The sequence below is a fragment of the Salvia hispanica genome, chromosome 2, assembly GCF_029641045.1.
Source record: "Salvia hispanica isolate PSC_SH4W2 chromosome 2, Shi_PSC_v1, whole genome shotgun sequence".
NCBI lineage: Eukaryota > Viridiplantae > Streptophyta > Magnoliopsida > Lamiales > Lamiaceae > Salvia > Salvia hispanica.
Window position 1 is genome coordinate 45,279,997 of NC_142693.1, and position 72,089 is coordinate 45,352,085.

Here is a 72,089-nt window from a genome sequence, read left to right on the forward strand (position 1 = left end):
TAAAGTCAAAATAATTAACATAAGGAAATTCAATATTTGATTGACCTAATTTTTGGCCTTTCCATATTTTGATGATATTTTAAAGGAATATTCTCTCTAATATACTTTCATATTTTATATTAAGGTTTAATTGAAATTGTCTTTATTTTAATTGGTGGTTTGTGGATTTATTTCCTAAAAATATACCTTGGCAAAACACATTAGTTTTTCAAATATTTAAGACCTTAAAATTTTCAAAATTTACATGTTAATAATTGGATGGGTTTTAATTGGAATTCAATTCCTAGTTTAAAATTTGATTTTTTTTTCTTTAATTTGATGAAGGTGAATTTTATTTCATCTAGAGAACGTCAATTTAGTTAAAGATGTGAGAAATTCATTTGGCATTGACATGCTACTAAAATCCTCAATTATTAAAGTTTGAAAAAATTAGTTGGATTTTAATTGGAATTCAATTCCTAGATTAAAATATGAATTTTATCTTTAATATTGATGAAGGTGAATTTGTTTCATCTAAAGAACGTCAAATTTAAATTAAAGGTATTAGAAATTCATATAGCATTAATTTGTTATTAAAATCTTTAATTATTTGTTTAAGTCGAATTTTGTCTTTAATCTTTGATGAAGATGAATTTTATTTCATCTAGAAAACATCATTATAATTTGAAGATGTAATAAAATTCTTCTTATTATGTTATTTTATGAAAGCTATGAGTATTTTAATTCTCGAATTTAATTGGTATTTTAATTCTTATTTATATTAGATGCTAAATTAAATAATCAAGTTTCGTCTTTATAGTTATGTGAACTTCTTGTAAGTGTGTTTACATGATTTATGATGATTGATGTATATTTAATTGTTTGAATTGTGATTTTATTTATTAAAATCTAGTTTAACTTTAGCATCGCCTATGTACTTGTTGTAAGCTATGGTTAATGTGCTTTCAATGCCTTAGAAACTTACATGCATAGCTAATACATGTTTAGTGATAATTGAACTGTAAAACCACAACTCCAAAATATAAAGCAATAATTACAACATGTTTGTATAATAACCTCCATAAAATTAATCTAAGTACGAAGTAGTGGCTGGCATGTCTTTACCGGAGGAACATTACCAGTTTGTATGTTTAGATTTCTATAAATAAAGGTTATTAAAATCATAAAATTAGTTTTTCAGTAATATCGCGGCTGGTCATTATCGGAACAATATTGTTGCGAAATTATGAGGACTTGTATTTTAATAATGTTTGGAGGAGGAGTTGATTTTCCGGTTCGACCTTTCTTAAGAGGAGTTCACGCATAAGTAAAGAATCCTTAGTGCTTAGTTTTATGGTTAAAACGCTTTAGCAATATTAGTAAGCCAGGCCATATATTTGGTCTCTGGACTCTCTGTCGGTATTGTGGCCAATAAACCTAATAAATTTCTTGCATGAATATGGCATTGCTTCCTAGTTGAAGATTGTTTGTGCTTGATTTTTATGGATGTAAAATGTATGAATTGTTTTGTGGTTATTTGCAATTCCATGATATTTTACATGTTTATATTATTGGTATTTGTTCTCAGTTTGAACGAAATGTGATTACAACTTGGGACATTTATAACGTCATTCTTAAATCAAAGGAATATGATTCTGATGCATATGTGGAATGGAAAAAGAGACTCCATACTGATAAGTTGGATGGTGATCTAAAATTGATCCTCACGGAGGATCGTCCTTCTGCCTTTCAGTCATCAGGCAAGGATAGGGAAGCTTATGATTGGTGGCATGCTGCGAGTAGTCATGTCAAGAATATTTTGTTGGCTTCGGTCGGCAATTCTTTGGGATGGATTGACAAGCTCGACACACCATTGATACAAGAGCCCAAATGGTTTGATAGGGTGTCCACCAAGTGTCTTATGAGATTGGTGGTGAAAACATTGAGGAAAACTGTCTTGAAGGAAGACCAAAACATTAGCGACTATGTCGTGGAAATGATGGATGGTTTGGATAGACATGAAACATTGGGTAGGACATCTCTTCGAGTACTCTCCCGCATTGGGTAGGATATCTTTTCTAGTACTCTATCCGAACCATCCATCATTTCCACGATATAGTCGCTAATGTTTTGGTCTTCCTTTAAGACAGTTTTCCTCAATGTGTTCACCACCAATCTCATAAGACACTTGGTGGACACCCTATCAAACCATTGAGTTCTTGTATCAATGGCCTGTCGGGCTTGTCAATCCATCCCGGAAATTGCCGACCGAAGCCAACAAAAACTTCTTGACAAGACTACTCGCAGCATGCCACCGATCATAAGCTTCCCTATCCTTGCCTGATGAATGAAAGGCAGATGGACGATCCTCCGTGATGATCAATTTCAGATCACCAGCCAACTGATTAGTATCGAGTTTCTTTTTCCATTCCACATATGCATCAGAATCATGTTCCTTTGATTTAAGAATGACACATAAATGTCCCAAGTTGTAATCACATTTCGTTCAAGCTAAGAACAAATACCAATAATATAAACATGGAAAATATCATGGAATTGCAAATATCCACAAAACAATTCATACATTTTACATCCATAAAAATCAAGCACAAACGGTCTTCAACTAGGAAGAAATGTCATATTCATGCAAATTTTATTAGGTTTACTGGCCACAATACCAACAGAGAGTCTAGAGACCAAAAATATGGCATGGATGACTATTATTGCTAAAGCGTTTTAATCATAAAATTAAGCACTACGGATTCTTTACTTCTGCGTACACTCCTCTATAGAAAGGTCGAACCGGACAAGCATCTCCTCCTATAGCTCTCTCCAAGCATTATTAAAATACAAGTCCTTATAATTTCGCAACAATATTGCTCTGGTAAAGACCAGCCTCGATATTACTGAAAAACTAATTTTACGATTTTAATAACCTTTATTTAGAGAATTCTAAACATTCTAACTGGTAATGTTCCTCCCGTAAAGACATGCTAGTCACTACTTCGTATTTAGATCAATTCTATCACACCCCAACTCTTATGACTTATGCACTTAGTATAAATAAATTCAAAATTTTAAAAGAAATAATCACACGTCAAGTACAAAAACACACATATTACATAATTTCAAAAACCAACATTTATCGAGTACATATTTCAAAACATTCTAAACAGTAATGGGACCCTCTCACCATTCTTTATACTATATATTTATCTATATGCAAAAAATGATGAGGATGAGAAGGTTGCCAAAAATGCGTCAGCCGCCGAACCTAATAACACGTGCATTTCCTACGACCTACGACCCACGTCAATGAATAATTTCACTGATGTCTTATTCCTGAAAAATATTAGTGGTTTATATGAGCCACAACTCAGTGTATATAAATCTTACCTTTAATTCCACGACCCAAAAATCAAACATATTATTTAACCAATATATGTAGCAATAACCAACAAATATTAAAAACAAATTCATATACACATGCACATGCCACTTTGTTCAGTTTATTATTTTGTGACAAATCAAGTCTGGTATCTGACCGGGATTCCATTGTATATATGACCCGTAGGTCCCATTGCCTTTGTACATATATATATGTGACCTGAAGGTCCATTGCCATTGTATATATGACCCGTAGGTTCCATTGCCATTGTATACATATATATGACCCGGAGGTCCATTGCCATTGTATATATGACCCGTAGGTCCATTGTCATTGTATATGACCCGTAGGTCCATTGCCATTGATATCAGATCCAGTGCATGACTGTCACAGATCCTCTTTAATCCAATGATTAAAATAATTCCAAAACCATACGTCAAACATATCCATTGCACCAATTACGTATCCATATATACCATCAATTAACTCCAATACTATAGATAAACATATCCATTGCACTCACATATCCACATCATATTAACATCAATATCAAATAACACATAATCATTCTAAGCTCACATCATATAATTCAAATATTCACTCTAATTTAACACATAGCAATCAATCACATAAAATATGTAAAATTAAAAGTGTGATTTATACACACTTGATTACGACAAATAATCTAACCGAGCACTTGGTTCCTTCTTCTTGATCTTCAACACTCGACTCTTCATATTTTCTTGAGAGTGAGTTCTTCTCCTTTCTTTTTTTTTCTTTTCAAACAAAAATATAGCTTACAATAGAGAGTATTGCTATTGGAAAAATAATTATTTTTACCTCATTATTTTATTGTACAGACCGACTTAATATATTTATCACCTTCTTTAAAAAGCATTAGTCATACTACAAGAAATATAAATGAGACACGTCCCTTTACAAATAATAAAAAAAAACATTTCCTCCCCTCACATATTTTACAAGTTTAAAACTCCATGGATGATTGCATGCACTATATTTATATATTAGTATATATTTACAGCGTAGGGACATCGGACATACTCACATCAGTAGACGTCACCAAACCGAACCGGCCCGTCGGAACCGGCCTGGAACCGTCACCAGCGGTTTGGAACCGTGAACCAGAACCGCAGTGGCGGCTCAGAACCGGATAGGAGTCGGCGGTTTAGGCGGGCCGGTTCAGGTTCGCAAAAAATCAAGAACCGTAACCGGCGGTTCGTAACCGGCGGTTCGCCGGAAACCGGCGGGCTTTTTCAGGCAGCAGGTGGTGGCAGCGTAGGGTTGCAGGCGTAGGGTGGCAGAATGGGCAGGAAACTGGCGACCAAACGGCGGTTTGGTCGGAAACCAGCCAGAAACCGCCGGTTCCGGCAGCTTTTCAGGCGGTCAGGCGTAGGGTGGCAGAACGGGCAGAAATCGGCGGTTTCGTGTCAGAAACCGGCGGTTCAGGCAGTAAACCGGCCGGTTTCAAATTTTCGAAATTCAAATTTTTTTTTTATTATTTTTTTATTAAATCTGATTTTTTCTCCTATAAATACCCCCTCTCACCTTCATTTCTACTCACCCCATTCTTGTGTTAACAAGGATTTCTCTTCTCAATCTCACAATTTCTCTCATCTCAATCTCCATTCTCTCTAATTGCTCAAGTTGTTTACTATATTTGTGCAAATTGTTCTTATAATTTACTTCAATTGTCTATCATAATCATCTGGTCATCCCTCACTACTCTTGTTATACTCTCTCTTTATTTTTCAATTTGCAAAAAATGTCTTCATCTCGTCGTGGTGATGATCGGGGCAAGGGAATTGCCCAAGACCAAGATCAAAGTGGTCGTCGGAAATCAAGGCGCCCTAGTCGTCGTGAGGTTATGGATGAGGTTTCCCGACAAACCGCTATGCGTTTGCAAGTAAGTTGTTCGAATATTAATTTTACAAATTCTTGTTTTTGGTACTATACATTATTTATACCGTTTATAACTTTAGATATAATATTTGTAGGCCGAAGAAGATCATAGGGCTGCCATGGTACTTAGCAACATGAGCGGCGGCGAAGGTTATGAGTCTTATCACTCTTATGGTAATGTGAATTTATCATCCGACGACGACGATGGTAACGGTGGAGGATCTGCACAATATCCTCCGACGAGCGCCGGACAAGTTGGTGAAAATGATGAAGCGGTTCCTCCTCCTAAAACTCAAACCGAGCGGGGTAAGGCTAATAAGAAGGCCTTGAAATCGGATATTTTTGTTAAACATTATAAAAAAGTCCTGGTACTAGATGCAACCACTCAAAAAGAGACCAATGAATTTGTCGCATATTGTAACTATTGCGATAAATCCTACCCCTTTTTTGCCGGTGGGGGCTATGGTACTCTCCATCGTCATTTAAAGGCAAAGCATCCGATCGAATATGGGACCGCCAAATCCCAAACCCAACTAAACCTCCCGTCCGGTGCGTCTGAAACAACAGGTACGCCTCTTTTTAAATATGATCATAAAGTCGCTCAAGATGCTATGGTTAGATGGGCTGCAATGAAGCATTTGCCTTTCAATTTTTTTGATGACAAAAAATATGAAGTTACTATGCAAACCGCTTTTAATGTCGGTGCTAAAAGAATACCCGCAACTTCACATCAAAGATCTAACAACAGATAATTTTTTGAGAAGCAAAAAGAAGTAACACGTTTTTTGTCCACCTTGGGTCACAAAGTAAACATTTGCTCTGATGTGTAGACTGATGCTTTTCAAAGAAATTCTTATATGGACATTACATGTCATTTTTTGGACAATAGTTGGACGTTGCACAAGCGTTTGATTGGTTTTAGACAATTTCCTACGCCACACACCGCACCCGCAATTGCTGCTTTAATTAATTCAAGTTTTGAATGAATATAGATTGTGCAATAAGGTCTTTTATGTTGGTTTTGATAATGCAACCGCTAACACTGCAAGTATTGCCGAATTAATTGCGGCTTGTGCCCCGGTTATAAATGGTAAGTACTTTCATCAAAGATGCATTTGTCATATTTTAAATTTATGTGTAAAAGATGCTCTTTCTTTGTGGCAAAAACATGTTGATCCTATTAGAACTGCCGTAAATTTGATCCATTGGAAGCCTCACATTGGTAAGGCTTGGAAGAAATATTGTCATCAAAAGAAGATCAGGTACACAAATTTTACAATTGATGTGTCTACTAGATGGAACTCCACATATGATTGTTTGAACTCTACTTTGGAGCATATAGATTATTTGATTGATTTTTTTAGGACTTATCTCGTTCCTGATTTATATCTATCGCATGCATGTTGGGAGCAAAGCATGAGTTTGTTTAAATTGTTCAAAGGTTTCAAAAATGCGACTGTTGAGTTATCGGGTGTTTATTATTGCACACCTGTTCGTGTTTTAGAGCATTGCATGTATATATCACTTGGTTTTAAGACGGCTATGAAAAATTCCGTTACAAATCCTGAGTTGATGTGTGTTTTATATTATATGATTGACAAATGGCTTAAGTATTTCAGTGAGATTCCAACGGTGTTTTTGATTGCAAAGGTTTTGGATCCGAAATGGAAATTAGTCGGTACCTTGAAGATTTTAGAATTTTATTACAACAATTTGAGTTCTATTGATCTTCAACCACTTCGGGATTTGCAATCCGAAGTCAATGAGGACAACAACATACGTTTGTCCGAAACATTCCAAATAAACCTCCCCAATCTCTCCGTCATCAAACATGCATTTGAGTTTGAGTTGCGAACTCTCTTTGCCGAATACGAAGCCAAGTACAACAGTACCCACCAAGTGAGACAACGACCCACCCCTCATCAACAACACAGTTTTGGGTTCTTTCAAGTTGATGACGCCGACGCACAATCCCAATTGGCCGACCTATACGGTTACACCACCACCAGCAGTTCGTCGGCAAGGAGTACGGTAAGTGAGTTAGATTTATATTTTGACTCACGCTTTTCTTTGAATGAAGATGAAGGTCCAGTTCCCAACCAAATCGACGTCCTCGATTGGTGGGGAACACATGAGAAAGATTTTCCCATCCTTGCATCAATGGCCAAGGAGATTTTTTCAATTCCGGCTTCCACTGTCGCCGTCGAGTCCGCTTTTAGTGTTGGAGGCAACGTCTTGGACGATAGAAGAAGTAGACTATCCGAACAAAATATGGAAGCCACCATGTTACTTGACGATTGGTGTTCGGCTGACATTAGAGACCTAGAGCTAGATTGGAACACCCAAGTACAAACCGACCAAGACTACTACCCCGACGAAGAAGAAGAACAACAACAATGAGGTGGAGTGGGAGGTCTACCGCCGATTGCCGAATAGGTAAGTAAGGTAAGAGAACTACGTGGACTTTGATTCCTTAATATAATTGAGCATTAAGGATACGTAGGCAACCCAACTTAAATAAGTTGGGCTCAAGTCCTTTTCCTTTATTTCTTTTTTTTTCAATTGTTTCAACTTTAAAATATACAAATACAATTATATAATTGTATTTGTATATACTCTAATCGATGAAGAAGACTTCTCTATAAGACTAAATCCGGGAGACTTTTGACAATTCTACCATGATTGTTGATGGTTAAATTAAACTCAACAATTAAGGTTGAATTGCTAAAGGTATCCTCAATTCAGTTATGTAGAAACATCTCCTTCGCCGACTAAGAGTATATATATAATATATTATACTATCTATTTGCATTTATAATTTATTATTTTTTATTTCAAGATTTTTTTATTTAAATTGTTATACAAGCTAACAAGCATGTATTATGTTATGTATTAAGTCTTTTGACTCTTTTATAATTTCAATTTTCAACATTTGTATTTGTAATATCAACATATCGTTCAAATTTGTATAATTGTATGATTGTAATTTGTAATCATTGTATCAATAAAATTCCAATTTCCAACTCCAATGTCGACTTCTACTCTATTTGTCAATTGTCATTTTCATTATATTTATTTATTCGATAGTAATTAGTAAGTAAAACACTACAACTATAAGGTGTAATTTGTAATTAGCACTATAAATGAATAAATTTAAAAAAATAAAAAATAAAAACCGAACTTGAACCGGCGAACCGGCCCGGAACCGGACCGTAACCGTCTGAAAACCGCCGGTCTTGAACCGGCTACGAACCTTGAATGAACCAGTTCATGAACCGGGACCGCTGGAAGCTAGGCGGGCCGGTTCAGGTTCGGGATTTTTTTGAACCTGAACCGCCGGTTCGGAACCGGGAATCGGCGGTTCTTGAACCGTGGTGACGTCTACTCACATGTTTATTGTGCATGCACACACGTATATACATCTATTACTTTAACTAATCCCTTGTAATAAATTTCTTTTTTCTGTTACCTCACTTATTATTTTTATTCCAATGACAACAAAATATGCCATTGCAAAGAAATGGAGTAGTAGATATGTAAAAGTATGCATATTTTGGTTCTGGGATATCACAAATTCTATGGAGGCCATATACAAAATGTTGTAATTATCGCTTTATATTTTGGAGTTTTTGGTTTTACAGTTCAATTACTCCCTCCGTCCCTAAAAATTTGTCACCTATTTCCATTTTTGTTCGTCCATAAAAATTTGTCACCTTTCACTTTTACCATTTTTGGTAATGGACCCCACATTCCACTTACTCATTCTCACTCACATTTTATTATACAACTAATATATAAAAGTAGGGTCCACATGCCTTTAACTATTTCAACCCATTTTCTATTACATTTCTTAAAACTCGTGCCGGATCAAATGGTGACAAATTATAGGGGACAGGGGGAGTATCACTTAAGAAGATCAGACAGGCATCCAAATACAAAAGATAACTAAACATTTACTAGCTATGCATGCAAGTTTCTAAGGCATTGAAAGCACATTAACCATATCATACAACGAGTACATAGGCGATGCTTAAGTTAAACTAGATTTTAACAAATGAAATCACAACTCAAACAATTAAATATTCATCAATCATCATAAATCATGTAAACACACTTACAAGAAGTTCACATAACCATGAAGACGAAACTTGATTATTTAATTTAGCATCTAATATAAATAAGAATTTAAATTCTTCCTTCATATAAACAAGATTATCTAGACATAAAGTCTAATATTAAATAATCATACATTATTAATTAAAACTATGTATCTTGATTATTGCTACCTTTTAATACACTTAGGATTTACTTGGATAGAAATAATCCATTATAATCCTAATATAATGTCTAGGTGTTTATCATAAAAGATTAGTCAAGTCTTCAATTTAATAAGATAATGTCCACATGGATATATAAATCCGCATTTATCCAATTAAGACTAAATCCATTTAAAAAACACCAATTAAATTCATGAATTAAAATACTCATAGCTTTCATAAAATCACATGATAAGAAGAAATTTATTACATCTTTAATTTATAATGATGTTCTCTAGATGAAACAAGATGCATCTTTATCAAAGATTAAAGACAAAATTCAACTTATAAATAATTAAGGTTTTTAATAGGAAATTAATGCTATATGAATTTCTCATACCTTTAATTGAAATTTGATTTTCTTTACATGAAATAAATTCACCTTCATCAAAATTAAAGATAAAATTCAAATTTTAAATCTAGGAATTGAATTCCAATTAAAATCCAATCAATTATTTGAAACTTTAATAATTTAGGATTTTAGTAGCATGTCAATGCCAAATGAATTTCTCACATCTTTAAATTAAATTGATGTTCTCTAGATGGATTAAAATTCACCTTCATCAAATTAAAGACAGAATTCAAATGTTAATCTTGGAATTGAATTCTAATTAAAATCCATCCAATTATTAATATTTAATTTTCAAAATTTAAAGGCCTTTAAATAATCGAAAAACTTATGTCTTTTGCCATTGTATATTTCTAGGAAATAAATCCATCAACCACCAAATAAAACAAAGACAATTTAAATTAAGCCTTAAAATAAAACATGAAAGCATATTAGTTAGAAACAATATTCCTTTCAAATTCCATCCAATTATAGAAATGCCAAAAATTAGATCAATCAAATATTGAATTTCCTTGTGTTAATTATTTTGACTTTACTAAGATGGAATATATACATCTAAATCAGCTAATTAACAAATTAAATCAATTATTGAGCTAATTATTCCAATTGGAAGCTTGATTAATCAAATTATTCATATTCCAATTTACAAGTCAATTAAAACTTTTAGGTTTAGGTTTTCAAACCTAAATATATATTACTTGTGCATTAAGAAATGAGTTGAAAATGAACACGAGACGACGAGCCCAAAACCCTAATTAGGGTTTGGGCCGCCACCCCACAGCCGAGGCGAGGCTGCTGCCCTTGTTTGCACGGCCGCCGGCTCGCTCCCACTGCGGTAGACGCCTGCCCTCCATCGCCTGGAACACATCTACTGCCCCAACCAAAGTCAGGGCTGCCGCTGCCACAAGCCGGCAATATGCACGTTGCAGATCGAAGACGACGTTGAGCTGATCGCTGCTGCTGTCACACGACTGTGCTGCTGCTGTCCGGCGCTGCTGTCCGAAGATGAAGCACTCGTTTCCAGAGCTGCTGTCCGTTGCCTACCGCCTGCGCTGCTGTCCGCTGATTTCTCCAACCAGCCGAGACCGCCGCTGCCTCTTCTCACTGGATCTGGATCTCGGATCCCCGATGAAGACAACCCGGAACATGAACACACCTAGGGCTTAATCCTTGTGTTCCTTTGTTCGTTTTCGATTTAATTAACTTGATTCATCGCGGTCGCTTCGCTTGACCGCGAGCTTAAATCTTAATTAATCGTTTCACAATTGTAACAATCTTTTATGTTCATGTCAAAATATGCAAATTTAAATTCCAAGCTTTTTAGCAATTTAAATTGTTCTAGCATATTAAAACATAAATCTATAGATCTATGAATACTTTATCTTAGATCTAGAATATTCATGTGAAAAACTTGAATAAAATTCAAGATTCATAATATTCTTTTATAGATCCAAGTATTCAATTATGGATCATCTTATTTCTTGATTCAAACACATATGTTCACTTAAACACATACATATATGCATTAATTCTAAATATTCAATCATCGATCTAGATATTTTGTAGATCTAATACATCATGGATCTAAAATATTTTGTAGATTTTAGGATTAAATCCAATAATCTAAATATTTAATTTACACTAAATTTTTGAAAAAATTAACATATAAATAACATATAACATGTAATTGCATGATTTTCGAAAAACCCAAGCTTTCTTTTTTTACACTAAATTTTTGAAAAATTCAATTAATCAAGTACATAATCAGAGCCTAAAAAATTGGCTCTGATACCAATTGTTGGGGTTACCGCAACGAAAGACACGGAAAAATAAACTAGATCTATAGAAAATACATCAAAAACACACATTAACATGTTGTTTGATGTAGATTTGATTGTTACCTCTTTATCCATTGAAGGATTGTCGTTGCTAGCTGCATCTCCGGGTAATCATTGGTTTCTTGACCACAAATCTTCAATTCTATTCTCACGTCTTTGATTATTCATCCGGGTGGGCGGATCTTGAAGAATCAATAATAGTGATATGAGATCTAGGGAGACCGATACAAAACACAAGATTGTCTTCTCCTAATCCTATGAATTAGGATAGAACAAGAACAAAATCCAAAACCCTACCCTAGGGCAAGGGCACGAAAACCGATGATAGAGGGAGAGAGAGAAGGCTGGCGACGCCGCGGCTAGGGTTTGGGGAGAAGTGAGTTGTGTATTGTGTTCTAGGTTTCCAGATCTATTCACTATTTATAAGGTGGACATGTTGGGCTAGAATGAGGATCCATGGAATGATTAGATGTTGGACTAGCTCATTAGACAATAAATATATTAAATCAATTAACCCATGATATTATATTATCTAATGGAATATTATTTTATTCCACTAAAGAAAAATATTGAACTTCCATCTATATCACCAAATTACGAAGAACTTGGGTTTAGGTTTATTTTATACACCCTCTGTCCCCTATAATTTGTCACCATTTGACCCGGCACGAGTTTTAAGAAATGTAATAGAAAGTGGGTTGAAAAAGTTAGTGGCATGTGGGTCCTACTTTTATATATTAGTTTTATAATAAAATGTGAGTGTGAATGAATTGGTGGAATATGAGGTCCACTACCAAAAATGGTAAAAGTGAAAGGTGACAAATTTTAAGGGACAGACGAAAAAGGAAATATGTGACAAATTTTCAGGACGGAGGGAGTAATATTTCTTGCATTTAAGATTATCTTAATCCATTGATTTAATTATTTGTTTGTTACGTGACTTGAATTAAATTTATTCTCCAAAGCGTTTTTCTAGTTTGAAACCTTATTTATTCATGGAATCAATTCCAACTGCGCATTTTTCTGGATAATAAATTCTTTTTTCAAACACCTCTTGAGGATAAAATCATACCACATTAATGGGCACGTGAATTCTACGAAATAATATTCTAATATTTTTATGTTATTCGACTACCACCCAAGATACCATGATTGAGTTGCAAAAAACTCTCACATATTGATAAGTCAAAGTGCGTCTGAATAAATAAACAATATCAATATTATTTGCATAGACTAAGAAATGCTAATTTTCTAAAATATAAATGAGTCTCATTCCATTAGAGAAAAAGAAGTTCTTAAAATAGAAGAGCGGTCGGCTACACTCCCTTAAATTTCAGCATCAGCTTCTTTAAATTTCTGGTTCCATCACTGGGGAAAGGGCACTGTTGCTGCATGCTCTAAAGCTAAATTCTTGGAGCAAATAGATACTTATGCAGCAGGTATCTCCGTTTCTTGGTGTAGTTTCTTTTCATTTTATTGTTTAAATCTACTTATTTTCAGTGTGAGTTTTGCTTTAGTTTTTGTGTACGCTGTTCAAAAGTGTTCTTTTGGAATGTCCCTTGTATAACTAAATTGTTCCCTTGTGCGAATAGTTTGACAATTAATCCTTCCGTCCCATAATCGGAGTCACTTTTGTTGTTGGCACGGATTTTAAGAAAAGTAAAGAATATTGGGTTGGAAAAGTTAGTGGAATATGTGGCTCACTTTTTTATATTGGTTTTATTATAAAATGTGCGTGAAGTGAGTTAGTGGAATGTGAGACCTACTTACTATTTATAGCAAAAAATGAATGGGACTGATCGAAATGACAAAATGTAACTCTTATTATGAGACAGAGAGACTAATTCTTATGTGGTGATGGTCTTTAGTTTATAGGTTTGAATTCCTCTTAAAAAGATGCAGTTGGAGCAAAGTGGACTTACAATGAAACCTTATCCACTTCCATGAATCAATAATCATGCGTTAACAAATATAAATAGAAAATAAAGTAAGAAAATTAAGCCAATTTCTCATTAAATTCTAGTTTTGCATCCTAACTTTAAAATCTGTTTACTCCCTATGTATAAAAAAAGGACATTTAGAATGACAAGGGAATTAATACACAATTGGTAAAGTAAGAGAAAATATGAGAATGATATTTAAAATAGTGTTACTGGATAGTGGAATCCACATTATTATTAGTGATTAATGGTGAGTCTTAGTTGTATAAGATGTAAATAAATTGATGTGTATGGGTATTGAGTTTGAGAGAACTCTCCATAAATGAAAATGACATATTTTATGGGATGGACGGAAAAGGAAAATGTCCTTATTTTTATGGAACGGATGTAGTACTCCCTCCGTCCGAGATTAGGAGTCTCACTTCGCTTTTACTATAAATTGTAATAAGCCTCATATTCCACTAACTTATTCCACTTGCATTTCATTTAAAACTAGTATATATAAATAGGACTCATATTCCACAAACTTTTTTTCACCCACTTTTGTTAACACTAGTGTCAACACCCGTGCTATGCACGGGACATAAGATTTTAAAAATATGTGTAAATAAAGATAAAATAATGTGACGTCCGATGAAAAAGAGATTAGAAGTAAAAATAAATAGATAAATAGATAAGAATATAAACAATATGCAAAAAAAAGGCAAAAAAAATAATAACAGGCTAAATAGAAAAAGACAAACAACTCAACAAAATATTATATACAAAACAGTAATAGTTCATAAATTTTGAAAAACCTCTTTGTAAACAACATTAACAGTCAAATCACCCCTACTATCATCATCCTCGTCTTTACAGACCAAAATCTTCAGACCTGCGCGACTCGTGACTCGAGATATAGCAACATACAACTGTCCATGACTGAATACTGGTTTTCGTAGGAATAACCCAACATGAGCCAAAGATTGACCTTGACTTTTGTTAATGGTCATTGCATACGACACAGCCACAGGAAATTGCCGTCGTTGTAATTTGAACGGCAACCTTGGATCAGAAGGAATTAAAGACATCCGAGGGATCAGAACTTTATGCCCAACATTATGGCCAGCCAATACTTGAGCCTCCAAAACATAATCACCTAATCGTGTAATTAGCAATCTTGTGCCATTACATAATCCATTTGAGTGATCTATATTCCTTAGGAGCATGACAGGAGTACCAACTTTCAACAACAATTCATGATTAGGTGTACCTGAACACTTCAAGTTGTTCAAAAACTCAACTGAATGTATTGCAGCTAAACCATCCGATGTCGAATCTGAGTTAGCAATACTATCAGAGCTCAAATAAAGACGACCTTCAGACTGATCCAACGACATCATGAACTGATTAACCTCGTCAACAATCTCCAACGTAGGAGCAAGTATAGCACGATCACGCAAACAACCGCTCAACTCTTCATGATTCATATAAGATGGATATATCTTGGAAACAATTGTTTTCAAAGGATCACCAGAATTAGACAAAACAATGTCAAAAGGAAGACCAATAGTCACTTCACCGTCATTTGGACCACCAAGAACACCATCTCCTATTGAAGCAACCCAAGAAGAAAATTCCTTCAAACGTTCTGCTTCATCACATGATGCAGCACTCAACAGTCTCATATTTTTCGTAAGCCTCAAAACCGTACAATACTTCCAAAGGTAAGAAGAGTTGATAACAGCATTCACAACATCTTGCCTACTACCCTTTGGAACAACAGGCAAGATTTGCCTAAAGTCACCACCAAAAACAATAGTTTTGCCACCAAATGGTTTCTGCATACTACCCTCATCACATACACGCATGATATCTCTAAAAGTCCTGTCGACAGCTTCAATGGCATGTTTATGAACCATCGGAGCTTCATCTCATATGATAAGCTTAGCTCTAACAATGAGTTCAGCAAGCGCACTCCCAGGTTTTATGTTGCACATCGAATCTTCATCAACATTGATGGGAATCTTAAAGCGAGAATGAGCTGTTCTACCTCTAGGCAACAACAAAGAAGCTATGCCACTGGATGCCACGTTTAAAACAATTTCACCCCTAGAACGAATCCCGGCTGACAAAGACCTCCATATGAAAGTTTTACCAGTACCTCCATAACCATAGACAAAAAACATCCCTCCAACATTTAAGTTAACGGATGACATAATAGTATCATGAACATAAAGTTGTTCATCAGTAAACTTAGAAAGAAAGTCCAAATGTTCTCTTCCCAAAGCTTCACGATCATAACACAACTCATCGCAAATCAATCTATTTTCAAACGTTTCAAAAAACTCAGATTTCGGATAAGGCATACCCTGGAAATCACGCAAACTTTTTCCAACTTTTTGCAACAATTTCTCAATCTCTGCCAAAGCAAAATTTTGGACATCATCGTCGCTCAACAACAACCCTACAATAAAAGTAATTTATTATTATACTAAACAAAATTATTTAAAATAGAATAAATTAGAAAAAGTGAAAATATTTATACAAAAATTACCTGGAAGACTTCTCAATTTTCTTTGATTATACAAAACATCTTCAGATAAATACTTCCAACAACTTCGCCAAACAAAATCCGGTCTAGAAATAGATTCTGAAGTCAACAAAGTAACAAATAGCAATCTTATGGAATGAGCAGAAGACCAAAATGATGCCTCAACAATGCCATCAACATATTCCTTATCATCATCCAACAATCCTAAAGCAAAACAGGCATCTCGGAATGTATCATATTGAACTCCATTTACACATCTAATGTCTTCATATGATGTAGCTCCTCTAACAATGTTCAACAAACATCTCAAATAATAGATATCACCAGAACCAGGAGGAACATAAAACAACCTTCCAATGGAGAAACGTTGCTTTCTAGGTTGCCAATGATCTGTTTTCCAGACAAATTTGGTAGGAAATTCACCATAGATCACGACCCTCGGAATAAATCTTATTTGCATCCATCCAGCCCAAAAACTTACTCTGATGAATTGTATTCCGGTTCAAAACATTATCTAATCGTTCTCTCTCATAAAAAATAACGCTCTGCTCATTAGGAAGGTGAAAACTTAGTCTTTCAACAGATGGATCCTTATACTGAACTTCAAAGCCCAAAATTCTCCAAGCAGCTTCACATGACGAAATATATCTGCAATCATAGTACAAACTAATTTCGTCCTGTACTTGATCAGAACCATTTGGGCTAGACTGGAAAAAAGATGTAGTCACGCGATCATGACCTTTATTTATGTACTTAAACAAATATTTGATGGATCGCGATTGATTGCACCACTCGACATTTACGTGACCACCATATTTCAGAAGTAGTGCACGATTGTGTGGAACAACGTATCTATTATCCAAGGGCACCCCATCTTTCATAATAACACGACCACTGTCTCTACGTCTGTAAACAGGATAACCTTCATCATCAAACGTTGTGGCACGCACAAATTTTTTCGGAAAGTATTTCGAACATCTTCCATTTCGCATGCAAGGAGAAGATTTTCGAACAACTCCACATGGACCATGCACCATATACTCTTGCACATTCTTAAAATATTCCGGATCAGATACTGGATCAGGAATCTCAGCCGAAATAATCTCATCAATACGTTGAGGCCGAGGTTGTTTATCCTCATTGCTTAAAAAAAGCAAAATGTGCGAATGAGGCAAACCACGCTTCTGAAACTCAATTGTATACACCACTGCAAAAATGTTAAACAAAACATTTATCAAAATCCTAAAATATAAACTTAAAATATTAACCTAAAAAATATTCAATAAATGTTATCAAACCTGCTTTTACAACTCCGAAAATTTTTCTGGTTTTAAGATCTCTTACAAAACTATCCAACTTTACTTTAAAAATCCTACACACAATATCAGGACGATCATCTGATTTTAAGCCCCGGGCAGAAAGAAATCTAACAATCTCTGGCCACTTTGGATTACACGTAAAGGTAATAAACAAAGATGGGTAACCAACCCATCTACATATGGCCATGGCATCTTGGTAATTCTGAATCATATATCTTACACCACCCACAAAACTGGATGGCAAAATGATTCATTTGCCATGTATAGAACCATCTGTATCACCTCGAAGTACAGCCTCTGCCAAACCACTATACATTTCAGCACGCAATTTTTTCTGTTGTGTTCTGTCAAACAATAAACGTCCAGTCTCAACCATGGTATAAGCATCAACAACAAATTGTTGGAATAACCGTCGACCGTACAAAATAATAGAACACTCATGCAGCCTATCATGCAATCGGTATGAAAAAAACTCTTTCGGGCTAACTCTCTTTCTATTGCCCGAAGAAGCGCCAGATCCTGATAAACCAATCTTTTCACTATATTGATCCTCGCCGTAAGCAAAAAGCAGAGGATACTGTAGTGCGAGATAAGAAGGATGCAATTCATCAATACGCTGCAATCGACCAGATCTTTTTTCAACAATAATATCCCTATCACCCAAGGCTTCATCAAAATCACCAACCACAAGAACAGCAATCTCAGAAACAGTGGGTAGGTTATAAGTCCTACCATCCCTACCTCTCTTGCCAAGCAACCTTAAACTCACATTCGGAAGATTTTCTTGATTAATTTTTTCCTTTACCATTCGGAACGTTTTGACTAAAACATTTTCTTCATCCAACATTTTTTTGCAAATCAAACACTATTTCCGTATGGAGACTGTTGGCATCATCATTCACCCTAAAAAATTATATTCATATCAAAACAAATGTAAAGAAATTTAAAAAATATAATCTATACAATTTTTTTAAGCAAAAGAATAACAATACCTCACAGCCTTTATTCTATTGTTTATCTCATTTTCCGTATCATAAATATACAGCTGAGCAAACTTCGGGTCGCAGCCAACTTCTGGCAATAAACTACCCATTAAATGGTAGTTTTGCCCATGCAGCCGAAATACAGGTAGAGAATTACCAGTATTCACGCTATTATTGACTTTACCACCTGATGAAGTAAATCCAAACATCGAATTGTATGACCGAATATTTTTCAAATAGTGAGCACTCTTCGAGTTATTAGAGAACATCAACAGAGACAATGCTTGAGGCGGAGGTAACATGTTAGGAATCTTGATATTCCCATTCATACAACAACCAGAATATCTTGGATTATGCACATTACTTGGTTTGCCAACACGTTCCTCAAACCAAAAAAAAAGCACCACAATGCGAACAATTACATACAGCATCGCCAATATCCCAATATTCTACAAAATAAAATTTCTTCCATAAATAAAATAGAAATATATTAAAAAGATGGAAATAAAGAGAATTTACAAATTATTTTCATTAATAAAACCATCGACGATCAATATAATTAAAATTTCAAACGTTACAAATTTTATACCTCCAACATGATTTACGATAGACGAACAAACGATACTTTCAGATCTCGGGATCAAAGAAGCCTGATCAACAACACCACTGGTAGCTATAGAACTTTGAATAGATTCACCAACATTGACTACAAACAAATAGTGAAAACAAAAAAACCATGATTAACAACCTTGTAACAACGTAATGTACATAATTAAATTTATGATGGACTAAATTAACATAAAATTAATAAAAATAACAAAACGAATAATTTCCAAAAAAAAAAAAAAAAAAACTAAAATTATACAACCATTTAGATGACAAAGTAAACCACTCTAAAAATCTAAAAAATTCGTGCACAAATACTATAATATCGAAAAAATATTAAACAATTTTAAATCTGCTTATAATACGAATAACACTAACATTTTATAATGTAACAAAACTGATATCCAAATAATTCCCAAAAAAAACATTAAACAAACGATTACAACACAACAAATTGTCGTATATACTTAATACCAACGAAACAAAAGAATATTTATTTCTCGTTATATATTTTGTCATTATAAAAAAAAACAGCACATAATAAAAATAAGAAGCCCATTAGATATAACTCTACAACTCAATCAAACTAAAAGAAATCACAGCCCAATCATTAACAGAGAAAGGCCCAAATACATATAAATAAACTCAAATTTTATAATACCATTTAATTTCAGGCCCAAATACAATTAAATTGTCCCAAATGTTATACTAAATTATTTTATTGCCAATACTTTATTAAATCAAATCTCAAGCTAAGTACGATTAATAAGACTAATCATCTTAATACATATTTAAATTTTAGTTAAACTTTAAGCTAAAACTTAAGAAAACAAATAAGATAAGAAATTTGAAAAAAAATCCTCTATCTCTTTCTCTCTCGACGGAAACCCTAAAAATGGGGAACCGCCGCCTCCTTCTTCCTCCGCCACCACGACCCTATTCTGCTCCGCCACTACAAATATCCGGCGACCAGAAACAAAAAACCCTAAAGCAAATACCCAACCATACAACTCCCAGATGGCACGAAAGTTTACCCATATCCCCGAGACGAATTCTAAAAAATTTGGAAACGATGAAGAACAAAAATCAGCGGAAACGAAGCGAAATAGACATCAATCAAATATAGAGAAGAAGGAAGAGGAGTAAAATCGAAGGAATGTGAAGTGAAAACCCTCAATGACCGACCGAAATCAAAGCTTCAAGGTAATCCGTAAATAAGCAAAAACCCTTTGATTTTCCCTTTCTCTAAACGATTCTCACAAGTTTGTCAGAATTTATGCAGGAATTTTGTGGATTTGATGAACACTTGGAACGAAATTGAAGTTTCTCAGAAAGAAAAAAAGTATTTCCATTCCAATACAACTCCAAAGAATCCACAGAGAGGTAACTCAAGTCCTTTGCAAATCTAAATCAAAATTGTTTCTACTTCAGTGTCTAAGTTTGAACAAATAAATATAATCCAGAAAGAAGATATTTACTCTCACAGTAACGTTGAAATTCTTTATGCAAAACATTAAATAATAATGGCTCAACAATGCATGCTTATCTTTTTACTAAACAGATCCAAAATTGGACAGAAACTATGGCTTTGTGTTCTACTTACAGTCATAATATAATGCATTTGGATTTTCTATATAAATTTTAAAATAAAGAAGTTATACATTTTTGCAACAGGGAGCTCAAAGTATAAAAGCACAGCATAAAGGAAAATGAGACATTCAACTTTTCAAAGAATTCCACCAATAAGAAGATGAGTACCTGAACTTGAATGCGATAAGTCCTTCAATGGCAAACTCTTGAGTAGTACAGATTTTCTAAGTTTCTTCATTGATTGTTATGTTTTATGTTGGTACCAGAGAGATATTCTAGAATAAAATGACATGAAAGATCAATAAAAAAGATAAGACTTAGGGTGTAAAGAACTACTTCTAAATCATGATGACCATAACTATGCAGTGAAATGAGGTATTTAAGACAAAGAAGAAGTGTAAAAAGAACAATAGAAATGTAAGAAATCAGAGAAAAATGATAAGGGGAATGCCATATATATTTAAGGATTAGAGCCACACATATACCAAGAACACCTTTCAGATAATCTATGTATCAAGTGTCTAAACATATCAAGTCTAGGTTTAAAAAAGGATTCTTGGAAATATTGATAAATTATGCTGTAAATTTTTCAAAAAGCTAATTCATTTTTATCTTAAGACAGTCGATACTGTCTGAATGTTCAAATGTATAACCCTAAAGAATCTTATGTTGCAATTAACTAATGTATACACACTAATTTGTGTTCAAATATAAGTTTCTTTAACATATTTCACTAAATGAAATTCTCAATGTTTGGTCTTAGAAATTTTCCAAAACATTCAATTAGTAAATGCTAAATGATGGTAAATAATGATATAGGTGTTGATCTGTGTTTCTATATGTTTGTTAATGTTGGATATGATTCATATTATCTGAATCAACAGCCTCTGTGTTAAACTTTGGTGAAGACATGACAGAAAGAAAAAAGAGGCCAATATCAGTTTCAGCAGCATGGTAAGACATTTATAGATTAAACATCCGGGTATCAACTTGTGTAGATAGCAACAAATTACATTACATTGTTTATATGTGCAGAAACAATGCAACAAAAGGAGAGACATCAATGAATGGTTCAAGAATGCCAAGAACATACTTCACCAAAATGGTAAAAAACTATGATTTTAAACATCTACTCCACTTTTTATTGACATCAAACAATAACAATATAATCTTCATTTCTGCAGCAATATTTAAACAAAAGGATACAAAGCAATGAAGGCTCGAAGATGCACATGTATCAGCAAAATGGTAAAAATCTAAAATCATAAAAACTTATTCCAGTTATCATTCAAAGCAACCTATAACAACAAATTCATTTACATGTGCAGAAAAAATGATAGAAATGCAGAGATATAAGTGAGAAGCAAGGGGTTGCCATATGAATATTTCAGAAAATGGTAAGACACTAAGATCTCTAAAACACTTGCTATTGACTAAAAAAGAAGTAAAGAAGGAAAGAACAACCAAAATTCGAGTTTATGAATTGCTGAAGAGGTTGATGTAAGTTTTTAAGAGATATTAGCTGAGTGATTTGTAAGCTGAGTACCTAACCATATTTATAGAGGTAGGAGACCAGTATGCACTGCACACATGTACACAACACCACATTCCCAAAAAAACCGAATGATTAGGAGAACCTTTCAGATATCTCTTTTAATATAACGGATAAATTAATAGAAAATATTAAATAAGAGTAAAAATAATTGCTCCTGATGTTTATGTAGAGTTAAAAATGCATTCCCAATTTTAATTAATGCATTAAATGAATTAATAATCAGGAATATAAATAAGTGGTCCATTTGCCCTGGAAAACGATTAAATCAGTAATAGCAATTAATTAGTGGCACATTTGCCTTGCCCAATAAATGACCTTCCTGATTGGTATTTCCTCTATTTAACTTAACCCTATTTTACAGGAGTGCAAAGGGGATTCAATACAACCCTAAAAAGCAGACGCCAGCCACTCTATTCAAAGGAAAAAGTAAGAGACAAAATAAATTGACATACCCTGCTACCTACAGAGAAGCTACAAAAGATCTGAAAATAGATCCTTCCACAATAACCTCTTCCAAGTCTATCAAGAGAGAGAGCAGGCCAAACAAAGCAAATTAGAAGGTATTACAATTCATTAATAATATTTGTTTAGATCAATTCCAATAAATATCTTAATAACGTTTCTATTATAGATTACCAATCACAAACTACACCTCTACCAACACTGCAATACAGCTAACTATCTCCATTTTTTTGAACAGGTTATGAACTAATTTTAGGAAGAGAAGCAATTCATACATAAAGCCCAAATCAGAAAATACAATCAGCACATTCAGGAAAAGCAATAGATTAAGGCAGATTATTTAATTTTCCACAGAGCTGGCACTACTGCAACGCACCTAACTATCTCCCTTTCTATGAACAGGTTATGAACTAATTTATGGAAGAGAAGCAACTCATGAAGAAACAAAAAATCAGCAACAAATATAAGAACAACTACTTCTAAGGTAATTAAATTAATTTCCAGAATTTTAGGTCATGCTCTTCCAAACATAATCATATGTACAGTGAGATTGCATTATCAAAAACTATACCATTAATTCATATAAGCCATATGATACATATCATATCCTATTGCTTATTTGTAATAAAATTAAAGAAGCTCCTTTAACTTTCTTAATTGTGTCATTCTTAGGATTAAATACTAACCTTTTATTAATGTTTTTCTTGGACAATTTGCATTGGAAACAGGTTTTAAAAACTATACCATTAATTCATATAAGCAATATGATACATATCTTATCTGTTGCTTTCAAGCTATACATTAAAGAAGGTCCTTTAATTTTCTTATTTGTAAATTTGATATGTTGCAAGATAAATGCATTAATTGAGAAAGTTAATTGTGTCATTCTTAGGATTAAATACTAACCTTTTATTAATGTTTTTCAGGGATGGTTTGCATTGGAAACAGGTTTAATACCCCAAAATATTGCTTAGCAAGAGAGATATATGTATTTATTAATCTGTGTCCTCTCTCTCTACCACTCTCTCTCTGCCTCTATCTTTCTCTCTCTCTCTCAGTTTCTCTCTCGTCCTTGCATCTTTTATATAACTGATTATATATCTATTTCTCTCTCCTGTCCTACATTCCATTTTCGAATTATGTAGATGAAAATATTGGATTTTCGGCTGCTTAAGGTTTTCAAAATATGGAGATATTAGGTTCAATCAGAATTTCAAATACTTGAAATAAGAAATATGAAAAAAGTGAGATCTTACTTGATTGTAGACTTGACCTATTAAAATATTTCACACAGATTCCAGCAAAGCATTGGGAAAACACATTTCTTCTTGAATGTCTCGTTTCACAGTTTCACATGTGTAAAAGTATTGTTTTCTAATATTTATATATAACATTCTAAACAACAAATATAAGAACAATAAAAAAAATAAACATCAGAAACACTTCCAAAATCCCGCCAAAAAGGGCAACAAAGTAATTTCAGCAAACTGCCACTTTTAAGTAGTATAGATTTCTTAAAACTCGTGCCACAAATAAATGGGACTCCTATTCGTTGACGGGGGGAGTATAAATTACCAACTATTGATTTGTTTTGATTTTGCGACCAATCAAAATTTTGGCATTAATATAACTTAATATAAATTCAACAAATGAAATTTTTTAATTTAGTAATACTCTCTCATCCCAATAAATGTGAAACATTTGGTGGTTTTTGGAAAGAGATATTATGTAGTGTTATTTTGAGAGTTAATAAGGGTAGAATAAAGTAAGTGTTAGAGTTTATATACTAGAATTCACGTTCCGAGTGATTGAATACTATAAAACTCTCTTATTTTATTTTCCAAGGAATAAAACAGATTATTTTTGTCATAATGTTGTTATGTTTTACATTTAATGGATGTTAATTGCATGTTTAAATGTATAAGTTAACTTAACAAAGTCTAAGTCTTTGTTTGAGTAGACTGTATATTTCTAAGCCTTACTGAAATAAGATGACATTGGTGTGGTATAGCACTGAACGGATCTAACAGCAAGACTTGTCCTTAGGATATCTACTGAAAGGCGAGGTCTTGATAAATATTTGTTTCTTAATCAATATAGGTTAGCATTGAGCATACGGTATTGATTATGCGTTACTTTGACTTATCAAATGGTGCGGGTTTTTCGTAACCCAATAAACATGATATATTGGATAGTGGTGATTAATATCTAGCGGTGCTAGGATAGTCTCGTTTGATAATGTCCTCAAGAGGAGCGCGAAACAAGGTTTTATTATTCGGAACCTAGCTAGTTGGAGTTTGATTACTCTATGAATAATAAATAAGCGTTTCATGCTAAGTCCACTCTTGGAATTAATAAGAAGTTAATTAATTAAGTCCATAGTAGACATCAATTAATTAATGGATATTTTTATCTTAAGCGCGGGAGATGAAAGTCAAAACGGAAACTCGGATTACTTATAATTTCGGATTTGGATGGGAAGAGTTCAATATTACTTCTGTAGTGGCTGCTCGTAATATTCCAATTAAGCTTATATTAAATTGTGGGTTCAATTTAATTAGTAAAAAGTAAATTGGATGAGCCCATATCCAAAACCTTTCATAGATACCTGTCTGGGCCCAAAAGGAACTTTATATAAATAGGAGAATAAAGGAGACATAAATCATAAGTTTTAATACTGCAGATTTTCGTCCCCCCCCCCCCCCCCCCGTCCAAGAGGAGTTCGAAAATTCTCCTATTCCAAAAGGGATTTGTTCTGTCTTCTTTATTTAAGTCCTAGTATTCTGGTGAGATCAACCCACACTGATATCGGAGTACAGTTCGAGAACCAGAGAGAAGATCCGTGGTCTAGTATTCAAAGCGTCACGTGGAGAAGCTGCTAGCCATCTTCAATTCTTTGAAGAATTAATTAGGTATTATTTCTGCTCCGTAGAAAAGCATGTTTTAGGTTTCAATATTCTTAAAGCATGATTAATTCAAGTTATGAGCATGATACATGTGAGAATTACGCGAATAGATTTTGTCCAAATAATCTGTTAAATAGATTTGATTATTATGTGATTTATTCGTGCTATTAATAATTGTTAAATTATGTTATTCCCTCGCACCGCTTCCGCTGCCAGTCCCTTCAGTAAGAGAAGAAGAAACAGAGATGACATTGTTTTCATTTTAGGAACCGTTTTATTTTGAATGGGATAACCTAAAAAGAAAACATTTTATTTTTAATTGGATAGGGGTAGTACGATTTTGTTTCACTGTCTAGAATATAATGTTATTTTGGTTGACGTTTAATAATACTACATAAGTAAATCATGAAACTATATATTAGTGTCGGAATCATGATTAGTTGCAGAATCATAAGAAATCATTCATTTTGTTGCAAAACTAGAATAAATAATAATTTGATAATTTATAGGCAGACTTTAAAGCTGGTATACAAAATCAAAATTTGGCAAAAATATAGGAATTTAAAAACAAATAAACTTTTTCATCTGATTGAAATAAATATCAGTAACAATTTTAAAATACTAACCAGTTTTACCAAAATATCCTTTTATAGTTTTGCATTAACGTCGAAATTCATAACACATGGAGAGAGGGGGATTGTTTTTTTATTACTTTAATTTTATTGTGTTTTCATGTAAGGTTGCGTGTCTCTACACCCAAAACGTGGGTAACATCTATATGCAGTAAAATTTTTTATAAGTTAATTGCTAAGTTAATGTTGAAATATCCCTCTTATTTCGGTGAATAATTTAGTAAAATTTGTCTTGTACACCATGTTCCAAGTACAAGATAATACAAAGGGAAACTGCACAGCTACAGTTGCAGATAATTGGATGTATTCCAGTAATAGAAGCAAAGCTAGCTCTTTATGCTGTTCCATTACAGGGGAGCTCAAGTTGTGTTGAGCAGGATTATTTCTCCAGTCCGGTCGATTCTTACATCTTTGGCAACACTGTGCAGTCCTCCTTCAGAATGTCCTTGCTCGCCTGTCACAAACGTCAAGCCTAGTTAGAAATGTTCTTTAAATCTAGACCAAATCAGCTAAAAACTTGCAACGATCTGTGGAACAGGTCGTCCCATAACAATCTTGCTTGTTCAGGTAAGGTGTGATAAAACTAGTGTATTTTGAAATCTTATATTCAATGCTCGTTCGATAACATTTTCATCCTATTTTGCTCATTGGCAGTAATTCTTAATGTTACTCGACATAAAGCTGGAGCATGTGCAACTTCAAGAATAAGCTAAAAACACATCCTGTCGACAATCATGAAGACCAGAAGAATGAAAACGGATTTTTGATTGACAAATGGTCGTGACATACCTCTAGGTATCGCGTCAAGAGTGTAGCAGTACTAAAATTGAAGCCCTCAATTTGTTCACCTTTCTTACGAGATGCATGAAGCTGCTTCCTCACTTGAGTAGCCAGAGACTGATTTGTGATTTTGATCAGATCAAAAAATTATAAGGAGTTATATGGATGAATCGCAATTGTAAAGATTAGGCAAAGTCTTAGCAAATAGTCACTGTACCTTTCCCAATTCTACACCCCATTGGTCAAAAGAATTGATACCCCACACAAATCCTTCCACAGCAACTCTATGCTCATAAATTGCCAACAACTGCATATAACAGGCATTTACAAGATTAAATTCGCAGGTAAGATCTCATGTTCAAACAAGAACACTGCTGTAGGACCAAGATATAGTAGAATAAGACCAAATATTATGAGGTATACGTTTAGAGCACATGAAGAAAATAATGGTGTGTATGGCTAACATCAACAACAAAATTGCTCACCTGTCCAATGTTGTAAGCATTCAATGAAGGAAGAAGAAGGCTAAGAGAGGGTCGATTGCCAGAGAAAGTCTGCAAAAGTGTATGACTTCAGATCCAACATCGAACATAGGCAGAAGCAGATAATCATGTAAACTGGAAGCAAAATGAAATTACCTTGTGTGTAATAAGATTACTAGGAACATTCTCTTTCAACAGCTGTTCAGGAGTCTGGAAGACAATTAACAAATATTTAAATGCTAATATCTAGAAGCTTTAGTGATAAATTATGCAAGATATTTACAGGCAGAACCAACAAAAAGAAAATAAAAGCAAAGGACGAGCTCAGAATGTCAATGACTCAATGCTATGAGGATCCATATAATCCCAGTGAACAAAAGAAAGTAGTAAACCTCAATCTAAGCTAAATACGTAAAAGAGGACTAATGTATCACCTTTCCATAAGCAAGCGCATCTGGCTGGGCAAAGAAGTTTGACATGAGCTCGTCGTGATTACTGACCAATTCACCTGTAAAAGCAAGCTGCCTATGTCATATGTTGCACAGATTGTTACCAGCTTTTATGAAAGCACGGTGTCATATTATCACTAAAAGCAGATTAATGGGAGAAAAATAACACCTTTCAGGTAAACAGGTTGCTGACTCTTCACCACCCCAATAAAATCACACGGAATAACACGACCCTGGATATTCACCATTCAATTGGTTAAATTAATGATTTCAGAATATGTGACATCACATTTACAAAACCAGGCAATGATTAATTTCAATAATGGAACACCGGAGCTATTGATGGGTAGGTTCCGTGTTAATAAAAAATCTAGCTAATTATAACAGAAACCAACGAAATCCGAACAAAATATAGCTAACTTGGGAGTCAATACACAAAAATGCTTGAGTGAAATATAGAAAATGTCAGGAGCATTTTCACAGAGGAGAGTGAGACTACAAAACATAACCAATAATATGCAGCCCACGGTATAATAAAGAACATATCTTCTTTTAAAATTATCAACATTGATATAACGTGGTTATCATGTTCCACAAATTTATCAGATATAATTTTAACCATGTGCTTTGTGAGACTCATAATCTAGCAAGGTCCTTAGGTCCATAAGGGAAAGCACCCTATGTTCAAGTACAAATTCACACATCCAGAGTATCATGTTCCCTATTTTTTTACCCTTTCGAGCATGTACACGAACTAGGTGGAAAAATATTAAGGTACAAGGTATCAAGCAAAATTAACAAAGCACGGCTGCCATGTTGACATGTTCACTTTACTGTGAGAAAACTGAGAGTGCTGATACAAGATGTTAAGGCTGTTACCTGGTGAATTAGTTGGTAAAAGCTATGTTGTCCATTTGTTCCTGGTTCACCAAAATCAATCTCACCTGTCTCATAGGGAAGGGGCACCCCATCAATTGACACACCTTTCCCATTGCTCTCCATGCTAACCTGGATAGATAATTTTTATAGCATATCAAGGCCGTACCTCAAATGCTAGAAACAAAAATATTAACTATCAAAACAGAGTCATCAGAACATGCCTGCTGAATATGTGGTGCAAGTTTTTCCAGTGCTTGAGAGTAAGGTAAGATGGCCTGAAAAAAGGAATAACTTGTTGCTCTTATGCTTAAGTTAAGCATCAGTATATGGAGAATATTCAAATAAACTTGGAAAGCTCATAAACATACTCTAGCAGGATAACCAAGGAATGACACATTCCAAACACTCAGCAAGCCCAATAGGACCTGAAGGAACAAATTTTGCATAAATACATAAGTGACATATACAAGAAACATGCAACATAGTGTGCCAGAGGGATTTTTTTATAAGTCAACAGATAAACAAGGAAAGGAAGGCTATCAAAATATCAAAAAGCAAAGGAAGAGAGAAAAAATGCAAATATATCATTATTACGATTCACGATACTTAAACACAGCCATATATAAATACATTGGTGCTTCTTAGTTGGAAATGTGGAACTCGTCTTCAAATTTAATCTAGTCAGTAGTTGGAGAGAAGTTATCATAATGCATATGAAAGCACACTACAACATCAAAACTAAGCATTTTGAGAAAGAAACATACAGGTAAGTTTTTCTCGAAAGGTGCTGAATGGAAATGTTGATCAATACTTGAAGCTCCTTGGAGGAACCTTCATCCGAAGAGAAAAACAATAGAAATATCAGTTAACATGAAGTAAAGTAATACATCAGAGATTCAGGATAAAAGTACTCCCTCCGTCTGATAAAAGTAGATACTTTCGAGATGGCACGGGTTTTAATGCACAATTGGTAAAGTAGAGGAGAGAGGTAGAGAGAAAATTATGATTGGAGTAAAAAGTTACAAAAAATAGAGGTGGACTATTTTTATGGGATGGACGAAAACGGAAAGATTATCTATTTTTATGGGACGGAGGGAGTATAAAGTATCTAAAACCAACAAACGGATATAGAAATTTTAATTTTCCTAGAAAGCAATAAGTAGAAGGTTCCCAAATTGAAGGTCAATTAATGATTTTGTAGTCAGTCCGCAGGGCCCAAAAGAGAAGTTCATGCCAAGCTCCATCAACATCACCTCATCATGTAAGAAAAGGGCATATATATATCATAAAGAAAAACGAGGTTGCACTGAATGAAAAAGTGGTGTTTTATAATATTAAGAGTAATTTTGATGTAGACAAAGTTGGAGGATAACTATTGGGCTGCAAGTATTAAGATAAAAGAAACTAAAGTCAGTAGCTTTGTGCTGATATAGAGTCCTAGCTTAAGACATTTTCATTCCTTATAATTTCAGATATGTTAAGGGCATTTCGTGTTCTTTTCTTTATATATTTGCTTAGGCCTTAATTTAAAGTTGTTAAATTAATTACATTTTGGCAACAAAGACTCTTCGAATTTGTGTTATTGTGATGATGTCTTCCAATTAATACTGTTCCATGTCAAATGTCTCATTTAATGAAAAGAATATCCTATATTTTAATAAATAAACCTTTCATATCATTGTCATCAATCAGAAAAAAATAAACTTATTAAGCAGTGTCTTAGAATAATTTCATATAAGTTAAAAGAAAGCAGTGTATTACTGTACTTTTCAACAACTGCAAAACCATATTGTAGAGAGAGAGGCAATACTCCGACAGCACTGCACACTGCAACCAGTGGTCCAGAAACCAATTAGCCATCCTCTAAATCAAGTATTTGACATAAAAGCAATCATACCACTGTAGCGTCCTCCCACCCAGTCCCAGAAAGCAAAAGCATTATTTGGATCAATGCCAAACTTTTCTACAAGCTGCATATAAAAGTAGTGGCATGTCTAATCAGCACAACCAAATAATGTTTAACCTGATCAGGAAAATTGCTTACAGTTTTTACAACAATAATTCCAGTAAGAAAGATCTGACTTGAAGATAATTACAAAGACTTGATTCCCTAGGCGTTCCATACAAGAAAAATTTTATGTTTTATTGGCATTGATGCAAATAATTAGTCATGATGGTGGCTGATCAAAAGAAAAAGTTAGGGTCTGATATCAAAATATATTTCCGAGTATAATATAATTTCTCAACTGAAAAATCAAAACAAAACAAAAGTTAAGAAATTCCATGACTCAAGAAAACTTGAAAAGTAAATTATTGAACACACGTCGGTTTTCATGCTTGAGGGAATTACAAATACAGGGGAAGAGAAAATGGAAAGGTTACTCACAGTTAGGTTAGTGCTGACCGCAACCACGTGTTTTGCGACTGCTTGAGGTCTGGAAATGGCACATGAAGAGAGATAATGATCATAAGCCAAAGTGATACAGAATTGTTTTACTGCAGGCTCAAATACTAATAGAGGCGGAGCCATTGAGGAGGAGAGGGGGGCTTAAGCTCCAATCAATAAAAACATTTAAACGTATTCTTATAAAATTTTGAAATTTTCAGGCATTTTGTGAGAACTGTTGCAGAAAAGCCCCCTATCACAAAGTGACAAAACTGAACCATAGACAAAATGGATTATCATAATCTCGAACCTAGATTTAGAAAATCCATCCCACACCAACGATTTTTTCTGCCTACGCCCCTAGATACTAAGCATAAATTAGATCTTACACAGTTCAACAAGTGTGCACAACTAATTGCCATAGAGTCCTCATTCTACGTTATCAAATTCCTTGTAGTTCCTTTTGCAACAACTTTAACTTGAGACACTTCCCTCCCAGATCTCTTAAACAACATTAGCAATCATAATAACCGGCAACTGTATTGTCAATGCTAGTTTCACATTGTGGGAATGTAGTTAGTCAAAGTACTGAGGTGTAGTCTGAGATAATTGGCTAGAAGTTCAATTTTGGAATGTTCTCACCCCAAGGCAGCTGAGATCCATTCCCTTACAGTCCGAGCATTGAGCATGGTCTCTGCTGTTGTGAAAGTTTTTGATACCACGACAACTGCAAAACATAAAAGCAGAAGGAAAATACAATAAAATAGCTTGATTTATTTTTATTGGGAACTAAATAAGTAAATAAAGTGGAAATATACCTAATGTAGTTTCAGGATTCAACCCTGTAAGGTTCCTTGCAACATCAATTGGGTCGACATTTGCAAGGCTTCAATAGGAAAAGAGAAAAAACAATGAGACAAGAGCAGTATTCAGCTCAAATGCAACTGCTAATTGATATATACTTCAGTGCATGACATAAGTGAGCATTCATGCATCCCGTACAAAATCTCATTGGCCATTGAAAGAAAAAATATAAATTCGAAAAAACTCAATATAATTTACGACAAACTACCCTCCACCAGTCCACCATACAAACAAACAAGAAGAAGAGAAAGAATGCAGGCAGCAAGAGTGACAACAACAGGCTTGCCATAGAAAGACAACCTCAAAAGTGAAACAGGAAAGATCAGAGAGTAAGAGAAAATACGTACTCCCTCCGTCCATAATAGATGACACACTTGGATAATGGCACGAGATTTTAGGAGATGTTATTTTGTGTGTTAAGTGGGGAGAGAAAATAGTATATTTATATTAATGTGAAAGAGAACTTTTTCCAAAAAGAGAAGTGTGACATCTTTTGCAGGACAAACTAAAAAGGATAATGTGACATCTATTATAGGACGGAGGGAGTATTAGATAACCTATTGCTTTTTCCTGATACCTAAAACATGGTGTGTTGAGTTTTCACATAAAGCTACTGACTAAAAAGTAAACCCAGTCTGAAAGGCTCTCTTGACAGTTGGTACCGGACTATCTTGAGGTTTCTATATAGGCTTAAAAACTGTTAGTTCAATTGCGATAAATTCTATACCTAGGATCAAGATCTTCTAAGTTACATAAGCTTGAAGTAATTAACATAAGATATGAGAATACAGACACACACAGAAATGATGCCATAAGCAATAAACAATAACCAAGAAATATACTAGTTTCTTACAAATGCAGCTTTCGACCACTTGCCAATTGAGCAGCTTCTGGGTCTGCATGATCATGTGAAGCATTAGTAATGTTTTATAGCATGCAAATGGATATCATTGGAGACAAATGATTTTTCATCCAGGGAGCAAAAGTCAATACACAAGTGAAAATGTCTCTAGTATCGTTTTAACCTGTTTGAAGTGCTGTATGAACAAAAAGAGGGCCTAAAAAGCTTCCTCCAATTCCAATTGCAATAACATTTGTTAGCGCCTTCCCAGTGGCTCCAACCTTTAGAATTTTCAAAATGGGAAAATAAATCTATGATCCAACCAATAAAAGCTACTGCATATTTGGTGGTAAGGATTACCCAGGCACCACAGCGGACCCTCTCAGAAAATTCCTTAATCTTGTCAAGAACTTGCCAAACATCTGGTACCACATTCTTCCCATCACTGTTTATAACTGAACCCCTTGGAGAACGAAGAGCTACATGAAGGACAGATCTATTTTCTGTGCTGTTTATCTGATACACGAAATTTCAAAACAAAGACTGATGATGAATGTCAGAGAAACATATCTATTGTCCATCACTTAATTGTAAAAAATAAATTATTTTTCGGTCACACTAGGTTCTGCCAATGTGAAAAGTTCAAATGACAGTGATGATTCTTGGAATATTTCCAATCTTAATCCTCAGTGCAGTGATGGAAAATGTATGAGAACTGCATGATCTTTATTTATCAATAATAAGGATAATAATGTTCAGAGACATGACACAAAAGATACAAAATGGTTTTTCCGCATGCATCTTATTGCAAATATTTAAGACAGGCATTTCTTTGGTTTCTAACATTTTCAAGAAATAGCACTCATGTGGATTTCATGCTTTGGATATTCTCAGTTGTTTTCCTGAGAAAGAAAAGTAAGAATTTCAAATTGTATTCTTTGTCCCTATATGCAAAATTTAACAAATACATAACTTTCGTAACATCTTTATTGACAAATATGCAAGTGCAAGTAACAAAAGGCAGCTTTCCAGAGACCATCTTACAAGGATTATATGTTAATAAGTCGGCAACGAAGAACTTACACGCTCTCCATTGAACATCAAGTTAATCTTTTCTTTCAGATGTGCTGCCTGCATTATCAGACCAGCTACCATAAATCAGAGTTCATAGTGCATATATGTACCAACGTACATGCGAGTCTCCCCCTTAATAATACCTAAAAGCATTTCATGAATAACAAACCTCTGCTAATTTGTTGAGCTTATTGAAAGTATCAACAGTAGCACACTGCCTCGAGTAATCCAACAATAACCCATCAAACTCACTGACATGACAAAGAAATAAAATCCAAATTCAACAGCATTTTACATAAAACTCCGCTCTCTATTTGTAAACTTTAAACATGAAGAGGGAACAAGCACCATACATCATCATGGACTGGCATCTCTTTGCATCGCTCATCAATTCACGCAGATGAGTCTTCTTAATGTCTTCAACATGGGCCTGAAATGCACGCATTAACTACCACAACACTTCCAAACCACGGTTCGAACAAAAACCATAACATTACCTTCAATTCCTTCCACGCATCAGTTTCGCAAATTAAAGCTGACGTCGCCATCTACACAAATTCCACATTCAAAATCACAAAGGTTCGGAAAACCAAAACATTGCATTGTATCTCACTCCATCAATTCCAAAATAATCTAATGCAAATAACTGGGATACAATATCACAGAAAATTGGACCACAGGTTATTAAAAAAAATTACGTTTCACAGTCATCGCTACTAAGGAGATAAAATCAGGAGATTCATTAAGTCCGCCATTAATGCCAAAAGCAACCTGATTTACTTTTCAAAATTATGATTCACCGAAACTGAAATGATGATCGTAGCTAAAATCAACATAAAAGTATAGAAATAACAATTGTGAGAAGGAGAATACCGGTATTCTGAAGTGAGATCAGCAATGAGAGGAGATGAAAACAGCGGATTCTGAAATTGGAAAGGAAAACCGAAATATACAGACGAACAAGTCACGTGCTGAGCCCGCTGAAATAAAAGAAAAAAGTTTGAGAGGTCACGTGAGTACGTGACGATCGAAATACTCCATATCCCAGTATATTTTGTGGGGCGCGGATCTGATACCTCTCGTGGCTTTTTGGCCGGCGATTCAATTTTATAATTAATTACATTATTATTAATAGTATAAAGTAAGACAGACAATAAAATAAATAAGAAAGAGAAATAGGGAATAAAATTTTAGAATCATTCATGTTTTACGCCCTGAAATACTAATGTAAAGATTCATTATAATTTGTCTATTAATATGTTGACAAATACTACTAAGTTAAGGAAAATATCTATATAGACAAAAGTGCCAAATCTTTGACATGTAAATACGAGTGACTGTGTATATGTTTTTACCTACATGGCTACACATATCTACGAATTATAAGCATCAAAGTCTAAAAAAACAAAGTCGCCACTTCATAAATGATTAAACCATGGAGTATATTATTATGAATTAGGCAATTCAAAGCCATCACTTTATAAGTGAGCCATTTTATATATTCTTAATTCTTAATTCTTAATTCTTAATTCTTAATTAGGAAATTCCATGGTGAGTTTAATATAGGTCATCATGCAACATGCAACTATGCAAGTGTAGATCTCATGTCAACAATAGATAATAGGTTAGGCATTAAATGGGCGTGCATATATACGTTGTTGTGATAGAATAAACTAATTATGTAATCGAGATAAAAAGAGATAAAATTTACGTGGTTCACCAACATTGTGTTGGCTACGTCCACGAGCAGGAAATCTATAACAGATTGTATTCGGATTGTTTTTGTATTACAGAGTTATGTGTCCTACTTCTATATAAATAGGCATACAGACGACGGACTAGGCCGAATAAGACAATTAGGGCATAAAACAGAAACACAGCATAGCGGCAAAATATACAAATTCAAGGCATATCAACATACGTATACACTATCAATATCAAATTTATACAATACATATCATGAAATATAGACTACGCCATTGTATTTGTATTTTCCTAATAAAAATTAAGATCACAATTTATCATGTAAAGTGCTTATATATATATATATGACTAAAGTCCATAATTGGTCCTTTACATTTATCTTAAAAAAAATTTGGTCCTTACATTAAGTCTGTTACTTTTTGGTCAAGTTAACACCTCAAGTTAAAGTTAACGGTCAAATCTAGTTTGATCATAACTAATGACTTAATTATAAATTTAATCAACTTAATTAATTTAATATGAAAAAATTAATAAATTATTTATGTTACATAAATGGAAATTCTCTTTATTTGCTGGACAAAAAGTTTTCAAAATTATCTTATTAATTAATCTCATTAATACGTACTAAACATTAGTTGTTTGAGTAAAATTTACTTCAACCATCACCAAAAAAATGATTGAAATAATTTAATACATTAATATATTGAACAGTAATTTGACGGTAAACATGCATTCCAATGTATAAAATTTTTACACAATATTGAATGCATACAAAAGTTAGAAAAGTTTCATAGCACCAACGAACCACTACAAAAATTTAGAAAAGAATACGATCATATTCTCTGGTTCTCAGCAGGTACACTAAATGAAGATGTCGGCACACTTGGGGAAGCCCTCAAAGCAGCCTGCCCCTTGATAATACAACAAAAGATAAGCACACTTTTTGCATATCATACTCAGAAACTATACCTTTCTCTTACTGGTCCAAAAAACTTATAGCAGTCCGGAAATCTTGTAGTCTTGCATTTTCACGGACATAGAGCACTCTATCTTGATTTGGATGCAGGAGAACCTATTAAGAAAAACAAAATAAATTTCACACATTCCTTAGTATTTTCGATGACTAACACTCACAGTCCAAACCTAGTTATGGGGTTTCAGGCCTTGTAACTACAGTGGCCACAATGTCGTCCATCCCTAGTCGACCAAAAGGCATGTGGAAATGTTCGGGGTTAGATAATGAGCGTAAATATGGGCTATAGACAGCAAACACAGAATCTTACTAGCAAGACTTCCCTTCTTCAAAACTTAAGGCATAATCAGGTACATGTTTACACATAACATGAGTTATCCATAGAATAAACCAAAGAGGATCAAATAGTTCTTCAATGATGAGTACCAGAGGTTTGCCTGACGTGCACCTAGCTCTCTCGATAGTTTCATCCAGTTTTACAACTCGATTGGATCCAACTCGTACTCCAAGTAGGTTTCTAAAGTTGGCTCCCTGTAGAAATGCAACAGTCAAAACTGTTAAGACAAAATGCTGCACATAAGCGTTAGGGATGCTCCAATGGAGAAATCACATCTAGGAACTAATATTTGGAAAAAAAAAACATCCAACCTTGAACTTGGGAACTTAGCAGACTCTTTCATAAGGTTGGATGTTTTTTGTTTGTTTCCAAATATTAGCTCCTAGATTGATTTCTCCATTGGATCGTCCCCAACGCTTTTGTGCAGCATTTTGTCTTAACAGTTTTGACTGTTGCATTTCTACAGGGAGCAAACTTTAGAAACCTACCTGGAGTACTGGTTGGACCCGATCAAGTTGTAAAACTGGATGAAACTATCGAGAGTGCTAGGTGCACGTCAGGCAAACCTCTGGTACTCATCATTGAAGAACTATTTGATCCTCTTTGGTTTATTCTATGGAGATGATCATTGTCAGTTCCATAAATCTACTCTACTAGGAGATGCTATTTCTAATATGCCAGCGGTACAACCCCTATTAGTTGAAAATCTGTGAACTGCATTTCTTTTTACATGTGTTCCAAATTATAATACTCATTTCTCCAATTCCTATGTTTCTTTAAGTGACGAATGACGCAGAGGCAGATGAAATGCCTTATGATAAAGCTCCTAGCACTGAATATCAGAAACACATTAGATTGAGCTGAAAAGGTTATTATAGTTTTTTTTGTTTAACTCTCAATGCAATAGTTAACCGCCTCTTACTTTTACTTGATGGAGCTGATTGAATGTAATTGTCTTTCATAAATGAAATGTTCTTCCATTGTCAATTAAGAATTAAGAACGTAAGGGTTCATATTTATGAGTATTAATCTGTTCTCTTTATTTGGTCATCTTCTATAGTTATATTTGGTTGTTCTGATGTTAAAATGCAAGACTCACATAAGTCCATACTGTATGATCATCGTCCCTATTAATTGAATCAGGATGATTATGAAAGAGTCTGTCAAGTTCCCAAGTTCAAGTTGAATGTTTTTTGTTTGATTCCAAATATTAGCTCCTAGATTGATTTCTCCATTGGATCGTCCCCAACGCTTATGTGCAGTATTTTGTCTTAACAGTTTTGACTGTTGCATTTCTACAGGGAGCCAACTTTAGAAACCTACCTAGAGTACTGGTTGGATCCGATCGAGTTGTAAAACTGGATGAAACTATCGAGAGAGCTAGGTGCACGTCATGCAAACCTCTGGTACTCATCATTGAAGAACTATTTGATCCTCTTTGGTTTATTCTATGGATAACTCATGTTATGTGTAAACATGCACCTGATTATGCCTTTAAGTTTTGAAGAAGGGAAGTCTTGCAAGTAAGATTCTGTGTTTTCTATCTATAGCCCATATTTACACTCATTATCTAACCCCGAACATTTCCACAGGTCTTTTGGTCGACTAGGGATGGACTACATTGTGGCCACTGTAGTTACAAGGCCTGAACACCATAACCAGGTTTGGACTGTGAGAGTTAGTCATCAATAATACTAAGGAATGTGTGAAATTTATTTTGTTTTTCTTAATAGGTTCTCCTACATCCAAATCAAGATAGAGTGCTCTATGTTCGTGAAAATGCAAGACTACAAGGATTTCCGGACCGCTATAAGCTTTTTGGACCAGTAAGAGAGAGGTATAGTTTCAGAGTATAATATGCAACAAGTGTGTTTATCTTTTGATGTATTCTATATGTTACTGTTGTTATTACAGGTACATGCAAATAGGAAATACTGTTTCGTTTTCTGTTTCAATGTCGTTAGGCTATTGCTTGGAGAAAGCGCTGCAAGGCGCACAATACACAATACCAGCCTTCTGATACGCTCGGATTTCGCACTATTTTAAGGCCATTATTTGGTCCGATTTTGATATCAAAATCACTCTACTCGACCATTATTTGCATATTTTGTCTATTTAGGTATTTTGACGTGTTTTGTGAGAAACGTGCATAATTGAGCCGAAAAAGGGAGCCAAAACACAAACTCTGGAAATTTGGAGTCAGACGGCGACCGCCGACCGCCGCAGAGGTGTGCGGCGCCCGACGGGCAGATCAATGCAGCGGTCCGCCTCAGAAAAATACGCTTGGAAGAGAAGTCTCGTCCGGCGACTGCCGGAAGTCGTGTGGCGGTCCGCCTCCGAGGAAACAGACTCTCTGGACTCCAACGCGGCGACCGCCGCCAAGGTGCGGCGGCCCACCGGAGAAAGACGGCGAATCTGAGAAGCCCTAGATTTGCTCCAAGATTTATCATATTTTGGAGATCTTTTCCTTCTATAACAAGGATTGGCTTTCCCCTATAAATAAGACCTCAAGCTTCATCAAAAGAAAGAGCTTCTACTTGCAAGATAATTCATATAGATCAAGAGCTAGAGTACTTCAATTGTGCAAGGAGTTGGAGAAGGATTTCAAGAACATCAAGAACGACAAGGATTCCACCTACGGGTTTTATTTGCTTTAGTTTTATGTTCAAATTGTCTTCCCTTCAATCTATGTGTTTAGCTTATTTCATTATGTGTAACTAAACTCATAGGATTCTAGGGATGTGTTAGTAACGACTTTGGTTATACAATTCCTTTTTCTATTTAATATTCGTTTTGTTTTTACTTTGTTTCTTCCTAAGTAGTTCTGATGCTGCATGATTGAGTGACACAATCGTGTGTGATTTAATATAGCTTGCTTCATAACTGTGACAGAGTTCTAGCGAGTTAGATTCACTTAGTAGACGCTACAGTTAGCTTCCCTTAAAACGGCACTGTTAATTGAGAGTGAGGACTTTTCAAGGGTCTTAGGAGCTTTTTGGAGTTACGTGTTAGGTTTGACAACCCTAATTTTATAATCAACGTTTGTATCGCATGAGCATAAGCTAGGTGACTCGTCCTTTCAAAGTATAAAATGTGCTAAGGTATTGTAGTTGGAATTTGTATAACTATAACTGTGAACGCACATCCCTGGGATTCCCTTATCTCTATCGATTATCTCTGTGTCTTATCTGCATTTAGTTGTTATATGCTTTTTATTGTTTTTAGTTTTCATAGTTTTTCAAAACCTACTTGCTTTTCCAGATAGTAATTGAGTCTTAGTAGAGGATAGACACTTTGTGTTTGCCTTCCCCGTGTTCGATATCCGGTACTGACCTTTGGCTATACTATATATACTCTGTATACTTGCAGGTTTATTTAGTGCTAATAAAAAGTGCATCAAGTTTTTGGCGCCGTTGCCGGGGAAGACAATTCACTTTGGAGTGATATCTTCAAACATATAATTTTACTACTTTGGAATTTAATTGTTTTCAGTTTTATTTTTGGTTTTTAATTTGTTTTTGTTTTTTATTCTTGCAGGTTTTGTATGTGAACGCGCTCTGGGAAGGACAGCCTAGAACCGCTCGATTTAGAACTTGAAAGAACTCGTAGGAAAATAAGAAGTGAAAAAGGATCAGGAACAATGGGTGACCGAACAGACATCGAGAAGCTACAAGAGATAGTGAAGCTGCTAATGGACAAGAGAGATGCGGAAAGGGCAGCCCGCGAGGCTTTGGAGAAGAAGAATAAGGAAATACAACCCGTGATGAACATGTTCAATCATGGGAATATGATTACTTTTCCCGAAGGACCTCGTATTGACGCTAACAATTTCGAGTTACGCATGCCCCTTATTCAAAGGGTCGAGCAAACTCCTTTTGCAAGTAGGGCTACAGAGGATGCCAATCGCCATCTCTCTAAATTTGTGGAGATCTCAAACACTCTCAAGTTAAACGGTGTCGATGACGATGCCATAAGGGTAAGACTCTTCCCCTTTTCATTAACTGATTCTGCTAAAGAGTGGTTTGAATGCATGCCCATAGAAAAGGTCTCCACATGGAAGGACATTGTAGCTGCCTTCCTCGACAAGTACTATCCGCCGGGCACAATCTTGAAGCTCAAAAGCGAGATCTTCCAGTTCATCCAAGGTCATGACGAGCCCCTCTACGAGGCGTTTGCTCGTTTCAAAGCTCTTCTCCGAAAGTGCCCTAGCCATAGTTTCACCATGGATCATGAGGTAGGAATCTTCTATAATGGGTTTAACGAGAATATTTGTGCTATGCTTGATTCAGGTGCAAATGGAGGATTCTTAAGGAAGTCGGGTGAAGAAGCCATGGCGGTAATAGAGGAATTCACCACCAACAGCCGGGGGTGGTCGAAAGAAAGAAATAGCATGAAGAGGATAGCTGCAATTGAAGAGGCCGATGAAAGTTCTTTTGCGAAGGAATTGGCCGAGCTAAGAGTTAGGGTGGACCAAATGGATACATCAAGGAAGGAGGATCCGATTCCACCTACCTCCATCATACCGGTCTCTAAACCCGAAACTCCTACCCCGATAGTGGAGGAAATCAACTACATGCAAGGAGGCGGTTCCAACAGAAATTACAACAACAATTGTCGTCCTAATCAGAGGGGCGGTAATTTCAATAATTATAATGGAAACCGACCTCATCCTAATCTCTCTTATTCTAACAATAATTACTTGCAACCCCCTGCAGGATTTAATGTTAGTAAGGGAGGAGTAGTTGAGACAACCAAGAAGGAGGAAAATATGACCAAGGGATCACAAGGATCTTGGAAGTAATCACGCAGGACAGGAAGGTTAATGACACCAAGATCGGAGTGGTTGAAGGTAGAATAAACAACCTCGACCAGGGAATGAACACGATCTCAACTGCCATATCCAACATCAACACTCAAATGGAGCAAATCCAAAAGAAGTTGGATGAGGACAGGGCAAAGGCAGCCGCACGAGTGGATGAGATCAACAAGAAGTGGGTGGCAAAGCAGAAAACTGGGTACTGCCCAGCCGCCGGCGGACCGCCGCACACCCCACGGCGGGCCGCCATAGACAAGGCAGAAGCACCCACTCAGCAAGGACTCGTGCGGCATAATGGGATTGTGCTACCTTTCCAACCAAAGAGGAAGTTTAAGCTCGAAGAGCAGTTCAAACATTTTTTGAACATGTTTTGTAAGGTTCATACTAACATTCCTCTAGTTGAATCGTTGCAGGAAATACCTAAATATGCGAAGCTTCTAAGGGAGGCGGTGATGAGGAAGAAAAATGTTAGGATTGGTATACTAAAAAGCATATTTTGAGCATGTTGCACGGATAGAATTGCTTGTATTCAATATATTCTACTATCCACTTTTAACCCAAAGCGAGAAGAAGTAATTTTATCGCATTGATGTTTGCTTTTGCATTTATAAGATGTTTCTCAAACATTTAAATGTATAAGAAGCAAATAAGTCTAATTCTTCTACATAGTAGACTGGTCGTGAACGACGTTCACAAAAGGTGACGCAGTCGGTTCTTTGTAGAAGAGAAACAGAATTTCACAACCTAGATAGGCTTTGGCTACCTATCGTGAAAGGTTGCAGTGTCAGTCCGCATGTTTCCTTACCTTAGGAAATAAACGACACTGGTGTGGTATAGCACTGAAGGATCTAACAGTTGAGATAAGTCTTTCTTGCTATTTACTGAAAGACGAGGTCTCGGTGATTGTTATTTCTTAATCATTGTTGATATAACATTGAGCATACGATATTGATTATGCACTACTTTGATTTATCAAATCGTGCGGATTTTTCACAATCCAAGAATCCTGATATCTTGGGTAGTGGTGATCAATGTCTAGAGGTGCTAGTATTGTTACTGCAATGAATCGTGTGTTGGGTGAGTCCAGAGTGATAATATCCTCAAAAGGTGTACGAAAAAGGTTTTATTATTCAGAAACCCGGCCGGTTGGAATTTATTCCAGAATAATAAATAAAGATTTTGAACTAGACAACTCTTGGAAAAAGATATTAATTAATTAAAGTAAAAAAGCAGACTTAAATTAATTAATGGATATCTATATCTTAAACACGGGAAATAATAAATTAAAGAGGTAAAGCCCGAATTACTCGTAATTTGGGATTGGACATGCAGTCAATATTATTATACTACAGTGGATGATAACAATATTCTATTTGGGCTTGTATTAAATTGGGGCTCAATTTAATTAGTAAAAGTCTAACAGGATTGGCCCAAGTCCAACCTCCATGGATCCCTAATCTGACCAATCATAACTCTATATAAAGGAGACTAAATAGAAGACTATTTTAATTAGTTTTATCACTAAATTTCGTGCTCCCTCTCTCCAGAGGAGACGGAAATTTTCATTCCCTTCTGGTGGGATTCTGTCTTCTATTTAGTCAAGCCCTTTTCGATTCTGACAAGCTTTGCCCACCCAAAGGTCATTATCTAAGTTCGGGATACAGATTAGAAGATTTTTGGTCGAGTACGAAGATATTCATGTGGAGAAGGAGCAAGCAATTGTCGATTCTTTGGAGAATCAGATCGGTAACCCTAATCCGTAGAATATCATGAATTAGGGTTTAATTCCTTAAAGCATGATTTATGTGCGTTCTTGTATGCAATTTTGATTGTTTAACATGTGGTTAATTGATCTCATAATCAGTCAAATAGATCTGGATGCATGATTTATTTGTTTATGCATGACTTCCGCTGTGCAAGGGACACCAATACCTAGCAATTGGTATCATAGCCAATTTTTGGCTTTGATTATGTGGATTAATTTCATGTTATTTAATTGCTTGAATGCAAGTTTTGTCTTAGTTTGGTTTGTTTTGTTGTTTCATTTTATTTGAATAATCGAGCAACAAATACAATTATGAAGAATGAAAAACGATGTCGGTAGATGTATTTGCGAACATAGTTTTTCAGTTATGCTGTCGCTATTTCCATGTATTGATTATATGGATGCATATGCATTTGTGTGTATATGATGTGTAAAGTTTTATTCAATATGTCATGATTCTTTTTGATTATTTGATGCTTACGTGAATTGGAGTTGGAGTTATTACCTGTTCACGTTGATTTGATTCAATTCTCTGTTAATTGAATTAACCGAATCAAATTTGGAGTCATTGTGGGATATTGTTAAGCGACACATCGCAAGCAAAGGCAGCTGTGGAGAAGTTACAGCTGCGGTGGCAGTTCGAGGAGCCCTTCGTGGGCAGTTCCCAGGCTCGGAGGAGGCTGTTGTCACAGCAGTTGCGAAGCAGTGGGAGTGACGCATTAGTGGGGAAACGATGCAGCAACGGCGATGCAGCAGCATTGACGTTGGGCAGCAGCGGCGTCCCTCCGTGAGCAGCTCCAGCAGCAGCGCAGCAAACTGGCCGAGCTGTGCGAATTGGCTGTTCGAATTGCTGTGACGGTGGAGTTCCGATCAGCAATTGCACAGGGTTCGAATTGAGTGGGAGCCATGGCTGCGGTGGTCTTCCGGACTCAACAAACCATTCCAAAATTAACTAGGGTTTCCTAAACCTAGGGATTAGTTTTGGAGATAATCCAAAATTAGTTAGGGTTCCTAAACCCTAGGAACTAATTTTGGAGAAATTAAAATTAGGTTTTCCTAAACCTTAGTAACTAAATTTAGAAATAATTTCAAGATATAATTTAGAATAAAATTTGAGTATATCTTATTTGGATTATCTAAAATTTAATTTTTTAATTAAATTATTGATTAATTGGATTTTTATCCTTATTTTATGGATTTAGATAGATTAAATTCTATGTAGATAAATTAGGATAATAAAAATTTATTTTATTTTGTTCTATGGATTTATATAGATTTAATTCTGAGTAAATAAATCCTAGATAGACTAGATAACTAATTAATTAAGTTTGAATTTTATCCTTATTTTATGGATTTAGATATATTTAAATATATCTAGATAAATCCTAGATAAATTTGGATAATAATTAATTTTATTGTCTTATGGATTTATATAGATTTAATTCTATGTGAACAAATCCTAGATAGACTTAGATAAATTTTAATTATGTTTATCCATATCTTATAGATATAGATGGATTTAATTCTATCTAGAATATATCTTAGTAGATTTGTATAATTAAAATCCGTATTTATCTTCATCTAGTGGATATTTATAGAATTAATTCTATTTATATAATATCCTAGTAGATTTAGATAATTAAATTTATCCATATGCTATAGATATTTGATAGATTAACATCTATATAGAATATATCTTAGTAGATTTAGATAATTATTAATCCAGTATTGTATTATCTTTTGGATTTAAGATAGATTTAGTTCTATCGAGTTAAATCCTGTTTGAATTAAATTGATATTAATTCTAGTTTATCCTTGCTTTATGGATATAAATAGATTTACTTCTATATAGAAAATATCCTAGATAAATTTGGATAAAGATAATACAAGATAATCCTTATCTTTTGATAAAATTTATTTTATCTAGAATAAATCCTAATAGATATGATATATTCTAGTTTCTTATTCTAAATAATCTAAGATTTGTTTAATCTTAGAAAGATTGGGTTTTATCTTCATCTTATGGATTTGGATAAATTTGTTTCTATCCTGAAATATCCTAGTATGATTTAGATAATGATAATCCATGGTCGGTTTTATCTTGAGTTTTAGGATTTGATTTTATCCATGTAAAATCTAGAATAATCCTAAGAGGATTTAGATAGATTAATTTCTGTCTAGGTAAATCCTAAATTAATTTGGATAACCATTATCCAAGATAAATTTATCTTCCGAAATTTTTATTTTGGAATAAGATAAGGAATTAATTATTTAATTAAATCTCCCTAGATTTATTAAATAATTTCAATAATTATCCAGTGTGATTAATTACCATGAAGTAAATGGATTTGTCTATTTATTTGGTGATTATCTATTATAAGTGGATTAATCTGCCTTATCTGCTTATGTGATAATTATGCAAAATCCATGTTCAAAATAACTAAGCGATAATTACAACAGTGTGTTGTATATGGTCTCCATAAATTGGTCTATATATGAAGCAGTTTCTAATATTATCGCGACCCACCTTAGTGGGAGTTATAATCCTACGAATAACAAGTTCATAAGATTAGACTTCTTAATAGTAAGTTGTTTAAACTAGAAACGTGTTTCTAATATTATCGTGACCCACCCTAGTGGGAGCCATAATCCTGTGAAATTGCAAGTTCGTATGTTTAAACATATTTATGAGATAGCTATGAAATTTTGTTAGTGGCGTACGACCTTCCCTAGAAGGAGTATCAAAACAGAAATGAAATTCCTAGGTGCAAATATTTATGGTAAAAGCTTAGGCAATATTTGGTGGCCATGCCACCTAGTGGTCTCTAGACTATTCGTCGGTATTGTGACCAGGAAATTGTTGGAATCCGAATTTGTATGACCTCCCTAGAGGCGTACTTATTTTGGTTTTGGCAGTTGCGAGATACATAAATTGTTTTGTGGTTGTTTGCGATTATGTATCAAGCATAGTGTGTGATAAATAGTTTTATTTCTTCTCAGCCAAATTCCTAATAATGTCTGCAAACCTTAAAGAAATCAAACTCGAAGGCCAAAATTATGTAGACTGGAAATGTAAATGGATAAGATTCTCATTGCTGAAAACTTAAAGGGTGTATTCACCAATTCATGTCCTCTATTTCCTTGACAAAATTCTATAAAGAAAGTTCAATAATGCATTTTATGCATGTACTTGACAAGTTCTTTGAGATAGAAGGTCAAAGTACTTTCTTTTAAGTAGTAAGACACGTCTTGGTTTATATTGATGAAAGGGGAATATCCAATAAGGACGATGTCCAGATTCTATTGGAATATCCACGAGAGATAGAATATTTTGATGAATCTAATGATTCAGTTACTCAAATAGTTTCTACACTCAGTTCTTCGTCAAATGTAATAGGAAGTGATAGTATGAAGGTTGTTACTTAAAAGTTGGAAGCCTTCTACATGATATTCACTTTATTACTAATAGAGGAAGATAACATGATAGATGACAACTTCGTTAAAGCTACATCTTTCCTATGTCTTAGTTCGATCGAATAGAAGACTAGCAATGGAAAGAGGGAAGAGCTGAATTGTCATCTATGCCTGCTGAAAGCAAGAAAGGCAAGATAAATTAGATGAAAAGGCAAATTGAAGATGCATTGTAAGTCGGATTGACCTCTTCTAAAGAAGGACAATGACTTAGATAACAATGCAACTTCTAAAGGAGAGATCTTAGTCCAGTTGGGCAGTTGTTGCAGTGGGAGCTATTTATTTATGCTCACTTAATTGTTTTGGTTTGATGTTAGAGTTTGTTTTATTGGTATAGTTTAGTTTAGAAAGAATTCACTTTCAGTTTCTAAACTTGTTTGTGATTAAGCGATGTTCGATGTCATTTTATAATGCGTGCATTATTAAGAAACGTGATTCGAATATCTATCACAGTACCATAGAAAAACAAATTATACATCATAGTATCTAAACAATATAAATGCAACAAGATTGAGTTTCGAACAACTGTTCAACTTCTTATACAATGAATGATAAAGTATTTATGACACTTAGACATAAGGTCAAGAAAGTACTTAATAATTGTTCAAACTGATTTTGTCTAACTCAGACTATCGAGATTTTAACAATTTGCTTGTTAAATAGCTCGAAAGTCAAGTAAGTCTGGTTGTTGCACTATAAGTAAGGATCCTTTGGTGGTTCAAGGGATTCAGAATACTTATAGAGATGAAACATAGAAAGACTAGCAAGTCTCAATGGTCTACACAATGGGAGACGAGGAATGAGTTAAGATCAGTAGTGGGAGTTAAATCCTAGTTGACTACTCCAAGCATTCTTCTAAACAATGGGATAGTCATAGAAGAAGATATCGAAGTCTCTCTAAGACAAGTTCGATATGAGAACAGTTTTACTCATTAACACCTTATCATTGATGGGATATACATTGGAAACAACGAGTTATATCTTAAAGAAACTACCATAACATCAGTACCTTCTACAACACACGAGTTGTGGACTAGAGGTAAGTCTAGTCCAGCACATCTCAAGGTGTGGAGTTATTCCAACACATGTTTTGGAAAAAGGTATCCAAGAAATTGGAGTTGTGTACTGAGGTATGTTTTAAGATTGTCCCAATTGATAGAAAAGGTACAGGTTCTATAATCTTCACGGTAAGATAGGTGTTTGTTTACACGAATACTAGATTCTTTTATGAAGATTATGAGAAGAACTACAAGCCTAACAAGCATGATATTTATCAAGATAATGAGAATATCTATTTTCAATCTTAACCAAGAAGTCATACCATTAGATACTTATGCACTTAGAAATCAACATTTGTACCTAAGATTATAAGAGTCATGTCGTAGTGGGAGCGTTCCTTGCGAATATAATTCCTGTAACTACAAGGATGCATTGACTCATTCAGATAATCATTCTTAATAAGATGATAGATTCTGAATAATAATCTAAGATAGACAAGAATGTTTGCAAGACTTGCGATATACTACCCATAGACTATTTTAGCCAGTGGGAGCAAATGGATCTGCAAGTGTAAACATGGATCTTAAAAGGCTAGAATAATGGCTAAAGGGTTACACCTAGAGAGAATCATATTCTCACCTGCCATTCTGCCTAAGTTGATCTGTATTATATGGTCTATTATAACCTACATTTTTAGGGTGTATGCATTACGATTGTCAAGACAGTTCTCTTTGATAGAAGTCTTGAGGAGATCACCTGCATGGAACATCTTAATGGTTATGTGCTACAAGTACAAGAAAGTTGAAAGTGCACTATATTTGATATTCTTGTTACTCTACGATGATGACATCTATAAAAGTTGATAAACAACTTAGAGGGTTATCTAGTGTAGCAAACTGGTCGTCTACCCAGTTTAAGGATGATGGATTTAAGATTAACTAGTTACACTCTAAGCATCTAAGTCATTAGATTGCTAGAAAATGAATGTTAAGTTTTCTTAAAGAATCCTACATCTATATCATACTTAGACACTTTAGCATGGAAAATTCCAAGAAAAGGTTTTACTTCTATAGACGGAATTATCTTGTCTGTAGCCATGTGTTTTTTTTAACACTAAATGAGATCAAGAAGAATGAGACAAGTTCCGTAATTGGAAGTCTCATGTATGCTATGATGTGTATTAAGTTAAATATTAGCTTTGCCATTGGCATAGAAGCTTGATATCATATTAACCATGGCCAAGGACATTGGATAGGGTAAAGAATATACTATAGTACTTGAAGAAGACTAAACGATATGCTCTAGTTTACCAGACATCCATGTCATGTCCTTTAGGTTACATTGATTCGATTTTATTATTGATCGGTGATCGAGTCATCCTCTGACTATGTGTTCACTTTAGGAGTTGAATACTGAGACATGAAGGAGTGTGATCAAATCATAGGCTCTATCATGAAAATTACAAGTGTGGTTTCATTGGAAACTACTAAGGCATCTCAGTATATTCCTAATAGCTTTGACCGTGATTCCGAGTATGCCTATGGGTATTATATTTTATTATGGTTACTCTAGTCATGTGTCTAACTCAAGAGAATCACAATCTGATAAGGCTAAGCAATCACATAGAGAGGAAGTATGAAATTAATTAAGGATTTAAGTGCGCAGCGAGACATTATGTTTACCAAGATATCATCAGAGAATAACCTGGCAGAATTATTAACAAAATGCCTATATGGGAACATGTTTTACAAATGAGGTGAAAAGTATGGTAGTTCGATGTATCATGGTCCGAGACCTGCTTAGAGTATAAGTGGGAGAGTTTTGGTAGTGACTATACTCGAAAGCATGATTTTTAGTATAAGTGGGAGATTGTTAGGATTGATATACTGAAAAGCATATTTCGAGCATGTTGCACGGATAGAATTGCTTGTATTCAATATATTCTACAATCCACTTTTAACCCAAAGCTAGAAGAAGTAATTTTATTGCATTGATGTTTGCTTTTGCATTTATAAGATGTTTCTCAAACATTTAAATGTATAAGAAGCAAATAAGTCTAATTATTCTACATAGTATACTGATCATGAACGACGTTCACAGAAGGTGACACAGTCGGTTCTTTGTAAAAGAGAAACAAAATTTCACAATCTAGATAGGCTTTGGATAACTATCGTTAAAGGTTGCAGTGTCATTCTGCATGTTTCTTTACCTTAGGAAATAAACGACACTAGTGTGGTATAGCAATGAAGGATCTAAAAGTTGAGATAAGACTTTCTTGCTATATACTGAAAGACGAGGTCTCGGTGATTGTTATTTCTTAATCATTGTTGATGTCACATTGAGCATACGATACTGATTATGCACCACTTTGATTTATCAAATGGTGCGGATTTTTCGCAATCAAAGAATCCTGATATATTGGGTGGTGGTGATCAATGTCTAGAGGTGCTAGTATTGTTATTGCAATGAATGGTGTGCTGGGTGAGTCCAGTTTGATAATATCCTCAAGAGGTGTTCGAAAAAAGGTTTTATTATTCAGAAACCCGGCCAGTTGGAATTTATTCCAGAATAATAAATAAAGATTTTGAACTAGAAAACTCTTGGAAAAAGATATTAATTAATTAAAGTCAAATAGCAGACTTAAATTAATTAATGGTTATTTATATCTTAAACACGAAAAATAATAAATTAAAGAGGTAAAGCCCGGATTACTCGTAATTTGGGATTGGACGGGCAGTCAATATTATTATACTATAGTGGATGATAATAATATTCTGTTTGGGCTTGTATTAAATTGGGGCTCAATTTAATTAGTAAAGGTCCAACAGGTTTGGCCCAAGTCCAACCTCCATGGATTCCTAATCTGGCCCATCATAACTCTATAAAGGAGACTAAATAGAAGACTATTTTAATTAATTTTATCACTAAATTTCGTGCTCCCTCTCTCCCAAGGAGATGGAAATTTTCTTTCCCTTCTGGTGGGAATTCTGTCTTCTATTTAGTCAAGCCCTTTTCGATTCTGACAAGCTTTGCCCACCCAAAGGTCATTATCTGAGTTCGGGATACAGATTAGAAGATTTGTGGTTGAGTACGAAGATCTTCATGTGGAGAAGGAGCAAGCAATTGTCGATTCTTTGGAGAATCAGATCAGTAACCCTAATCCGTAGAATATCATGAATTAGGGTTTAATTCCTTAAAGCATGATTTATGTGCGTTCTTGTATGCAATTTTGATTGTTTAACATGTGGTTAATTGATCTCATAATCAGTCAAATAGATCCGGATGCGTGCTTTATTTGTTTATGCATGACTTCCGCTGTGCAAGGGGCACCAATACCCAGCAAAAAAGCCAACAAAAGCCGACCTTAAGCTGCCGCATCATTGCAGCGAGATCGTCCAAAAGGAAAGGGCAGTAAAGCAGAGAGATCTGGGCCAATTCATTATCAGATGCCGGATTGGAGAGGGAAAGGTTGACAAGGCCCTATGCGATCTAGGATCTTCCATCAATCTCATGCCACTGTAGTACTACGAAAAGCTCAACATTGGGCCACTCAAAACTTCAGACGTAACACTCAGGTTGGCCGATAACTCGTCCATAAAAACTGTTGGTATGATTGAGGATGTCTGAGTAAAAGTAGATGATTTTATTTTCCCCGCCGATTTTATTGTGCTTGACATGAAAGTAGACAAGAACGTCCCTCTAATCTTAGGGAGAGATTTTCTTGCTACTTGCAAAGCTTTGATTTTTGTAGGTCATGGCGAGATCACAATTAGCAATAACTATAGCTAATCCACATATAAGATCGAGAGCGAGATGCTCAAGTTTGAGGAAGCAAAGCGGGCGAAGATGGAACGGCAGTGTAGGGCAATCATGGTCACGGATTTGACCAAATCCCAAGACCCCTTTGAAGTGGAGGATCCTACTACCTCCACTATCTACATTGTAAACGAGGTAAGACGTTCTCCTAAAAAGGACGATACTAATCCCTCTACCTCTATCCCGCAGAAAAAGAAGCAAAAGAGGAAGAAAGCACCCAAGGAGGACCCCAAGATTTATGTTATCTAGACCAATAAGGGGAAGTACAAGGGGTGGAAGAAGCTAGGGACCAAGTTGCTCCCTATGCCAATTTTCAACACTCGAGTCGCTGATCCGCCCAATTAGTGGACCACTTCAAGTTGAGCTAACGACTAAAAACAAAAGCGCTTGTTGGGAGGCAACCCAATTTCTATAATTTTGTTCTTCTCTTTATTTTCGTTTTTTTATTCAGTATATATATATATATATATATATATATATATATAACGCGTGGTGGTCGCCGCACTTAACACGGCGGTCGCCACACGTGTATTCACATGTGCAAGATAGGTCGAGCTTAGGGCAGGCTTAGGGCGGGCCGGAGGAACCGCTGAACGGGCCGCAGCAGCCCGCCAGGAAGTGCAGTTTTTAAACGTCCCGTGCGGCGGCCCACCGCGTAGCATGCGGCGACCACCGCGCGCTGTCCAGAGACGGGAAAGTTGTTATAAAAGGTATATTTTCCATTCCTTCTCAAATTCCTTCCTTGCACACTACTCCACCTTTATAAATCACCAATTTCACACACCCACAATATCATTATCTCAATTCTCTCCAAGTTTAGAGTTCTTCTTCTCCAATTCTCAATTAACACAAGGTATGAATCTTAACTAAATTTCTGAGTTTTGTTTCACTTCTTTCATGGATTTGGGCATGTTTTGGATGAATTGTTCGGCGAAAACTCTTATTTTACGATGGGGGATGATTGTGTATACTTATTTTTGGATTTCCATGGTGATATTGTGTTTTGGTGATAGTTTGAAACTTTGTGAATAGTGATTCCTTCTTGTTTATACTTGTTCATATGTGCAATCATGTTCATTGCATTGTGAGGCTATTATTACTTCCATGACTTGCAATACTTGAGTATTCTATAGAGATTGTTGATATGTATTGATTTATTGTTGGGGGATGAATTCACGTTTGAGGATGGATTTTTGTTTCCTAGTTTGGATGTTTAAGTTCTACACTTTTCCATGCTACCATCTAGGAAGTTATTAACACCTAGCTTGCACCTATATGTTGATTCTTTGGTATTACTAATAAGAGTGTAAGTTTGGGGGAACCTTTGATTTCCCACTGTTGGCATACTTTTTTAAGTATTTTTTTTTGTAGGAAAATGGGATCAAAGGGAAAGCCCGAAAATGCGAAGAACTATAGCATTAGCTTTGCCTCGGATGAGCAAAAGGCTATGTGGAAGAAGTTGTAGGCGCGAGATACGGCGCCCTCGAGGTATCCCCACGATTACCCTCTCCAAACTTTGGGGATCGCAGAGGACTTTTGGGCGTTGTGTGACGTGGGTGACGGGAACGGCCTTCGATATATGTTCGAGAGGAAGTGGCCGTCTTTTAGGAAGTATACTCTTGAGTTCCTAAGCTCGTTGAAGGTCACCAAGGACCGCCGGCAAAACATCCCGCTTAGCATCGATTTCCACCTATTTCCGCCTAGGCAACTGATTTCCGCCTAGGCAACCGACAATGAATATAACTTTGATGAGGTTTGGGGTGCGATGATGAATGAGCACGAGCACGCCGCGGGCTATGCCAAGTCTTCTTCGATCTGCAACCCGGTTTTGAGGTACCTCCACCGAGCTATGACCCAACTTATGTTTGCTAGGGTCGATGGGGGAAGTGTCTCCCAAACGGAGTTGAATGTGATTTGGTGCCTCCTCAACAAAAAGGGATTCGATTATGGAACCATTTTCACTATCTATGTGGACCCTTTAAGCCTATTCTTTGGAACCTAACATAATGGGGACAATTCCTTAGGTTAGATAGTTTTTACTATCTTATTTTGTAAAGGAATTGGAGAGATAAGGTGAAACTATAAAAAGTAGTGTGCTTAATGTAAAGAAAGTACAAGTTGTGAAATTGAGAAAAATTCCAAATATGTGCTTGATCTTAGAAAAGAAAGGAAAGGATGTGTAAAAAAAAGAAAAAGAGAAAAAGAAAAAAAAAAGTGTGAAAGGTTGTGAAAAGAATAGAAAATAAAAGGTTTGGAACGTGAGTTGAAGGAGAAATTTAATAAGTTAAAAGTGTCTTGGGTTTAGAAAAGTGGAGTTAATCTTACTCTACTTGGGATATTTTTATTTGAGTCACTTTTTAGCCAAATAATCCTCACCTACCAAAGAGCCTACATTACAACCAAAGATAAAGACCTTTCGGACTTTTGATGTTTAATCACATCTAGTAGAGGAGGGATTAGACTTTGAGCAAGCATATGGTAAACTTTGCATGATGTATGATTTGAGTGCTTATATACACATTACCTTCATACACTTCAAGAGTGAGAGAACACTTCCCATCTTTGGAAGTTTGCCACATGTGAGGGCTTGAATTCAAGGTGTTCCACAAGTTAGTAATGAAAGTGCACTAATAAGCTTTGCTTGATTTGATTGTGTTAATATGCTTAATCTGTTCTTTCATCTTTTGAGGCAATTATGGCGTCTAGTCCTTGTGCAATCCGTGCGCCTATTCTTGTGTCTTTATTGTCTTGTTCAAGGACAAACAAAAATGTAAGTTTGGGGGAGTTGATACGCTCGGATTTTGCAATATTTTAAGGTCATTATTTGGTTCGTTTTTTATGTCAAAATCACTCTACACGACCATTATTTGCATATTTTGTCTATTTTGGTATTTTGACATGTTTTGTGAGAAACATGCATAATTGAGCCGAAAAAGGGAGCCAAAACACAAAGTCTGGAAATCTGGAGTCAGACGGCGACCGGCGACCACCGGCGCCCGGCGGGTAGATTAATACAGCGGTACGCCTCAGAAAAATACGCTTGGAAGAGAAGTCTCGTCCGACGACTGCCGGAAGTCGTGCGGCGGTCCGCCGCTGAGGAAACAGACTCTCTGGACTCCAACGCGGAGACCGCCGGAGAAAGACGGCGAATCCGAGAAGCCCTAGATTTGCTCCAAGATTTACTATATTTTGGAGATCTTTTCCCTCTACAACAAGGATTGGCTTTCCCCTATAAATAAGACCTCAAGTTTCATCAAAAGAGAGAGCTTCTACTTGCAAGATAATTCATAGAGATCAAGAGCTAGAGTACTTCAATTGTGCAAGGAGTTGGAGAAGGATTTCAAGAACATCAAGAACGACAAGAATTCAACCTACGGGTTTTATTTGCTTAATTTTATGTTCAAATTGTCTTCCCTTCAATCTATGTGTTTAGCTTATTTCATTATGTGTAACTAAACTCATAGGATTCTAGGGATGTGTTAGTAACGACTTTGGTTATACAATTCCTTTTTCTATTTAATATCCATTTTGTTTTTACTTTGTTTCTTCCCTAAGTAGTTCTGATGTTGCATGATTGAGTGACACAATCGTGTATGATTTAATATAACTTATTTTACACTTTGTTGTAAATAAGTTTGGGGGGATGAAGTGGTGGACCGTGAGTTTAGGTTTTTGTTTTAAAGTTCTTTTCTGCTTTTGTTTTTCAAAACCCCGTAGGAGAATCTTATTGTTTAAAATGTTTTCTTGAATCCATGTCGTGAACTTAACATGAAGAACTTAGAAACACGCATGCTTAGGGACACACTTTAGATCGAGTTGCCGATGATATTACATTCCATCTAATGTTTAAGTGTGACTTAACGTTTTGATTTGATGGTTTGGTGAAAAGGTGCATAATTAGTGAATTGTTTGTTCGCCTTGAATCTTGCTTATACCCTTGTGAGGACTTGAGCCTTAAATTCATTCTTGTGTGGTTTATCTGCTCCTAGTCTTGCCTAAGTTTACATAGTGTTTAAGTTTGCATGTATATGTTTCTAGAACTTGCTCCTAGTCTTGCCTAAGTTTACATAGTGTTTAAGTTGATTTAGGAGGATGATAGGCCATCTTTTCTAGCCTACTTTTATCCAAATTTTTGACCCTCTCAAATTTTCAAAATTTTTCCCTTTGAAGCCAAGTTTGAGCCTTTAAGCCTATTCTTTGGAAGCCAACATAATGGGGACAATTCCTTGGGTTAGTTAGTTTTTGCTATCTTATTTTGCAAAGGAATTGGAGAGATAAGGAGAAAGTATAAAAAGTAGTGTGCTTAATGTAAAGAAAAGTACAAATTGTGAAATTGAGAAAAATTCCAAATATGTGCTCGAAGGATTGGAAAGTGAGTTGATTGGAAAGTGTTAAAAAGTGCCTTGGGTTTAGGAAAGTGGCGCTTAGCGGAGACAAAGACACGCCCGGCGACCGCCGGGAAGTGCGTGGCGACCGCCACAAGGAGTCAGAAGCTACTGGACTGCGCGCAGCGACCGCCGGCCTAGGTGCGGCGGCCCGACACAAAAACACGGCGTGCGACAGCTGTCTTCAAACTCAATTTTCCGGCGATCCTGAAGTCCGATCGGAGCGTTCTACACACCATTATCTTCTTCTTGAAATGAACTTCAAGATGGTTCAAGAATCAACTCAATCGGAGTTCTTTGGAGAGAGTTATAGTCGTTCTACCAAAGTTGCGCAAAGCTGCCAGCTGCAGTGTAGGCGGAAAATTGAAGAAGGAAAGAAGATCTTACCTTGTGAAGCCAAATCTTTTCCTTCTACTATGGAGAACGAAAATTACATATTTCCTAATGCTTGGAGGACACTTATTACCAAATTTAAATCCTTCTAAAGCCTATATATACCCCATAACCTCATTCATAGAATTCAATCCTTCCATAGCCCCCAAAAGGGGAGCCTTCATGGCTCCCCCTCCATCCTCCTTCTATACTCCATAACCTAAATTCTTCCATCATTCTTGGAGATTGAAGCAAGGCAAGAGGAGCATGAAGACTTCAAGATTCATCCTTGGGTTTTGTATGTTTATTTCATGTCTCGTACTTTAATTATTGTTTTAGTTCATCTGTCTATGGACTGCTAAACAATAGAATTTTGAGGTTTGATAGTATTTGACTTTTATGTAGTTCTTTTAATGTTTAATGTTCAGAATTCGTTTCCATTTGATTTTTCTTGAACTTCTGTTCGACTAATTGGCCGTTACCTTGATTATTGTCAATCTTTGATCGGTGATAGCTTTGATTGGTTTATCTTATATGTTCATACAATAATTGTGACATGAGTATTGATGCATGATAGGGAGAGATCGTAGTAAAACTTGAGTCGGATGAACGTAGAACAAATTAGAATAACTAAAGAGTTAGTGAAATCATTATCCTTGAAATTTCTCTATTTGCCTAATTCTATCTTCTTTGCCCTTATTGTTTTGCTTTATTTAATTTTGTTTAGTTTAAAACCCAAAACTTTCGTTTCTCTAGATAGTATTTGACACTTAGTACATGATAGCCAGTTGCAACTATATTCCCCATGTTCGATATCCCGGTACTGACCTTTAGCTATACTAGATCTACCCTGTATACTTGCAGGTATTTTTAGTGCTAATAAAAAGTGCATCAACGGTACCGACCTTTGGCTATACTATATATACTCAGTATACTTGCAGGTTTATTTAATGCTAATAAAAAGTGCATCACCTTCCATTCAAGTTCCCCGACTGCCTTGGAGAGTTGAAGTCTCTTCGACAAGAACTAGAAGAGCTTGTTTCATAGTGCACTACTGTCTGTTTGTATACTAATATGATATAACCTTAGCAGGATCCTTTTAGTTGATTAGTTGGATCCATCTTAAGTCCAAACGGATTAGAAGATTTTTTTACGGCCTCCCAGAGCTGGAGAAGCTTACTCCCACCAATACGATCCTCTATATCATAGGATATAGTTATCTTTTGATTCACCAAATCTTGTTCGATAAGTTAGGGTAGTAGTTCTAGTATTATTAATAAGATAGATTGTTATCATTTTATTCATTCAACCAATTCATGAAATCAGTATTTCGCCCAACTTGGCTTGAATCACAAAAATCTTAAATCAATTATTGCCAACGGGAATACTCCCGCACTCAGCCCCGTTCTGCCGCCGACCCTAGCTTTAGGGCGCCGGATTTATTGTTCTTGTGCTCTACCCGGAGAATCCAACGTTTAAGAGGAATACCCCTATTTACAACTGGTGTTTTCATCGTGATCTCACCCCCTGCATCCGTAGAAGACCCAATTCGAGGTTTATCTCTACGGCAAACCAAAAACTTATCCCCAACATCAATTTCTATTATATTATTAGTCTTCACCCTATTGCATCCATAGACCTTGAGATGCCAAATTTGGAACAATATTATACAACCAAATTGTTTGATCGCATACACGCTGCGATTACCAAACTGGAGACCCGATTGGAAACGACCAATCGACGCATTGGCAACCTTCGTGCGCCTTAGCCGCCGGAACCACCGCTAGATCTGACTCCAGCCCTGCCGTATGCGCAGCAAACCCGCCGCAACTATATGCCCCACAATCAGCCACCCTATCTGCCAGACAGGTACAGCCGCAGGAAAATCCACCGGGCAGGTACAAGGGAGCCGCTTTATTGGCTGCATGATTTTTCGACCAACGATGGAGAACAACACCCCGCGCAAGACAGCCATGGCGAGAACCATCGCCGCCCTTGTTCTCGAATGGACCAGATCCTCCATGAATTCCTAACAGAGGGTATCGGGGGAGCTTTCATGATCAACCCCAACCTCGAACCATTGATTACAATTGGGAACAAAGGGGGTGGCACGATCACGGAACATACGTCATAGCCAGAGTTTTGAACAGTATCCGTGGCCACACCAGCAGCCTCAAAACAGCCACGCCGAGCAGCTCCATCAGCCGTGAGATGATCCGCCTATACAACACCAAAAACTCGGTCTCCGGCACTACGACCAGCCCCGACAACGCCAGCCCTCTTGTTAGGCCCCATCACAAGCGCGACAAAATTTTGCTGGGAAACGCCCGCTCCACCCTCCGATGATCCCTACTGGCAGCATCCCGATCAGCTAGATGTTCTTCGTCGCGCCAGATGCTAGAATATCCTCCATGGAGAGGTATGTCTGAGACCCGAGGGGTCTGGGTGTTCACAATCAAGAGAAGACCAGATGGGTCAATTGACCGCTACAAGGCGAGGCTAGTAGCAAAATGTTACACCCAAACCTATGGACTCGATTATACAGAGACCTTCTCACCAGTAGCTAAGATGAGCACTATTAATGTGTTATTCTCTATTGTTGCAACAACAAACTGGCGCTACATCAGTTTGATGTGACTAACACCTTCCTACATGGCAAACTTTCCAAAACAATATATATGGAGGATCCACCAGGTTTTGATGGGGAATCAAGGAAGGAGAGGTATGTAAGCTCAAAAGGACACTTTATAGTTTGAAGCAGTTACCAAGAGCATGGTTTGGAAGTTTCGCTGAAGTAATGAAGAAGTATTGATACAAGTAGAGTAATTCAGAATATACTCTGTTCGTTAAGAAGGAATGGAAGATCCCGTGTCTGATCATATATGATATGATCCTTATTGAGGATGATAAAGAGGAAATAGTCCAGCTAAGGAAGAATCTATTTGCCGAGTTTGTGATGAAAGATTTGGGCCTCCTAAAGTATTTTTTGGGAATTGAAGTAATGCGATCCAAGAAGGGGATATTCATAAACCAGTGAATGTATGTTTTGGATCTCTTAGCTAAAACAGGAATGCTAGACTGTAAACTTGCAGAAACTCCAATGATGCAGAACATGGCCTTCGACTAACTGAAGGAGTCGAACTCACGCACCAAACTTGTCACGCCCTTATTTTCTAAGAATAGAAAATACGGTGGATCGCGACTAGGGGAGGATTAAAGAAGCGGGGAAGAAAGGGGGAAAAGGCACAACTCGACCAAGGCTCGAAATAATAGTAATAGCTCGAAAAAAATCAGAGTATCATTTCAACAATCAACAACTCCAAATGAAAATATCTCAACTATACACAAACTCAAAAGAAACAACATTCAGTGGAAGCATTCGAGAGAAGAATTAATATATGTATGAAGAAGATTTTTGAGCATTTTGCAACGTCGGGGAGGGAAATGGCCTCATCTATATGTTCCAAGGGAGATGGCCCTCATATAGGAGGCTCACCCTCGAGTTCCTTAGCATACTCAAAGTGCAAAAGAACCGTCGTTCCCGCATCCCCGAGAGGATAGACTTCCGCCCACACCTTCTCCATGGAGGACCTTTGCGAGGTGTTCCATTGCTTCAACCCTACTCTAGCGAAGAAGTGAAGTATGACTACTCCAACATTTGGGAAGTCATGACCGTAGAATGAGAAGAATTTGTCCTGGCCTATGCCAAGTCTTCGTCCATCCGCTACCCCATCTTGAGGTACCTCCACCGAGCTATGACCCAATTGATGTTTCCTTGGATTGACGGTGGAGAAGTGTCCCAAACTGAGCTCGACGTGATTTGGTGTCTTCTCACCAAGATGGGGATCAACTTTGGGATCCTCTTCACTACCTACGTCAACCGCATCTCCAAAAAGGACGGGAGTGTCATTTGTTGCAGGGGATTGATCACGGTGATTGTTGAACACATCGGGATCCCAACCACCTACTTCCCCGCGGACATGGGGGAAATGTTCATCACCTAAGTGCTCTTTTGGGTGGGCTATTGAAAACCGATTCTAGTGGTCAAGTGTTCTTCCTCCAAGTGGAGCAGGATCACTTTCGTGTCCCCATTCTATACATGGGATAACCAAGCCATGTGGAAGCTCGACACCCCCGCCCACCGAACAGCCATTCAAGGGGAGTTTAGGAAGAGGAATGTCCCGATGCGCATCCCCACCTTCGACCCCAGGAAGGACTCTGCCTTTGACGCCATTGAGAATTATCATGAAGGCGGAGAGCATTCATATGCTCAAAGAAGTGGGGTGCCGCACCAAGGAGAAGAAGAGGAAGATGAAGAAGTTGAGGGCCACCGCTGCCGCAATCGAGCCAACCGCCGTCGCAGAAGGTCGAACGCCAATGAGGAGTTTCATGCCAATACCTCCGCCCGCTTAGGAGAGATGTTCTCCTACATGCAAAACATGTCCAACACTTGGGACAACCGTTGGGCGGAGCAACAACAAGCAAATTCCTTCAACCAACAAGGTTGGGCGGCACAAGGCGATTGGCGGGCGGCGGAGCAAGACTTTTGGGAAGCTCAAAGGCTCGCGGATGTGCAACAACGTCAACGAATTGCCGAGCTTCAAAGGAAAGCCGCCGAGGCTCAAGAGGGGCGCCAAACGATGAGCAACAACATTGCATATCTCATTGGCGCCTTCGACGACCTCAACACTCGCTTCCCTCGTCCTCAAGAGTGATCTTAGAAGAAGTCAAGCTCATAACTTTAAACGAGCATTTGTATCATATTTTAGTTGTTTTTGCTTTGAAGACAATTTTACTTTTTATGTTTGAATAATTTTTCTTTAAGTTTTAAATAGTTTTTGAGTTTAATTTCGTTTTTGTGTTGTTTAAAATTTTTTGCAGGTTCTGGACCACTCCCTCACTCGAAACGTTTTCATCTTCACCAGCGACCACTACCCAACTACAGTTTTTCAGCGCAACTTTTCGAATTTTTCAAATTTTTGCCCCGTGCAATCACTACGCGAAAATTTCAAGGTATGTTTTCTTTTTAGTAGTTTACTCACGTCTCTGCCGACTCTACAAACTTATTTTACACTTTGTTGTAAATAAGTTTGGGGGGGTGAAGTGGTGGACCATGAGTTTAGGTTTTTGTTTTTGGTTTTTAGTTTTAGTTTTAGTTTTTGTTTTTGTTTTTAAAATCCCGAAGGTGAATCCATGTCATAAACATAACATGAAGATCTTAGAAACACGCATATTTAGGGACACATTAGACCGAGTTGTCAATGATATGAAGTTCTTTTCATATTTGATTAAGTATGGCTTGACGTTTTGATTTGATGGTTTGGTGAAAAAGGTGCATAATTAGTGAATTGCTTGTTCGCCTTGAATCATGCTTATACCTTATGAGATTTGAGCCTTAAATTCTTTCTTGTGTGATTTATCTGCATGCATGTATATGTTTCTAGAACTTGCTCCTAGTCTGCCTAAGTTTACATAGTATTTAAGTTGATGAAGGAGGATGTTAGGCCATCTTTTCTTAGCTACTTTTATACCCAAATTTTTTGACCCTCTCAAATTTTTCCCTTTGGAGCCAACTTTGAGCCTTTAAGTATATTCTTTGGAAGCCAAATAAATGGGAACATTCCTTGGGTTAGTATAGTTTTATATCTTTTGTAAAGGAATTGGAGACATAAGGAGGAAAGTTGTAAAAAGTAGTGTGCTTAAATATAGAAAAGTGCAAGTTGTGAAATAGAAAAAAATGCAAAAATGTGTGCTTAATCTAGAAAGGATGCTTATGAAAAGAGAGAGGAAAAGAAAAGAAAAAGAAAAAGAAAGAAAGGTTGTGAAAAGAAATGAAAATAGAGAAAAATCAAAGGTTTGGAAAGTGAGTTGAAGGAGAAAAATAAGTGTTAAAAGTGTATTGGGTTGTTAGAAAATTGGAGTTAATTTTACTCTACTTGGGATATTTTTATTTTTGAGTCACTTTTTAACCAAATATTCCTCTCCTACCAAAGAGTCTACATTACAACAAAAATTAAAAACCTTTCGGATTTTTGATGCTTAATCACATCTAATATAGGAGGGATTAGACTTTGAGCAAGCCTATGGTAAACTTTTCATGATGCATGATTTGAGTGCTTATACAGATTACCTTTATACACTTTGAGAGAGAGAGATTATTATACATCCCATCTTTGGAAGTTTGCCACATGTGAGTGCATGATTTGAGAGTGTTCCACGAGCTAGTAATGAAAGTGCACTAATAAGCCTTGCTTGATTTGATTGCATTAACTTATGCTTAGTCTATTTTTTCCATGCTTTGAGGCAACAAAGAAGTCTGGTCTTTGTGCATTCTGTGCGTCTGGTTTTGTTTCTTTATTGTTTTGTTTGAAAACAAACAAAAATGTAAGTTTGGGGGAGTTAATACGCTTAGATTTTGCACTATTTTTATAATGTCCCAAAAATTTATTAACTAAAAAAAAAGAAAGGAAAGGAAATTTATGAAAACAAAGGAGGAAAAAAAAGGAATAGAGGAAAGGTTGGGAGAAAGAAAAATATTGAATCTTCTAGATTTTTTGGCTATGACTAAATCAAGATAGTATTTATCTCTTTCATTCCTTCCACCGCACACATTTTCTAAATGAAAACAAAGAAGGAATCGTTCTCTCCCTCACACACACACATAGCATCTTCATCAAGTCACTACTCTCCCATCAGGTGAGCCTTTAACTGTAATTACCTCTCCGGTGTGACGTCCCTGCTCCGTTGGCCTCCTCTGTCCCAGGTGACCATCTCAATCTCCCTTCTCAACTCATCTCCATGGAAGTAGGATTTAAAGCTTAAAGTTCAACACCCAAATTCACTACTTATGAAATTAAGGTAAGAATCTACTAAAACTTGCATTTACCCTCTGCTAGACATGATCTAGAAAATATGATTGAATGAAACTGAGTCCTAGGTTTTCTATTTGAGAAGGGCAGAGAATAGCAGGGCTCGAGAATAATTACCTTGTTATGCTGAAATTGGTAACCTCACACAGGTGTGTTTTTATTTAGTTTAGTGTGTGTGATAATTTTTCTGCCACGGCTGACTTACGGCCAGATTCCGACAATCTTAGATAAACAAATACCTAGTAAAATAGGTACCGTTTGAAAGCTAATGTCAAAACCTTTCCAACGGTATCTTCGGATTTTAATTCTGACTTCAAACGAGAAAGTTATGGCCCTCCGAAGTGACGGCGCCGAGTATGCCAACATGGCTTCCTGCGGGAATTATAGCAGGATTTGGTCTTTGTGTTTTCAACAGTTGTTTGATGTCAAAATTTTATCGTTGGTTGTCTGATGAAGGGAGTAAACGAGTCATTGTTCATAGCATGCTTTCGTCACAGCTTGAGTTCCAATTTTGGTGGATTTGATAGTTTCCTACACTTACTTTGAGGAGTGAATAGTATGAAATTATTTAAGTATGGTGTTTGAATGTTAGGGACAATATAGAGCTCGTCAATATGACTTTGTAGGCTTGCTTTGCTAAATTGATTGGGCTTGAGAAATTACATTTCTTGCATATTCTAAACCTAGATTCTAAGGAAGACGTGTTTTTGGTATAAGATAATTTAGGACATCCTATCCCTAAATGTGAAAGTTGATGATTTTGAAGGGACTGGCAGAGGAAGCGCTCATCATAAATCAATTACATAATAATCAGATCTATTTAGCAGATTATTTAGACAAAACCTATTCGCGTAATTATCACATGTATCATGCTCATAACTTGAATTAAACATGCTTTTAGAATATTGAAACCTAAAACATGCTTTTCTACGGAGTAGATAAATACCTAATTAATTCTCCAAAGAATTGAAGATGGCTAGCTTCTTCTCCACGTGATGCTTTGAGTACTAGACCACAAATCTTCTCTCTGGTTCCCGAACTGTATCCCAATATCAGTGTGGAGTGATCTTACTAGAATACTAGGACTTAAATAAAGAAGAGAGAAGAAATCCTTTTTGGAATAAGAGAGGAATTCAAAATTCTCTTCAGCTTAGGGCCGAAAATTTTGAAAATTTCAATAATGAAAAATGCATTATTTCTGTCTCCTTTATTCTCCTATTTATATTAAGTTCCTTTTGGGCCCAGACAGGGATCTATGGAAGGTTTTGGATATGGGCTCATACAATTTACTCTTTACTAATTAAATTGAACCCACAATTTAATATAACTTATAATTGGAATATTACGAGCAGCCACTACAGAAGTAATATTGAACTCTCCCCATCCAAATCCGAAATTACAAGTAATCCGGGTTTCTGTTTAACTTTCATTTCCCGTGCTTAAGATTAAAATGTCCATTAATTAATTAATGTCTGCTATTGACTTAATTAATTAACTTCTTATTAATTCCAAGAGTGGACTTAGCATGAAACGCTTATTTATTATACATAGAGTAATCAAACTCCAACTAGCTAGGTTCCGAATAATAAAACCTTGTTTCGCACTCCTCTTGAGGACATTATCAAACGAGACTCTCCTCGCGCACGATTCAATATAATAGCAATCCTAGCACCGCTAGATATTGATCACCACGACCGAATATATAAGGATAATTGGGTTACGAAAAACCCGCACCATTTGATAAGTCAAAGTAGTGCATAATCAATACCGTATTCTCAATGCTAACCTACATTGATTAAGAAACAAATATTATCAAGACGTCGCCTTTCAGTAGATAGCCCAAGGACAAGTCTTGCTGTTAGATCCGTTCAGTGCTATACCACACCAATGTCATCTTATTTCAGTAAGGCTTAGAAATATGCGGACTGACATTGCAACCTTTCTCGATGGATAGTCAAATTCCATCTAGGTTGTGAAATTCATCTTTTTCTTTGTTTAGAACTAACCCTGTTACCTTAAAGTGGACGACGCCCACAACCGGTCTACTAAAACAAAGACTTAGACTCTGTTAGGTTAACTTATACATTTAAACATGCATTAACATCCATTAAATGTAAAACATAACAACATTATGACAAAAATAATCTGTTTTATTCCTTGGAAAATAAAATAAGAGTTTTACAGTATTCAATCACTCGAAACGTGATTTCTAGTATACAAACTCTAACAGATTTTACATTCAAAACATGGTTTAGTGAAAGAAACTAAGGAGACAGCTAGTGTGTCATGTTCTGGCAGCGTATTTCGACTTCAGTTTAACCAAGTAAATGACCTCATTTTCTTAACCAAGTAAAATGAACATAGTTTTATGTGTCTTCTGCCATGTGACCAAAATCTAACTTCAACCGAGTTAAAATGAATTTATAATGATTTTTGTAAGTGGACTGCCCCAGTCTTCCGGGAAATGACATAGAGAGGGAGTAGGATGTGTCAAAGGCGTTTTGGATTTCGAGGTAGTATTCTTGCGATAGATCTAAAGTTCTTGAATTAAGTTTCTGTTGTTGCTTATAGAATATTTCGTGTTAGTTGATGAAATAATATGTGATTTATAGATGTTGCTTATGACATGAAATATGTGAAATTTTAGGTACCTGATGGTATTGAAAGAGTTGGAACTTAATCTATTTCTTTGATTGTGATATGGCGTGCAACTAGTTATTGATGTGTTATGTTAGAAATTTTGGAAATAAGTAATTTGATGAAAATGAGTATATTTGACGGTGTTACGCCCCGTGCTTGAGTGTATTCTGTGGGTACAATTGGCATGCCATAGGCAGCAGTGCTGCATTATCTGTGATTACTCGTCTTCTGGATAACCGAACCGAGGATCGTCTGTTATCTGATATCTGATACATGATCTGTGGCTGACTTGCACCGTAAAGAGGTGGTCTATGCGGAGTCCTCCTCAGGACCAAATCTGTTTTTGCATCTGACTGGTCCGCGTACCCTAGTCTATCACTAAGCACTTAAAGGGGCTATACGTGTTTGAATATGTGAAAATGTTGGTGATCTGCGTAGGTGTTTCATATGTATTGGTGATCGAATAATATTGTTATATATTCTATGTTTCACTCGATTATTGGTATTATGTAATTTATTTTGTATTCTCATATGTGATTTACGAATTTGATACTTGTTTATGAATCTGATAAACTCCACTAGATCATAGTTGGACGACATAAATGTAAGATTTTACTAATGTTCATTTCCGATATAAAATATACATCCCTGGAGATGGAGATGACGATGTTGGTTCTGCGGTGTTTTCTTAAATAATAATCATGTAAATGTATAGGTTGCATAACGTTTACTTGAACTCTGGAAATTAGGCTCTAATGTTGAATATGTTATTGAGCTTGTTGAAACTCACTCCTTCCTCAACCCCCTGCAGATTAGAGGGTCAGACTAGCTCTTTTGTTGTTCAGCTGCTCAAGTCAGGTCACTAGCCAACTCGTTTGCATTTGGGTGATTCTTTTGAATTAGTTAGAGGTGGCATGTATAGAAAGTGTAACGTTTCTTTTACTTCCAAAACTTTTGTTAAATAAGTATATTTTGTAAATAGTTATGAGTTATTCATGTTGTATAAATATATACACAAGACTTATGGGAATAAGTTTAAGGTCTAGTTCTAGACTGACATTATATAACTGTTTTCTAGTTTGCCAAGTAAAGGCAAATAAGATATATATATGTTCAAAAAATGGATCTTCTATTAAATCAAGATTTGTACCAAAATGTGACATTATTTATTCGATTATTAAAATAATCGGGTAAGTGTTACAGATTCAATGCCCTTATTTGGTTCGTTTTGAGTGTCAAAGTTCCATTACAAGTCCATTATTTGCATGTTTTATCTATTTTGGTATTTTGACGTGTTTTATGAAAAATGTGCAAATTCGAGCCTAAAAAAAAAGCTAAAAGTCGAAGTTGGAAATCTGGAGCTTTCGAGACGTCCAGCGGTCCGCTGCAACTCATCCAGCGACCGCTGGCGACCAACAATCGCTGAGCCAGTAGCGGTCCGCTCCGGAGAAATTTGTGCTGAAACGAAGAACACGTCCAACGACCTGTGGGGTGTGCACAACGACCGCTCCAAGAGATCCAGAAGCTACAGGATGATTACCGGCGACCGTTGGAACACAGTGTAGCGACCGCTGTTCAAGAGGCAGAGGCTACGGATCAACCCACAGAGACCGCAGCCAAGGTGCAGTGGCCCGCTGGTAAAATGCGGCGCACCGATTTGACCTACTTTCTCCCCAAGATTTATCAAACTTAGCCATTTTTTGCCTTATTTATTGAGGGACGATTTTACAGCTATATATACCCTCTCAAACCTCTTCAATAAGGATCTTCTTTTTGCCAATAAATCTAGAACATAAATTTGAGAGTTCTTCATAGTGCCAGGATTTGAAGAAGGAATCAAGAGAAGATCAAGGCTACAAGGATTCAACCTTTGGATTTTATTTACTTTAGTTCTTATGTTCTTTATGATTTCCCTACAAACTATGTTTTTAGATTATTCTATCATGTGTAACTAAATTCATAGGATTCTAGGGATGTGTTAGTAATGACTTTGGTTATACAATTCATTTTTCTATTTAATATCCATTTTGTTCTTACTTCGTTTCTTCCCTAAGTAATTGTATAATGCTTCACGTTTGAGTGACACATTCTGTGATGATTTAATATAACTTGCTACATAATCGTGAGAGGAGGTTGGCGAGTTAGATCCACTTAGTAGACACTATAATTAGCTTCCCTTCGACATTGTTAATTGAGAGTGAGGAATTTTCAAGGGCCTTAGGAGCTTTTAGGAGTTACGGATCTAGGATTGACAACCCTAGTGTTAGTAATCTGCGTTAGTATCGCATGAGCATAAATTAGGCGACTCGTCCTACTAAAGTAAGAACTGTGCTAGGGTATTGTAGTAGGAATTCGTATAACCATAATTGTGAACGCACATCCCTGGAATTATCTTATCTCTCATATTTTATCTCTGAGATTTACTTGCTTTTACTTGTTTTTATTTTCAAAATTTCAAAATCTTTTGGTTTTCCAAATAGTGAAAGAAGCTTAGTAGAGGATAGACAATTTGTGTCTGTTTTCCCTGTGTTCGATGTCCGGTACTCACCTTTACCTATACTATATATACTTTGTATACTTGCATGTTTATTTAGTGCTAATAAAAAGTGCATCACTTTGCTTAAGTTAGGAATTGGCGCGTAGTCTAGCAGACCATGGGCTTGTCCATGGCTATCCCGCACCAAGCTATCACGCTTCGGTGTGTGTCTGTTAGTGTTCCGAAGAGGGATCAACCCTCATGTAACATCGTCCCCCCACTTTCTTCGTTTTTAAATTTAGAGTGAATTACCTCAAATGTCCCTAAATTTTCGGTTTGTGACATTGCCGGTCCCTAACAAAAAAAATATCGTGAGATGACCCTAACGTTAAACATAATCACGAATCGTGTTTTTTAGCCACTTTTCGGACGAAAATGCCCAAATGGCTTGAAGGGCATTTTTGGCAATCCCCAAATTCGTTGACATATGAATTCTGTCACATTTATGTCAGCAACTTCTTATGTGATATCCTAATAAGTTCTGATACTTCATACGTGATTAAAGTTTTATCAATATTTGTACACAAAAAAAATTCTTATACTCGTCTAGTTCTAGTTAGTGGTAACAATATACCAGTTATATCATATAGGAAAATCATGGAGAAACAACAAAAATATGGAAAAGTGAAGTTATTTATGAATTAAAATTTGAATCAATAATACACGGAATAAAAAATATTTCATACTTTAATTAAATGATACAGTATTATTTTCTTGAAACACCGACATTTAAAATATTTTTCATTATATATCATCGAACTAATTTGTTAATATAAGCCTAGCTTTAAGACGATTTTATATTTATTAATATTTTAATAATAATTTTAATTTAGTTCAAATTGAAATTTTTAATACCATGTGAATATTCAATCTTTATATATAAATTTGCATAGTTTCATGTCATTCATGATAAAATTGAAACATGAGTAATATTTCGAAAATATTCAAACATGTGACATTAGCTAGTTAATCCTTGTAGATGCAAATATGGTGTTCTTGGTACTTTACGTGGATGACATCTTACCAATTGGAAACAATAATGAGATGTTGTCGTCCGTAAGAAACTGGTTGTCTACCCAGTTTGAGATGAAAGACTTAGGAGATGCGGGACACATTCTAGGAATCAAAGTGATCAGAGATCGCAAGAAAAGAATGTTGTGTTTGTCTCAAGAATCCTACATCGATACTGTACTACAACGTTTTAGCATGGAGAATTCCAAGAAGGGTTTCGTTCCTTTCAGACATGGAATTCATCTATCAAAGGAAATGTGTCCTAAGACACACGCAGAGATAGAGGACATGAAAAAGGTTCCATATGCTTCGGCAGTTAGAAGTCTCATGTATATTATGTTGTGTACGCGACCTGATATATGCTTTGCCGTAGGCATGGTGGCTAGGTATCAGTCGAACCCTGGCCAAGGACATTGGACTGCAGTGAAGAATATACTCAAGTACCTGAAGAGGACTAAAGAGTATGTTCTAGTTTACAAGGCATCTGATTATGTCCGATGAAGCTGCAAAAGAGGTTGTTTGGCTCAAGAACTTCCTAAAGGAGTTGGGTGTGATTCAGAGTTTGCCAAAGAGTATGACAGTCTATTGTGATAACTCTGGAGATGTTGCAAACTCAAAGGAACCACGATCCCATAAGGCAAGCAAACACATTGAGAGGAAGTATCATATCATTCGGGAGATTGTACAGAGAGGTGACATACAAGTAGTCAAGATTGCAACAGAAAACAACCTTGATGATCCTTTCACGAAAGCCCTATCGGGTGGGACGTTCAATCGTCATATGGAAGGGATAGGTGTTAGATGCATTAAAGACTCATACCTGCTTTCTCTATAAGTGGGAGAAATTGAAGAAAATTGGCAGTAGTATACTCGAAAGCATGTTTTGAGTATAAGTGGGAGATTGTTGGAACAGATATACTAAAAAGCATTTTTCGAGTTTATTTTGAATTTGATAAATTGCTTGTATATTGTAAGCACTCTTCATTTAATGAGAATAATAAATTTTTTCTTCATACTGTGTATTTTACTTTAATGGGTATTGACCGTATCTAATTATATATTAAATTATATAATTAAAACGCCGGAAAGTAAAATCAGTCTAAGTCTTCTACATTGAAGGTTGGGTAGTAAATCAGCCCAACCGGTACCTTGTAGAAGTAAAACTTTTTCACAACCTAGATAGGCATTGGCTACCTATCGTGAAAGGTTGAAGTGTCCATCCGAAAGTCGTCTTTACCTTGAGAATGACTAGTGACACTGGTGTGGTATAGCATTGAATGGATCTAAAGTATAGACACGTCTTTGTTGCTATCTACTGTAAGACGATGTCTTGGAGATTTAATATTTCCTAATCTTTGTAATAATATAGGACACACGTTATTTAATCATACGCTGCTTTGACTTATCAATAGGTGCGGGTTTTTCGCAACCCAATATTCCTGATATCTTGGGTAGTAGTAATTAATAACCAGTATGGTGTCAGTTTTATTATTACATTGAATCGTGTGCCTGCGTGGTTTGACTATATCCCCTAGAGGTGTTCGAGAGAAGTTCTCTTATTCGGAAACCCGGCCGGTTTGGATTTAATCCAAGAATAAATAGAAAAGGAAAAGTATATTTTGATATACATCTCGTACTAGACAAACTCTTGGAAATATAAAGATATTAATTAATTTAAAGTCTATAGCAGACTACAAATTAATTAATGGATATAGAAAGTCTTAGACACGGGAAATAATATATTAAAGAGGTTAACCCGGATTGCTTGTAATCACGGATTGGATGGGCGGTCAGTATTTCTTCGATAGTGGCACAAGAAATATTCCATTGGCCTTATATTGAATTATGGGTCATAATTTAATTAGTAAAGAAGGTCCAATTGAGGAGGCCCAATCCAAGACCCATAGATCCCTAACCTAGCCCATCACAAACTCTATAAATAAGGATGTAAGGAGAGGAGACAAACACAACACAAAACCCTAGCCTCCACACTTGGAATTTTCAACCCTCTCTCTCTAATAGAGGAATTTGAAATTCCTCTTTGTGTGTTCTTGGTTTTCTTGTCTTCTCCTTCAAAGATCCTTATAATTTCTAAAAGATTCCTCCCACAAGGAATTTAGATCTATAGAGTTAAGGGTCATAGGTTAGAAGATCTTTGGTCTTGCATTCACAATCAAGCTTCAAGATCTACACGTGGAGAAGTAGCAAGCCACTTCAATTCTTTGGAGAATCATTATTGTAAGTATTCAACATCATAATTTAATTTAAATTATGTGATTAATTGCGCAATTATATGTCTCTACATGTTCAAGCATGAAATTGAA

General features: G+C 35.8%; 2 protein-coding genes, 1 long non-coding RNA gene and 1 pseudogene across 7 annotated transcripts; 2 read left to right on the forward strand and 2 right to left on the reverse strand.

The window, feature by feature from the left end:
* Positions 1–14,509: 14,509 nt before the first annotated feature.
* LOC125196075 (uncharacterized) lies at positions 14,510–19,335 on the reverse strand (annotated as a pseudogene).
* A 666-nt stretch (positions 19,336–20,001) lies between these two features.
* On the forward strand, positions 20,002–23,900 carry LOC125200865 (uncharacterized). Of its 5 annotated transcripts, none has more exons than XR_016135928.1 (10): positions 20,002–20,374; positions 20,443–20,554; positions 21,646–21,715; positions 21,797–21,866; positions 21,946–22,009; positions 22,090–22,158; positions 22,678–22,876; positions 23,017–23,109; positions 23,181–23,262; positions 23,705–23,900. It is a non-coding gene; the product is annotated as an uncharacterized LOC125200865 (long non-coding RNA). The 5 variants fall into 5 exon arrangements; XR_016135927.1 differs by having other exon boundaries at positions 20,003–20,374; positions 20,454–20,554; XR_016135926.1 differs by having other exon boundaries at positions 20,004–20,374; positions 20,846–21,715.
* A 2,596-nt stretch (positions 23,901–26,496) lies between these two features.
* LOC125200733 (glucose-6-phosphate isomerase, cytosolic-like) lies at positions 26,497–35,101 on the reverse strand. The gene is made up of 24 exons (XM_048098479.2): positions 34,945–35,101; positions 34,569–34,619; positions 34,425–34,501; positions 34,241–34,322; positions 34,081–34,128; positions 33,358–33,513; positions 33,182–33,278; positions 33,010–33,052; positions 32,111–32,178; positions 31,935–32,019; positions 31,293–31,341; positions 30,804–30,876; positions 30,673–30,733; positions 29,671–29,737; positions 29,275–29,331; positions 29,128–29,181; positions 28,907–29,035; positions 28,197–28,260; positions 28,013–28,086; positions 27,735–27,788; positions 27,582–27,650; positions 27,314–27,403; positions 27,106–27,213; positions 26,497–26,770 (listed from the first exon to the last, which is right to left on the reverse strand). Exons 2-24 carry the CDS (start codon positions 34,617–34,619, stop codon positions 26,720–26,722), a joined length of 1,707 nt encoding a protein of 568 aa, XP_047954436.1. The 5' UTR covers positions 34,945–35,101; the 3' UTR covers positions 26,497–26,719.
* A 25,792-nt stretch (positions 35,102–60,893) lies between these two features.
* Positions 60,894–61,424, forward strand: LOC148932506 (uncharacterized). The gene has a single exon (XM_089065129.1). It carries the CDS (start codon positions 60,894–60,896, stop codon positions 61,422–61,424), a length of 531 nt encoding a protein of 176 aa, XP_088921255.1.
* The last annotated feature ends 10,665 nt before the right edge of the window (positions 61,425–72,089 follow it).

Excerpts from the sequence above, each read along its gene's own strand:
- LOC125200733 (XM_048098479.2), bottom strand. The coding sequence starts at position 34,619 with ATGGCGACGTCAGCTTTAATTTGCGAAACTGATGCGTGGAAGGAATTG. Across the intron at positions 34,129-34,240 it reads AGCTCAACAAATTAGCAGAG|GCAGCACATCTGAAAGAAAA; the intron begins GTTTGTTATTCA and ends CTGATAATGCAG. Across the intron at positions 29,182-29,274 it reads TCCTTGGTTATCCTGCTAGA|GCCATCTTACCTTACTCTCA; the intron begins GTATGTTTATGA and ends TCCTTTTTTCAG.
- LOC148932506 (XM_089065129.1), top strand. The coding sequence starts at position 60,894 with ATGCGCATCCCCACCTTCGACCCCAGGAAGGACTCTGCCTTTGACGCC.